Genomic DNA, 72,089 nt, shown 5'->3' with positions numbered 1-72,089 from the left:
TTTTTCTTAACCATTATTTATTTTCTGAACCACAACTCTTCTTCTCCATTAATCTGTTTCGGTTTTCATGACTTTTCCATTGTTCACTCCCCAAGTATAGGGTTGTGATGTAGTAATAAACTTGGTAAGACCGAGGTCGAATCCACAGGGACTGATACCTGTACGTTATCTGAAGCCAAGTAGAACTAGAACTAGACTAAGATGCTATCTAAATCAAATAGAATTTAGAGAATAATTTGTGGAATAATTATCTAAAACTTAAGTAATTCAGAGGAAGGAAAACTAGGGATTCAGAGGATCCACTTGTAGAGATCAGGGAGATCTTATGCCTGCATCAAGGATTATGGAATTCAAACTGAACTTACTTGATCTGGTTTTCAAGAGATGAAAGGTATATGAATTAGAATGGATTCCGTCATCTAACCATGCCCAGGAGACAAAGCAAACAACAGGATTAAACTAATTACCAACCAATCAACAATGTATGAGGATCAGGAAGGGTACTGTCATCCTACCATGCCCATGGAGCAATGATGAACAACAGGGCTTCCTGACTTCATAAACATAAAAAGGGAAAGAAATATTCAAAGCCATTGCAAACCCATTGTAATTTCAGTCACAACAGACCATTAAAGACTAATAAAAATATTCTTTATAATAATCATCAAAGAACAAATTCAGTTCATGCATTCATATTTAAAGCATAAAGTAATCTCCCATCTCGCTACAGCTTCACCTCTTAGCCCTAGCTAAGAGGTTTAGCCTACCATGATTAGGAAAAAATCCTTAGGGTTCATAAGAATAGAAGAGATCAACAACCCAAAAAAATAAGAAAAAGAAAAAAAAGAAAATCAGGCAAACACTTCCCTTTCTTCCTTCCTTCCTTCACATGCGCCAGAACGAGTTCCTTCCTTCCTTCACATGTGCCAGAACGAGCACCCCCCTGACGTGCAGCAGCGACCCCGTCCAGCCTTACACGCCCAGCAGCTCCCCACGGTTGCACTCTCTTCTCGGCTGCACCCAGCCGACCTCCGTTTGATCTCCCTCTCTTCTCGTTTTTTTTTTCTTCCTTCAATCCTCCAAAATGAGCACACACCCGCTACCAGCCAAGCTCTTCCCCTTATATCCTGGTCCGTCCGAACTGAAGACTTCATGCCGAAGTTTAAGTTGTTGCGGAGGGAGAGAAGGACAGCCGTTTACGCAGCCGCGTCCGCATGCGCAGTGAAAAATGCACAACATCTTGCGTTTGGATTGAGTTTTGGGGCCAAAGATCGTCCCAAACTCTGATGTTGCTTCCATGGTTGGGGTCAATACTGGCCTGGGCTCCACATGAATGGCTCAGATCATTCATCCGATCAAGGACGGTGGCCCACAACCATCCAAAAATTCCGGATTTCCCGGACACGCGTAAGGCTCACGCAGACCTGCTGACGTGATCGGTAGGCCCCATAGTGATGTTTTATGAGAAATCTAAACCGACCATTGAAATCCTCTGGAAAATCCGGTCAGGAAAGAGTGGTTTTGGCAAGTTCTTGTGTGGCCCACTGGATATTGTATTCCGCCGTCCATCCTGAGTTTCAACGGTCGAAATCTGCTACACGCTGCTTCCTAGAAAAATTCAACCTAGGTCAGGGCTATCGGACTTGTAGACTTCTGATAGACGGTCCGGATTGGTCCTTCGACGCATGGTGGTGGCCCACAAGAGTCCAACCAGGACTCTGTTTCACGCCAGGAGACGCTGTCTCCTATCTTGAGCAGGGGACTCGGTCAAACCGAGTTTTGACCGGCTCCCTGATACAGCGTACCTCTCGTGCTCATGTACCTGTGTACATGCAATACACACGTGGGGTCCATAGTGATGTTTGAGAGGAATCTGCTCCATCCATCTGTTTTGCTACCTCATTTAAGGAGTTGAAGCCAAAATTGACGCATTTCCATATACCAGGCGGGCCCCAAATCACTGATTTATGGGCTGATCTGTCCGTTGGGCCACTTCTAGAAGGATTAAATGGCTGAAATTTGACATGTACGGTTAGTTTTTGGTCCTCAGGCCACGTATGGAGTTTCGAACTGAACGGATGGTGGGAACCCTGTGATCTTGCATTCTGGATGCTTTTCAGGCCACTTGAGCTTCAATTCCTCGATTTTCTTGGGTCCCTGATGTGTAATTCTGTTGATCTTGGGTCTCCTGGAATCCGTCCCTTGCCTTGGGTGTCATCAGAGCGTTAAATCCCAGCTTTAAACACCCTTTCTTAGTCTCAGTTCGTAATTACACCTTGCATCACATACACAGTTAAACCAAGCCGTTAAACAGAGTCATGCTCATAAATCCAGGTAATAAATGGGGTCTGATATGCAATATTTGACCCTCAACACAACCCCCAACCAGCATTTTGCTAGTCCCGAGCAAAGTATGCGAAAAATAAATTGAGAATTATATCATAATTTTAAAAACTCGAATGATTTTGGGGAACAATCCAGATACTAGAAGTTTAAGATTCATGAATGTTGGGCATTACTTTCTCCTGAACTCAAGCGCACGGAAAACTTCACAACAAGTTCAAAGTATTAATCCATCAATTAGAACAATCCTAAACATTGAGTTCCACAGATGTAAAGTGTAATCCCGACCTATCTTCATTAAGAGATCAAATTGTCAATTTCATGATATCATTGGTAATCAATCAAAAAAATTCATAACTACCATCACCTAAACCAGAGCTTTGCCTTACAGATCATTCTTTCATTTTCTAGTTTTTTTTTTTTTTTTTTTTTTTTCAAGATGGGAATCAAATTTTCACATATAGGGAGCAAACCTTTGGTGAAACTAGTCGCCCAACTCTTTCCAACTGTTAATCATGTAAAATCGAATCCACACCTATAGGGAGCAAACCCATGGTGTAATTCTCTCTCTCTCTCTTTTTTTTTTTTTTTATACCCTGATGGCCAAATCTTTTAGGCTGGTTTCTTTCATGCTCAGTGATTAACAAATTAACCCTTCAGTTTCAAACTGCAATCTTAATGTGTAAACGAGATGTGACATGGGAAATCATGACTCAATCAATGTTTAAAACTTTCAATTATAGATTAATACTTCAAACTTAACTGTGAAATCTAATATAATAGATAACTGAATCTAAGAGTCATAAATTACCAACTTCACTTATCTTGTAATTTTAAATCCAAGATGGTTGTCAAAATCACTTCAAATTCAACAAAATGTCAGAAATTTTTTAAAATTTTCACAACTTTTGTACAAGACCAAGAAAATGCTGATTAGGTGACCTAATCCCCCACCCTCAACCTAAAATCTACATTGTCCTCAATGTAAAAGAAATAGGCATGCGATGCACATGGGACAAAAAGTAAATGAGAAGTGATGGAAAGATAATACCTGGATGGAGAATAGAGAGACACTTTCCAAGAGATCACAGCATGGGCGTCGGTCAGCACGAGAGAAAAGGCAACAAAAATAACACAAAATAAAATCCTACCTATACCACTTTCGTAGGTGCTCTCGATTGCATTTAGCGTATGCAACAAGCCTTTAAACCCCTAGGTTACCCCTAGTGGACGAGTTTTAGTCTCGTGAGGGTTTGCAGTAATGTTACCCACAAACATTGAACTGACTAATGAAAAAAATGACATGAAAATGAAGAACTGGGTTGCCTCCCAGGAGCGCTAAGATTACCGTCTTCAGCCAGACAAATAAAGCAACTACCCTAGTCCTAAGAAAACAGGAAACTTACCTATACCTCCATCAGACTAGGAGATTAATCCTGGTAAACAGGATCAGTCAGAGGCATGGACATGTCCTCTGAATCAAATTTCTCGACAAATGGTTTCAATCGATGTCCATTGACTTTAAACTCCTTGCCATTGTCGGGATCTCTTATCTCAACGGCCCCATGCTGAAAAACAGTAACAACAATGTAAGGGCCGATCCAACGAGATCGAAGCTTACCCGAAAAGAGATGTAATCGAGAATTGTACAAAAGGACCTTCTGACCAGGCGTGAATGATTTTCGCAAAATGTGTTGGTCATGAAATGCTTTCATCTTGTCCTTGTAAATTCTCGCATTATCGTACGCATCGTTCCGGATTTCTTCAAGTTCATTTAATTGAAGTTTGCGTAGCGAGCCAGCGTTGTCTAGATTGAAATTAAGATTTTTGATCGCCCAGTATGCTTTATGTTCCAGCTCCACAGGCAAGTGACAAGCTTTCCCATAGACAAGTCTAAAGGGAGACATTCCAATAGGAGTTTTAAAGGCAGTACGGTATGCCCATAAGGCATCGATCAATCGGATTGACCAATCCTTACGATCAGGGTTAACCGTTTTCTCCAAAATGTGTTTAATCTCCCTATTGGAAATCTCAGCTTGTCCACTTGTCTGTGGATGGTATGGGGTGCTCACCTTATGAGAGATACCGTATTTCTTCATTAAGCTCTCGAATGGTCTATTACAAAAGTGTGAGCCCCCATCACTAATGATGGCTCGAGGCGTTCCGAATCGAGAAAGGATGTTCTCTTTTAGGAATTTAATGACCGTGCGATGGTCATTCTTTTGACACGGAATCGCTTCGACCCATTTAGTGACATAATCCACGGTGAGCAAAATATACAGATTCCCAAACGATTGGGGGAATGGTCCCATGAAATCGATGCCCCAGCAATCAAATGCTTCAATGATAAGAATGGGATTCAAAGGCATCATATTTCGACGGGACAATGCTCCCAATCTCTGACAACGCTCACAAGCTTTGCAAAACTCATGAGTGTCCCTAAACATAGTGGGCCAGTAAAAGCCACACTGCAGAATCTTGGCCGTGGTCTTTTTAGCAGAAAAGTGACCACCACAGGCCTCTGAGTGACAGAAGGAGATGACGCTCTGATGCTCATCGTCTGGTACACATCTCCTTAGAATTTGGTCCGGGCAATATTTAAATAAGTAAGGATCATCCCAGAAAAAGTTGCGCACCTCGGTGAAGAATTTCTTCTTATCTTGCGCAGTCCATGATGTTTTATTTAAACCAACATGATTTAAATGATTTTTAAACTCGCAAGTATACGAATCAGATGTAGATACGGTACGTATTACGAGATCGTTCCCACGAGGACTGGTCGTCACAATTCAAATCTATGATTCTCCTTAACTAATCCAACAAATAATGGAATGAATTACTAAACACAATTTTATGAAAAATGATTAATTAAGAACAGGGAAGAAAATTCAATCAGAGAGAGAGCACTAGGACTTTCGAATCCACCCCTAATTATCCTAACCCTTGTTTTGTCTGTTGATTCACCTTGATCTAGATTGATACCACTTAAATAGAGAAAGCACAATCTGTGTCCTTAATCGGGCATACAGACTGTCTAATTCCTTTAAGCAATGCCATGAATGATATATCCCATATCCTTGGTCGGGTACATGGAATGTACATTCATTAAAGCACCCTGTTTCTTCCTCTATAGGAAACCGGTTCTTGTTCAGACACAAGCACCTATAATAAGCATCCAAACAACATCCATATATATACTTTGGTCAAGTTCATAGATGGAGAAGTATAGAATTTAAACCCATAAAGCCCACTTAGAGAAAGAGACAAATTAATTAATATTCAAAGTAAATCAACCAATACAAGAGCTAATCAAATTAGGGGCTTCATCTCAGCCCTAGCTGAGAGATTAGTGACCCATAAAATCCATAAAAAAATATTAAATAAAATTCATAAAAAAAACGACAAACCAAACAATCTCTCTCTCTTTTCTTTCTTCTCTTTCTTCTCTTTCTTCTCTCCCTTGCTTCAGATCTGGAATCCCCTGGTTCTGAATGCCTTTCCCACGTCCAAAACTCCCCTTTTATAGGATGGCTGGGGTCGGTGGCAGAGTCGTAGAAGGACTCGAAGTGTAATTTTTCGCAGCCGTGATCGGTGGGCCCCACAGAGGTATTTTCTGGAAAATCCACCCCGTCCATTGGATTCAGGACGAAATTTCAGTCAGGAATGGGTGGTTTTGAATGTCCATTGACACGGCCCAGAGAAGAAAATACAAAAAGATCAGTTTTGAACGTCGCCGAGTAGCCCTTTTATGGCCTCTGTATCACGCACGTGTGCACGCATGAGAGAAGAATATCATCATGATTTTGAAGCTCTCGAACCACTCTACGAGATGGACGGCTCGGATCGGCCGTACGGTTAACGGGTGGGGTCCACAAACAGCCGCAAAAACAGACAGCGACCGTCCGTTACGCGGACGCGAAACCCGTTGCTGTTGTGATGGTGGGGTCCACATACTTGGTATTCTAGAAATCCACTCCGTTCATTGGATGGAGAGTGAAAAAACGGTTGGGAATGCTCAATTTTGAGTTATTTTTGTGGTGGCCCACAGAGTTTTGAACTCACCGTCCGTTTTACCATTGAACGGTTGAAAAACTAGTATTCATTATACTTTCCATTTCCGTCACCTTGGCGTGGATTGTGGCTGCCCCAGGAAGCGGATGGATGGTTTGGATTGTCCATTTGGACAATAGGTGGGACCCACAACCGACGACCGCAGGTCGTGTTTGCGGACGCTGGAACGGCGGGCGAGAGAGAGAGACGGGTCAGCGCTTTCGCTGACCGTCCCAGCGGTGCGGTGCGCAGCCGGCGCACGTGTGCTTTACGCACACACTCACGCATGTGGGGCCCAATGTAATGTTTGTGGGAAATGCACCGTCCATCCTTTCCTTCATATAATTCCAACCGCCAAAACCAAGTTTGAGGCAGTTCCAAATATCAGGTGGGCCCCAAAGTGAAGATTAATGGGCTGATCTGTCCATTGGACCACTTCCCGAGATCCTCAATGGCTGAAATTTAATATGTACGGTTAATTTACGGCCCTCATCTCATGTATGAAGTTTCGAACTGATCGGATAGCGGGAACCATGTGATCTTGCATTCTGGACCCTTTTCGGGCCCCTTTGGCTTGCTTTCCTCAGATCTCAGGCGTGTAAAATCTTCATTATTGGTTCTCTAGAGTCCATCCCGTGCTCTGGAGACTTTGGATCATGAAATCCATGCCTTTAACATCAATTTTCAATTAACGCTCCTGACTCCATCCTGTAACAAAAATACAATTAAAATACTCCATTAAGCATTATCATATACGTAAAATCTGGTAATTACTGGGGTCTGATATGCAATATTTGACCCTGATCACAACCCCCAACCAGCATTTTGCTAGTCACGAGCAAAGTATGCGAAAAATAATTTTAGAAATAAAAGATGATTCCTGTAACTCAAGTAACTTGTGAACAGACAGCTGAGATGTGAAAATTCTAAGATTCATGAATGGTAAGTAGAATTTTCTCCTGAAATCAAGCTCACAGTAAACTTCATAATCAAGTTCAATATATTAATCCATTAATTAGAACATTTCTGAACATCGAGCTCCATGAATGTAAAGTGTAATCTCGACTTACAAACATTAAGAGATCCAATTGTCAATCTCATGATATCATTGGTAATTCGTGACAACCAAGCTTGAAACCAACACTTATCTCACAGATTAATTTTTAATTTTACCAACCTTTGATTTTCTTTATGAGCAGTAACGCAAATGAGGGGAATCAAATTCTTACCTATAGGGAGCAAACCTATGGCGAAAACTCGTCGCCTCATTTTTTATAAGTCAACTATGGAGAATCAAATCTATACCTATAGGGAGCAAACCTATGGCGAAGATTATGTGACTTAGCCTTTTAATTCTTCTTTTTACCAAGTTAATCATTCAGTTATCGAACCAAAACTTAATGTGCAAGCGAGATGTGATATGTAAAATCATGACTCAATCAATGTTCACAACGTCTAATCATGGATTAACAATTCAAAATTGACTGTGAAATCAAGCAGATGGCTGAATCTAAGAGTCATTAGTTACCAACATCAGGTATCTTATAATGTTAAAATCACAACTATCCTTCAAAGTCACTTTGAATTCAATAGAAATTCAGAAAAAAATTTTAAAATTTTCACAAATTTTCCTCAGGACTAAGAAAATACTGATTAGGTACCCTAATCTCCCACCCCCAACCAAAAATCTACATTGTCCTCAATGTATTAAAAATAAACAAGTAATGCACATGAGACAACGAGAATAAAAGAGGAGTGATGAAAAGACAATACCTGGATGGAGAATCAAGAAGCTTTCTCAAAATTTGTGAAAAATTTCAACGTAAAAGCGAGTTAGCACAAGAGAGAAATCAACATAAGCAAAAATAACAAAAAGAAAAACAAAAGAAGATCCTACCTATACCACTTTCGCAGGTGCTCTCGATTGCATTTAGCGCATGCAACAAGCCTTTAAACCCCTAGGTTACCCCTAGTGGACGAGTTGTAGTCTCGTGAGGGTTTGCAGTAATGTTACCCACAAACATTGAAGTAACTAACTAAGAAAATAATGAAAATGAATGAAATAAAAAGCAATACAATAAAGCAAAAGGCTGGGTTGCCTCCCATGAGCGCTAAGTTTAACGTCTTCAGCCAGACAAGAACGGACCATGAATGAAATAATCTTTATAACCAGGGTCCGCCAAAGAAATTACCTCAACATCTTGATTAACCAATCCCAGACAAGTGATGTGAGTTCTCATGAACTGTGCCATCTGAAATGAGGTAACTGACACTGTCGTCAAATAATTTAAGGACTTCTGCTCGAACGACTTCTTCCATGTTAGGATCACGCTTCCTTTGCATTTCACGCGACATTTCCACAGCATGATCCATACATATCGTGGGGCATACTCCCTGTATTTCCATTATCTTCCGTTCAATTGCTGCCTTATATGCTCTGAGAACATTAAGCAGCCTGCTCGCCTTTGTCTTCTCAGAGTTACAAACTGTGTGCTGTCGGGAAGAGTCTCAGAGGGATGAAGAGGTTCCACTTTCGCTCTCCATTTTTCAATCTCCAATATAGGAGTAGAGTCGAGCAATGCATTGACTTCATGGATGGGACTATCAATGTCAAAATCCATGCCCGATTGTGCTAAGCAGGTCTCCAAAGGATCTTCAAAAGATGTACGGAAGGAGTCCTGCACAAGGCTCTCGATCATGTCCACTTCATATATGTCATCCAAATCTGAGGGTTGTTGTTCTGCATTAAAAACATTGAGTTTAATATTCATGTTACCAAAGGACAATTTCATAACTCCATTCCGCAATTGATAATAGCATTAGATGTGGCCAAAAATGGACGACCCAAAATGACTGGGATCCGACTATGAAGATTCTGGACAGGCTGAGTATCGATAACTATGAAATCCACTGGAAAATAAAATTTATCAACCTGGATTAACACATCTTCAAAAACACCCCGGGGCACATTGACAGATCTATCAGCTAGTTGTAATGTTACCTTAGTTGGTTTCAACTCACCAAGTCCTAGCTGCTCATAAACCGAATATGGTAACAAATTGACACTCGCCCCTAAATCAAGTAATGCCTTCCCGATCTTATGATCTCCTATGCCGCAAGAAATGGTGGGAGCTCCTGGATCCCTAAATTTAGGAGGGGTGTTATGTTGAATCATGGAGCTGCGCTCTGCAAGGAAGACTTTCTTATGAACATTATGCTTACGCTTTTGAGTGCATAAATCTTTAAGAAACTTAGCGTAAGCAGAGGGACTTGCTTGATAGCGTCAAGCAACGGGATGTTGAGTTGCACTTTTTGAAACACATCCAAAATTTCATCAAAGTTATTTCTTTTCTTTATCGGTGCCAGACGTTGAGGAAAGGGTGCTTTGGGCACATAAGGTGGCATATTAGTGGCTCTTGGAGAATCAGAGAGCTTTTGGACTTTGGATGCATTGGTATGGCTCTCTGCTTCATCTTGATCTTCTATTTTAGAATTTGATTCATCCCCAGCATCTCTATTCTGTTATCAATCTGCTTGCCTGACCTAAGGGTAGTGATCGATTTGGCCTGCTCATGATATTGCCCTTGGTTGGAATTAGAGCCAATCTCATCTTGTCCCTTTGGATTAGCCTCGGGTTGGCTAGGGAACGTGCCCTTCTCTCTCTCACTCAATGTGGCGACTAGTTGACCCATTTGTACTTCCACTTGGCAATGGATTGTGCATTTGCATGTAAGCTTTCCTGGTTGGCCAGGAAGGTTTGTTGGGTGTCTTTTTGGAATTGGAGAGAACTCGCATGAAAAGATGGAGTGTATCCTCAAGAGATGGTTTCCTTGATTGTGTAGGCCAGTTGTTGATATTGTGGAAATTGTTGAGGTTGTTGACTGCCAACTTGGAGGTGCGGTTGCATGGGAGGATTTCCAGATGGTCCTCCTTGTTGTGGTCCTTTTGCCCAAGAGAAATTTGGATGTCTAGCCCACCCGGGGTTGTATGTGTTCGAGTAAGGATCATTCCCAGATTTTTGAAAAGTGTTCATAGCATGAACTTGTTCAGAGAGAAGTTCTGGGAATGCTGCACCAGATGGACAAGACCGCATAGGATGGGACGGACTAGAACATGTGGCATATGCCTCGACTTGAGCTGTTTGTGGTGGTCCATTATTCAATACCAGAGCATCAACTTTCTTTGTCAGGTTATCAAGCTTGGCACTTAGCTCTGGTATGACTCCTATCTCATATATACCACCTCTCTTTTGTTGTTGGGGACTTCTATCACCTCTATTTGAATAATCCCATTGCTGGGAATTTTCGCACAAAGTTTCAAAGAAGTTCCACGCTTCGACATCACTTTTGGTCATGAATGACCCTCCACTGGTGGCATCAACCATGCGACGGTTCTGTGGTGTCAGACCGTCATAGAAGTATTGAACTTGTTGCCACTTCTCAAAACCATGGTGAGGACATTTAAGAAGCAAGTCCTTCCATCTTTCCCAACATTCATGAAAGTGCTCGCCCTCTTTTTGTGTGAAGTTAGTGATTTCTCTACGGAGGGCATTGGTTTTGTGAACGGGGAAGAACTTGTTTAAGAACTTCTTAGACAGTTGGTCCCATGTAGTGATAGATCCAACTTCTAGAGAATTCAACCATGCTTTCGCCTTATCCTTCAAAGAAAAAGGAAATAGGCGTAGGCGGATCGAATCGTCTGAGAAGTTTTGGAACTTAAAGGTGGAGCAAATGTTTAAGAATTCCTTCACATGATGATATGGGTCCTCTTTGTCCAATCCATAAAAGGATGGCAACAATTGTATGACTCCAGGTTTAAGTTCAAAGTGTGCTGCCGTAGTGGTTGGCAACACTATGCATGAAGGCGCATTAAATTGGACAGGAGCTGAATAATCTTTGAGAGCTTTAACTTCAGTCTCATTCGCCATTTCAACAGAATTATTTCTCAATCTTTCACGAATTGTTCTTTCAATCTCAGGATCAAACGGTGCTAGTTCTAAATCCAGAGATCTACGTCCTAGCATAAACTGTGAGATTCTAAAACAAGTTAAAATTATGTAAATGAGAATGGGAAGAAAGAACCCAGAAAAGGAGATGATTGATGTCTGAAGAAGAGCTCCTCCTTTTGAAGACAATGTTATTTAGCAGCTTCCTTCCTTAATTCCTATAAACAAAAAGAAAACAAAAATAAATTAAATTTACTAAAATAATGCTAGAAAAAATCCTAAGCAACGGTTAATTTCTAAAAAAAAAAAAAAAAAAAAAAAAAAGTTTGTAATCTTAGAAAATAAAAGCTAAGTTAGTTTCTAAAAAGGGAAAATTTCTAAAAAAAAAAAAAGAATAAAATAAAATAAAATAAAATAAAAAAATTAGGAAATTAGAAAATAAGAGAGAAACTTCCTATAAAATAAAAAATAAATAAATAAATAAATAAAACCTAAAGACCCCTTAAAAAAAATAATAAAACCTAAACTAGAAAAGAGAAAGTTACTTGAAAGAAGAATCAAAATCTAGAATTAGAAAATAGGAAATTTCTAAAAATAAATAAAATAGCCTGGAAATAGAAACTTTCTAAAAAAAACCTTAATTCTAAAAATAGAAATTAGAAAAAAAAAAAATAGAAAAATTGGAAAGAGATTACCAAAGTAGTAGTTTATGTCAGGTCCCTACAAAACAGGAAATAGGTTAGTTAAAAAAAAAATTTTAACCTAAAGTTAGTCAAAAAACCTAAGACTATGAATTATGATAAGAGAGAATCCTAAATCCAATTTGGAACGAAACAGTCCCGATCACGCAAAAACTTGATGTTTTATTTAAACCAACATGATTTAAATGATTTTTAAACTCGCAAGTATACGAATCGGATGTAGATACGGTACGTATTACGAGTCTCACGAGGACTGGTCGTCACAATTCAAATCTATGATTCTCCTTAACTAATCCAACAAATAATGGAATGAATTACTAAACACAATTTTATGAAAAATGATTAATTAAGAACAGGGAAGAAAATTCAATCAGAGAGAGAGCACTAGGACTTTCGAATCCACCCCTAATTATCCTAACCCTTGTTTTGTCTGTTGATTCACCTTGATCTAGATTGATACCACTTAAATAGAGAAAGCACAATCTGTGTCCTTAATCGGGCATACAGACTGTCTAATTCCTTTAAGCAATGCCATGAATGATATATCCCATATCCTTGGTCGGGCACATGGAATGTACATTCATTAAAGCACCATGTTTCTGCCTCTATAGGAAACCGGTTCTTGCTCAGACACTAGCACCTATAATAAGCATCCAAACAACATCCATATATATACTTTGGTCAAGTTCATAGATGGAGAAGTATAGAATTTAAACCCATAAAGCCCACTTAGAGAAAGAGACAAATTAATTAATATTCAAAGTAAATCAACCAATACAAGAGCTAATCAAATTAGGGCTTCATCTCAGCCCTAGCCGAGAGATTAGTGACCCATAAAATCCATAAAAAATATTAAATAAAATTCATAAAAAACGACAAACCAAACAATCTCTCTCTCTTTCTTTCTTTCTTCTCTTTCTTCTCTTTCTTCTCTCCTTGCTTTCTAACCCCTGGTTCCGAATGCCTTTCCCACGTCCAAAACTCCCCTTTTATAGCTTCTGGATGGTCGGTGGGCGAGTCGTAGAAGGACTCGAAGTGTAATTTTTCGCAGCCGTGATCGGTGGGCCCCACAGAGGTATTTTCTGGAAAATCCACCCCGTCCATTGGATTCGGAACGAAATTTCAGTCAAGAATGGGTGGATTCGAAGGTTGACACGGCCCAGAGAAGAAAATACAAAAAGATCAGTTTTGAACGTCGCCGAGTAGCCCTTTTATGGCCTCTGTATCACGCACGTGTGCACGCATGAGAGAAGAATATCATCATGATTTTGAAGCTCTCGAACCACTCTACGAGATGGACGGCTCGGATCGGCCGTACGGTTAACGGGTGGGGTCCACAAACAGCCGCAAAAACAGACAGCGACCGTCCGTTACGCGGACGCGAAACCCGCTACTGTTGTGATGGTGGGGTCCACATACTTGGTATTCTAGAAATCCACTCCGTTCATTGGATGGAGAGTGAAAAAACGGTTGGGAATGCTCAATTTTGAGTTATTTTTGTGGTGGCCCACAGAGTTTTGAACTCACCGTCCGTTTTACCATTGAACGGTTGAAAAACTAGTATTCATTATACTTTCCATTTCCGTCACCTTGGCGTGGATTGTGGCTGCCCCAGGAAGCGGATGGATGGTTTGGATTGTCCATTTGGACAATAGGTGGGACCCACAACCGACGACCGCAGGTCGTGTTTGCGGACGCTGGAACGGCGGGCGAGAGAGAGAGACGGGTCAGCGCTTTCGCTGACCGTCCCAGCGGTGCGGTGCGCAGCCGGCGCACGTGTGCTTTACGCACACACTCACGCATGTGGGGCCCAATGTAATGTTTGTGGGAAATCTGCACCGTCCATCCTTTCCTTCATATAATTCCAACCGCCAAAACCAAGTTTGAGGCAGTTCCAAATATCAGGTGGGCCCCAAAGTGAAGATTAATGGGCTGATCTGTCCATTGGACCACTTCCCGAGATCCTCAATGGCTGAAATTTAATATGTACGGTTAATTTACGGCCCTCATCTCATGTATGAAGTTTCGAACTGATCGGATAGCGGGAACCATGTGATCTTGCATTCTGGACCCTTTTCGGGCCCCTTTGGCTTGCTTTCCTCAGATCCCAGGCGTGTAAAATCTTCATTATTGGTTCTCTAGAGTCCATCCCGTGCTCTGGAGACTTTGGATCATGAAATCCATGCCTTTAACATCAATTTTCAATTAACGCTCCTGACTCCATCCTGTAACAAAAATACAATTAAAATACTCCATTAAGCATTATCATATACGTAAAATCTGGTAATTACTGGGGTCTGATATGCAATATTTGACCCTGATCAGTCCACTGTGTCGATATGGCACCTGTAGCAAGATAGTTAGCAATATCAGCGAACCAAGGTGAATGGGAGACTCTGAACAGCTGTTCATCAGGGAACATGTCATTGATATGAGTCGTCTCAAGGGACTCAAAGGTATTACGGCGAGAAAGGTGATCGGCCACTACGTTCTCTACTCCCTTTTTATCTTTAATTTCCAAATCAAATTCTTGGAGTAGAAGGATCCATCGTATCAGGCGGGGCTTAGAATCATTCTTAGAAAGAAGATACTTGAGTGCCACATGATCTGTGTAGATAATGATCTTGGATCCGATCAAGTAAGACCTAAATTTGTCCAAGGCGAACACTACAGCTAAGAGTTCCTTTTCCGTAGTCGAGTAGTTCACTTGGGCAGAATTTAAAGTTCTACTTACGTAATGAATGACGTAGGGTCGCTTATCTTTTCTCTGGCCTAAGACCGCCCCGAGAGCATAGTCAGAAGCGTCGCACATAAGCTCAAAAGGAAGGCTCCAGTCGGGTGGCTGCATGATAGGTGCAGTGGTTAACGTGCCCTTAAGCTTGGTGAAAGCTTCCTGGCACTGCTCAGTCCACTCGTACGGAGCATCTTTTTGAAGAAGATTACATAAAGGACGAGAGAGATGTAAAATCCTGCGTGTCCTAAGAAGGATCGCAGTCTTTGATGTTCTTGGGTAGGGGTAGGTTAGAGATAAGATCGATTTTTGCCTTATCTACTTCGATTCCCTTGGACGAGATAATGTGCCCAAGGACTATTCCCTTCTGAACCATGAAATGGCACTTCTCCCAATTAAGTACCAAGTTCTTTTCTTCACATCTTTTCAGCACACATTTAAGACTTTCCAAGCACTTGCTGAAAGATGGACCATAAACAGAGAAGTCGTCCATGAAGACCTCTAGATATTGCCCTACCATATCAGAAAAGATACTAAGCATACATCGCTGAAAGGTGGCAGGGGCATTACATAGTCCGAATGGCATCCTTCGATAGGCAAAGGTGTCGTAGGGACATGTAAATGTGGTCTTTTCCTGGTCTTCAGGGGCTATCTCTATCTGGTTGTAGCCCGAATACCCGTCAAGGAAACTATAATAGGAATGACCAGCTAACCTTTCCAGGATCTGATCAATGAATGGTAAAGGAAAGTGGTCTTTCCTCATGACGGTATTCAACTTCCTGTAGTCAATGCACATTCTCCAACCAGTAGTGACTCTAGTTGGCACGAGTTCATTATTAGCATTGGCTACGATGGTGATTCCGGACTTCTTAGGGACCACTTGAGTTGGACTCACCCATTGACTATCAGATATAGGGTATATAATACCCACATCCAATAGTTTAAGAACCTCGGCCTTAACCACTTCCTTCATGTTTGGATTTAGTCTACGTTGTGGTTGCCGAGCGGTTTTTGCATTATCCTCAAGATATATGTGGTGAGTACAAATCGAGGGATCGATTCCCTTGAGGTCCGCTATCGTCCATCCCAGGGCTCCTTTATGCTCAATGAGAGTAGATATGAGCATACTCTCCTGTTCTTTCTCCAGGTGGGCAGAGATCACCACCAGGTATGTCTCATCTTGACCTAAATAGGCATATTTCAAATCAGAGGGCAAAGGTTTTAGGTCAAGCTTCGGCGGCTTGAGGTTAGACGGTAGAGGCACTACATCGGTTTGTGGCAATTCTTCAAATTGTGGCCTCCACCGGTTAACTTCAAGTACCGGTGCAGTATCAAGCAAGGCACACGTCTCCCTAATCATGTCATCATCAAAATCATGGGAGTGGGCCAGGCACGTCTCTAGATGGTCGGAGGATAAGGTCAGCGGTGTCGTATCTTCCACGAAAGAGTCAATCATGTTAATGTCGTGGAAATCGTCATCATCCTCTGAGTTGCTGCCGTTATTGAAAAAAATGTTTGACTCCAATGTCAAATTTCCAAAAGACATAGTCATGATACCATTCCTGCAATTGATAATTGCATTTGACGTGGCAAGGAATGGGCGACCAAGAATGACGGGAATCTGAGTGCTCATGTTATTGATGGGTTCGGTGTCCAGGATGATAAAATCTACAGGGTAGTAAAATCTATCAACTTGGACCAACACATCCTCAATTATCCCTCTTGGTACACGAACAGAGCGATCAGCAAGTTGTAGTGTGGTTAGGGTGGGTTTTAATTCACCCAAACCTAACTGTTTGTATACCGAGTAGGGAATCAGATTGACGCTTGCTCCTAAGTCAAGAAGTGCGTGATCAATTCGATGGTTCCCGATTACACATGATATGGTTGGGCTACCGGGATCCTTGAATTTTTGTGACACGTCTTACTTTAGGATGGCACTCACTTTCTCAGTCAAGAAGATTTTCTTTTGAATAATTTTCCGTCTTTTGGTCGTGCATAAGTCTTTCAGGAATTTAGCATATGAAGGTATCTGTTTAACGACATCAAGTAGAGGAATGTTGACTTTCACCTGTTTCAACACCTCTAGGATATCCTGAGAGTTAGAGAGAGGTTTTGGTGAAACCAACCGTTGGGGGAATGGAGCAACTGGCTTCTCTAGAAGTTCCGGTTCTACTTTTTGTGGGGCATCGCTAGATTCATTATTGTTGTCCTCTTTTGGTTCTTGAGGCTTTTCGGGCCTAACCGGAAGAGTTTTATCAATGATCTTCCCACTCCTAAGAGTGGTGATGGATTTAGCATGTCCCATCTGTTTTGAAGAGCTGGGATCATTATTCTCGTACTGCGGTTTAGGATTGGGGAGAGGTTGTGCAGGAAGCATCTCCTTTTCTATAACCGTCATACGAGAATCTATCTTTTGCATAAAATCTGTGATTCCCCGCATTGCCTGAGCCAGCTCTTGTATGGGATTTTAAACCGGTTCCTCTTGAGGTTTCACTTGATTTGGATTTTGATTGAAGAAACCTGGAGGAGTTGCTGTTTGTCCATTCCTCCAACTAAAGTTTGGATGATTTTTCCAGCCAGGATTGTATGTGTTGGAGTTAGGTCCAGTAAAAGGTCTTTGATAGTTATTTACGGCATTGGCTTGTTCATTCAACACTCCTCGAAAGGCAGGTATTGTAGGACAGTTTTCAGTTGTGTGAATGTTGCAATCACAAATGCCGCAAACAATTTCATTGACCTTATCCTTCTTTCCTTCCATGGCCTCAACTTTCCTTATGAGCATAGTCACTTTACACTTGAGATCATCCTCTTCTTTCAAGAGATATAATCCACCTTTCTCCTTTAATTGAGTCGGCCTAGACGTGGTGTTCGCCATTGGGTAATAGTCCCATGATTGTATTTTTTCAGCGAGACTATCGAGGTAATCCCATACCTCGTCAACATCTTTGTTGATGAACTCTCCATTACACATTGTCTCGACCATTTGGCGCATGGAAGATGTCAGTCCATCATAGAAAAAATTTGTAATGCGCCACGTTTCAAATCCGTGTTGTGGGCATGAACTGACCAAATCTTTGAACCTTTCCCAACATTGGAAGAATGTTTCATCTTCCTTTTGGGCAAAGTTCATGATCGCTTTTTTGAGGGTAATTGTTTTATGATGTGGGAAGAATTTTTTTATGAATTCCCTCTGCATATCGTTCCATGTGCCAATGGATCTAGGACGCAGTGAATGTAACCACGTCTTAGCTTTCTCTTTTAAGGAAAAAGGAAAGAGTTTCAGCCTAATTGTATCCTCAGATACATTAGGAAAACATAATGTAGCTATTATCTCATCGAACTCTTTCAAATGTAAATATGGACTTTCAGATTCAAGTCCATGGAATTTGGGAAGGAGTTGGATAACTCCTGGCTTGATGTCCATTTGTCCTGTATTTTCAGGAAAAATCATGCATGAGGGCATACTCACTCCCGCCGGTTGTAGATAATCTCGTAAAGTACGAGGCGGGGGTGCCTGTTGCACCTCATTTTCATCTTGGGTATCCTCCACCCTGGGTGGAAGTAGAGGAGGTTGGTCTTCAGCCATAACTTCAGTTAACTCAGGGGATTTCGAGCGGTGTCTAATCCTGCGATGGATAGTCAACCCCTCGACCAATCCTCCTTCAGTCAAGAGACGTCGAGTGTTGTCACGGGCCCACTTGGGCATGAAAACACTCGTAGCCCTCAATTAAAAACCTAATCCTAAGAAAGGAAAAGAAAATCTAGAAAGAAAGAGAGAGTTGGAAAGAAATTACCAAATTGGAGTCCTGAGTTAAAACCTGCAAAATAAAACAAGAATAAGTTAGATTCTAAAATAAGAAGAACAATCCTTTAAAGTAAAGGTAGTAGTAAACTAATTTCTTAAAGAAAGTGAAAACTTCTAAAATAAATTAGGAAAGTCCTAAACTAGAAAGTAAAGTACTAAAAGAGAATTGAAAAATAGAAAGTAGGGAAGGAGCTTACCGAATTAGAAATTTCTATCTTAAAGGCCTACAAAATAGGAAGGTTAGTTTCTAAACAAGAATTCTAAAAATAAATGAGGAAACAAATTAGAGTTAAAAAGAGTTAAAAATAGAAAGTGAAAAATAAAAGAGAAAAGTTTCTAAAATTAGAGGATTTTTCTAGAAAGGGAAATAACTAACCTAGTTTCTAAAAATAAACTGCTTCCTAAAAATAGAAAAAAATACTAGGATTAAAATTTTCAAAATTTAAACCCTAATTCTAAAAGGTAGAAAAAGTAAAGAGATTAGGAAGGAATTACCAATTGTATGGACTTATGTCAAGATCCTACAAAATATGGAAACAAGTTAGTTTCTAAGAATAAAATAAAATAAAAACTTTTAGCCTAAAGTTAGTAAAATCCTAATCCTAACCTAATTCTAAAACTAATTAATTTCAGAGAATTGTAACCGTCAGTCCCCGGCAACGGCGCCAAAAACTTGTTCACTCCCCAAGTATAGGGTTGTGATGTAGTAATAAACTCGGTAAGACCGAGGTCGAATCCACAGGGACTGATACCTGTACGTTATCTGAAGCCAAGTAGAACTAGAACTAGACTAAGATGCTATCTAAATCAAATAGAATTTAGGGAATAATTTGTGGAATAATTATCTAAAACTTAAGTAATTCAGAGGAAGGAAAACTAGGGATTCAGAGGATCCACTTGTAGAGATCAGGGAGATCTTATGCCTGCATCAAGGATTATGGAATTCAAACTGAACTTACTTGATCTGGTTTTCAAGAGATGAAAGGTATATGAATTAGAATGGATTCCGTCATCTAACCATGCCCAGGAGACAAAGCAAACAACATGATTAAACTAATTACCAACCAATCAACAATGTATGAGGATCAGGAGGTACTGTCATCCTACCATGCCCATGGAGCAATGATGAACAACAGGGCTTCCTGACTTCATAAACATAAAAAGGGAAAGAAATATTCAAAGCCATTGCAAACCCATTGTAATTTCAGTCACAACAGACCATTAAAGACTAATAAAAATATTCCTTATAATAATCATCAAAGAACAAATTCAGTTCATGCATTCATATTTAAAGCATAAAGTAATCTCCCATCTCGCTACAGCTTCACCTCTTAGCCCTAGCTAAGAGGTTTAGCCTACCATGATTAGGAAAAAATCCTTACGGTTCATAAGAATAGAAGAGATCAACAACCCAAAAAAATAAGAAAAAGAAAAAAAAGAAAATCAGGCAAACACTTCCCTTTCTTCCTTCCTTCCTTCACATGCGCCAGAACGAGTTCCTTCCTTCCTTCACATGCGCCAGAACGAGCACCCCCCTGACGTGCAGCAGCGACCCCGTCCAGCCTTACACGCTCAGCAGCTCCCCACGGTTGCACTCTCTTCTCGGCTGCACCCAGCCGACCTCTGTTTGATCTCCCTCTCTTCTCGTTTTTTTCTTCTTCCTTCAATCCTCCAAAATGAGCACACACCCGCTACCAGCCAAGCTCTTCCCCTTATATCCTGGTCCGTCCGAACTGAAGACTTCATGCCGAAGTTTAAGTTGTTGCGGAGGGAGAGAAGGACAGCCGTTTACGCAGCCGCGTCCGCATGCGCAGTGAAAAACGCACAACATCTTGCATTTGGATTGAGTTTTGGGGCCAAAGATCGTCCCAAACTCTGACGTTGCTTCCATGGTTGGGGTCAATACTGGCCTGGGCTCCACATGAATGGCTCAGATCATTCATCCGATCAAGGACGGTGGCCCACAACCATCCGAAAATTTCAGATTTCCCGGACACGCGTAAGGCTCACGCAGACCTGCTGACGTGATCGGTAGGCCCCATAGTGATGTTTTATGAGAAATCTAAACCGACCATTGAAATCCTCTAGAAAATCCGGTCAGGAAAGAGTGGTTTTGGCAAGTTCTTGTGTGGCCCACTGGATATTGTATTCCGCCGTCCATCCTGAGTTTCAACGGTCGAAATCTGCTACACGCTGCTTCCTAGAAAAATTCAACCTAGGTCAGGGCTATCGGACTTGTAGACTTCTGATAGACGGTCCGGATTGGTCCTTCGACGCATGGTGGTGGCCCACAAGAGTCCAACCGGGACTCTGTTTCACGCCAGGAGACGCTGTCTCCTATCTTGAGCAGGGGACTCGGTCAAACCGAGTTTTGACCGGCTCCCTGATACAGCGTACCTCTCGTGCTCATGTACCTGTGTACATGCAATACACACGTGGGGTCCATAGTGATGTTTGAGAGGAATCTGCTCCATCCATCTGTTTTGCTACCTCATTTAAGGAGTTGAAGCCAAAATTGACGCATTTCCAGATACCAGGCGGGCCCCAAATCACTGATTTATGGGCTGATCTGTCCGTTGGGCCACTTCTAGAAGGATCAAATGGCTGAAATTTGACATGTACGGTTAGTTTTTGGTCCTCAGGCCACGTATGGAGTTTCGAACTGAACGGATGGTGGGAACCCTGTGATCTTGCATTCTGGATGCTTTTCAGGCCACTTGAGCTTCAATTCCTCGATTTTCTTGGGTCCCTAATGTGTAATTCTGTTGATCTTGGGTCTCCTGGAATCCGTCCCTTGCCTTGGGTGTCATCAGAGCGTTAAATCCCAGCTTTAAACACCCTTTCTTAGTCTCAGTTCGTAATTACACCTTGCATCACATACACAGTTAAACCAAGCCGTTAAACAGAGTCATGCTCATAAATCCAGGTAATAAATGGGGTCTGATATGCAATATTTGACCCTCAACATCCATTAAAACCCATCAATGTAATTTTTCTGTCCCAAAATACATATTGTCGTGTCCTCGTCCTAATCAAAGTCACATGCATCCTATATAGAGAGGGGTGAATCAATATGGCTAGGAGCGACTGGTCGAACGAAGACTTAGAATTCTTCGTGGTTATATTGGTTGTGGGATCTGCTGCAATTGTTGCTGGGGAGTATTGTCGCACGTACCTCTTTCGAAACCCTCCCAGGTCTGCTGATTATGACCGTGCCCATATTATCAATGGGATTATTAGGGCAAGGGAGACTGATTGTGTTTCGTAACTTCGGATGAAAAAGATCACGTTCTTCAATCTTTCCTCAATCTTGCGAGATAAGGGACTGTTGGCGGATGCAAAACACATAAGTATGGAAGAACAACTTGTCATGTTTCTTCATACATTAAGCCACAATGTCCAGAACCGAGTGATTGGACATCATTTTATAAGGTCAGGCAAAACCGTAAGTCGATATTTTAATTGAGTCTTGGATGCAGTCGTCTATTTATATGCAGACTTTGTTACACTACCTACACTCGATACCACATCTGAGATTTCATCCAACCCACATTGGGCGGATTACTTTCAGGTATGATAATACATATACTCATCACAATTAATTACGATCTGTCGGGATTGAATTACATATGCCAATATCACATAATGATTAACAAGTTTAACTTAGGATTGTATCGGAGCAATTGATGGGACACACATCCCATCTTTCGTAACATCCGTAGATAGTGCTGTCTATCGAAATAGGAAAGGATATATATCACAAAATGTCCTGGCTGCTTGCAAGTTCGACATGAAGTTCGTGTACGCATAAGCGGGATGGGAAGGCTCCGCATCAGATGTACGCATTTTGCAAAGTGCCTTGACTCACTCAAACGATCATTTCGTAATACCTAGTGGTAAAACCTATGGACATCAAATACTCTAATGGCTTTATAACATGAAACGAATAAGAATTGATATTGATCAGAAATTATTTTTAAAATGTAGGTAAATACTACGTAGTTGATGCAGGATATGCGCACTCACCCGGTTTCATGGCCCCATATCGTGGTGTACGTTACCATCTCAATGAGATTGTATCGGTCGGAAACCATCCAATGCTCGGGAGTTATTCAATTATCACCATGCACAACTGAGGAATATAATAGAAAGATGTTTTGGAGTTTTGAAAGCCAGGTTCCCAATTCTGAAGACTGCTCCACAATATCCGATACAAACTCAAGTAAAGATAATGCTAGCTTGTTGTGTGTTACACAACTTCATAAGAATATCTGGAAACGATGACATGTTTGAGGTTGAGGAGTCGTCAAGTTGTGGTGCCGATGGTGTGATCCCATCACCTACAGAAGTATCCGTCCTCGATGAAGGCCGTGTGCTGTTGAATGTCACTCCACATGAAAGAGAGGAGTGGGCCAGAAAACGCGATGAAATAGCTTCCAGAATGTGGAACCAAGCTCATCTAGTGAGTCAAACAAATTAAATGCATTGTAATGATCGTACATCAAAGATGGTTTAACTGAGTATCATTCAAGACTGTTAAATTAGATCACTATTTTCTGTGTGACATATTTTGTTTTATTTAATATGCAAGCTTTTTTGGACTTCATATTATTTACTCATGCGGTAGAATAATTTTTTCAACTTATTGTCGCATCATTTATCTTCTTATAGATTGAGGTAGACCAAAGTGGCTCCATGTCATCGAATAGAGACTCTGTACTATCTACTCCGACGAAATATCACGTGGGATCACCTACTAGTACCCCACGGAGATCGCCCAGGAAACATACACTGAACAGTGGAACTGAGGACCAGTCCTATGGAGGTGTCCTTCGTTGGACGGACGACATGGACGACATCCTAATTGACGGATTAATGGAGTTAGTCATTACTGGAAGACGAAGTGGTGCTGGATTTAAAATAGAATCATTTACAGGAATCGTTGAAAATATGATGTTGAAGTTACGCCTCAAGATCACTAATGCGAACGTAAAAAATTGCATCCGCACAGTGAAAAAAAACTTCTTCACTGTCAACGATCTACGAAGTGCGTCTGGTTTTGGATGGGACCCAGACCTACAAATTGTTGTCGCATCAGATGAAGTGTGGATGGACTACGTTAAGGTGTAGTTTCTTTAACAGTTACATCATATCTCATCATACAAAGTGCAATGTTAATGACTGGTTCTTTTTTTTGTGTTTTGTCTAGTCTCATCCAGATGCTGCCTAGTTTCGCGGCAAACCCATGCCCAGATATGATGATCTCGAGTTCATTTTCGAAAATGACAGGGCTACTGGTAAAACATCTACCACTGGTAACTTCCCTCCCTGTGCAACCACTCTTCGATGGAGAGATACAGATGTGTAGTCTAACCACACTGTTGATCTGAATGATGATATTAACATAATATCTTCTGAAGAACGTGGTGATGATGCACCGCATATCCATTGGTCTGACGACAGCCCTGGAGGCGACAACATTCCTTGTCCGAGTCCGACACAGCATGGGAATGCCTCCCGCAACATGAATTTCACGGTTAATTCTAAAAAGAGACCGAGGGTGGAGCGACCTGAACATCAGATTGGCACCGGGATGGTCGATATTGGGGGTGCCATGAAGTCAATTGCCATTTCCATTGACAGGGGTCTGAACTTTGGTCGGATGGCACAAATTATACTGGCTTTAGAAGAGTTGGAGGGACTGACGGCTGATGAGGTCTTATGGGCAACGAAGTTGCTATCAAAAGAAGAAGCGTATGGGGCCTCCTTCCTTAACTTTGCCAAAGAGAAGAGAATTTTATTCATAAGAATGTTGCTGAATGGGGTAGACCGCACGTATGAAAGAACATTTTCCCTAATTTGACTGGCTGGAAGCAATCATTTCGTAGGCTTTGCCTTTAAGACAAGTCATTAACTATATTATTTTTTGGACTTGTAAAACTTAATTTTGGATATTTCTATTTATTTCTTGTTGCACTTTTGGATAACACATCACTTGTTATTAATACTTGAACACAACGCGTGCATTGATAGAGATTATTGTTATTAAATTGAACTATATGCAGGCTTTTGTTTCGCGCAAGTTATGGTGACACTTGCATCACTGACATATTACCCAGTAGGTAATTGGTTGTAATTATGGATACTATAAAGATCATTAATGACTTGTGCCAATTAATGATATGTCAATGCAGATACGCAAGGAGAAGTATTACGTCATGTTGGTGGGACGTAGGCCTAGAATATACGTGTCTTGGGACGACGCGAGGTTAGAGGTGGAGGGATTTTCTGGAGCGAGACACTGCGCATTTAAGAACTAGAAGGAGGCAGTTGCATACTGGGACGGTCACTTCAGTAAGGCATGTGCACCATCGAGACCTTGCACGGATTCTCATACAGTTCAGTATGCTGCATTTTTTGATGACCTGGACATCCGTCATTATACATCGTCGTCCATCCGACAGACGATACAGACGACACCGGTGACCCCGGCCATGGTTTCCAAGGCCATATCGACTGATGATCTTCGCTTAACAGACAGAGAGATATTTTGTGCCCTTATAGTTGGCGTCGGTGTCCTTTTTCTTGCCTTCCTTGTTATTTTTAAATTATAGGATGATTGTATATCTTTATCCGCTACTTGTTTCTTTTCTATTCCATCTGATCCCGCACAACTTATGATAGACATTGTCTTTTGCTTCTCATGTTTTCATATACTTGGACATTTTCGACTGGCGTACATCTGTTGTGATATACCTATATCACACCACCGTGTCTGATGCGGTCCATGCAGATATACGGCTATGTTCTATGGTGACAGTGATATTGACCACAATGCATCCATCCATCTATTAAATTAGTTTACTTTCATGACCGTTCATTTTCCAAAGCATCCACGGTATAGTTACCATCCACATTCCGCACAGCAGTCGAATTGCCAACAAGAAACACGTGTACAAGATCCGAGCTTTCCAAATGGTTGGACATAATGCTTAGATCTTTTGCTTCAAAAATCAGGCCATTTCACACCTTAGGTGGGCCACACTATTCAAAATAAATGGATGCATACTGAAAATTATTAACAATCAGTTTGATATTTATGTTCAAATTGACGGCTGAAATTTTGGAAAATTTCCAAACAGTGTGCCCTACCTAATGGAAAGGTCAGATCTCACACGTGTTTCAAATTGACACGTGACATCCTTGCATAACAATTCAAATGGTCTAAATCATGGGCCACAGTGTGGATGGAGCAGATCCCTAGTCCATCAATCCCTTGCAGTCTAATCGATGACGATGAAACTATGAGATTAGTAGGACGGTACACCGCAGTGGGCTAGAGATAGATGAGCGATCTGGATTACTGAAAGGACGGTTGCTAGGACGCGAGAACCCTGCCCATCTACACATAAGCACACATTTCCTGTAATGTGGTCCACTTGAGATTGAGATATGATTGCATTTTTTTCTCATATCATATAATAATATATATAAATAGATGGACAGCATGAAGGACACACATACATCATGGTGGGCTCCACAGAGAACCGACAAGCCGCGAAATGGCTGGTGTTAGGGCGGAGTAGCCAATCCGTTCCCACTCATTTTTCTTGCCTCAGCGAACGCGGGAATTGTCATTTCTCTCATTTTTAGAAAATTTTCAAATACGTGAAATCCAAATGATGGCTTCCGCCACTTCTTCACTGCATTTACATGGGCAAGTAATAAATGCTAAGGGAAAATGCATTTACCAACGCATTGAAAAAACAAACAGGCCCTAAAATTAGCTGACAAAATGGACGTACAGCATTATAAAATACGCACCGACCAGCAGCATGTTGGCAGTGACCGGGTCTGTATGCATTCCGCGTCCCATTTACTCCCATTTACTTTCTTACTTATACGGAGGTTAGCTTTTGATTTTCGTTGCATTGCAATACCGAAGATGTATATCAGCTGCATAAATGCAAGCACTTTCCTTCTTTCTCTCTTTCTCTTCTACGACCAACCCTCACTATTTTCTCAAGCTGCATCCACCATATCACAAGGCGAATCCATCAGCGATGGACAAACGCTCATCTCAGCCAACGGTGTTGCCGAACTGGGCTTCTTCAGCCCTGGCAATTCCACAAACCGCTACGTCGGAATATGGTACCACAAGATCCCCATGCAAACCGTTGTGTGGGTCGCCAACCGAGAAAGCCCGCTTACAGATTCCTCTGGAGTTCTCACCATTGAATCCGATGGAAATCTCAAGATTTTAGATGGGACCCACAAAATTATATGGTCTTCTAATGTCTCAATGACATCGAACAACTCCATCGCCATGATCATGGACAATGCGAATCTCATTCTCCAGAAGAGGGACTCCAATGATAATTTGCATAGTATCTTGTGGCAGAGCTTCGACCATCCCACTGACACATTCCTACCTGGCATGAAAGTTGGACTGGACCTACGAACGGGTGTGAATCAGCTCACCAGATCATGGATGACACCGAACGATCCATCTCCAGGGAAATTCTCATTTGGGATGGACCCACAAGGACAGGGACAGAACGTGTTGTGGAAGGGGATAAACAGACGGTGGAGAACCGGTCGATGGGATGGACAGAAGTTCCAAGGTGTTCCCCACATGCGGCAGCAGTATCTCTATGGTTTTCGATTAAGCAACGAAAATGAAGAGGGGAAGATATATTTCACATACAATATGATGAACGCCTCAGATTTGATGAGGTTCGTGACCACATGGGATGGAAGAGAAGAAGAATTACAGTGGGATGAATATAAGATGGCTTGGAATGTGATATGGAGAGAGCCCGTAAGCGATTGTGAGATGTATGGCAAGTGTGGGAACTTTGGGTGGTGCACCGAAGCTGATACACCTATATGTAGCTGTTTGAAGGGTTTTGAGCCAAGGTCTCTGGAGGAGTGGAGTAATGGGAATTGGACACGTGGGTGTGTTAGGAGGAGAAAGCTGGAATGCGAGAAGGATGGATTTTTCAAGGTGCGTGGGGTGAAATTACCTGATTTGGCTGATTGGGTTGTCCTGGAGAATAAGAAAGCTTGTGAGGAGAGGTGTTTGAGGAACTGCTCTTGCACGGGGTATGCGCACGTTAGTGGGATTGGGTGTATGATGTGGTGGACGGATTTATTGGATATCCAACGGTTCAATAATGGTGGGAACGTGTTGTACGTGCGACTCTCCAGATCTGAGCTAGGTATGTTGAATTTGCTTATACTTTGGTAGTCCAAAACACATGTGCCAATGTTCATGAACTTTTTTTTCCATGAACTTTTTTCATTTCGATGGTTAGGATCATTTAATCAGTGTTAATTTTTGTGGTATGTTATATCTACCATACGCCTCACAAGTAGATGGTTGGATAGCCGTATATGAATCAGATCCAAATCTTAGGTGGACCACACCCTAGGAAAACAGTGGTGATTGAATGAACACCATTAAAACTTTCTAGCGTCCACTAATGTCTATTTTCCATCCAACTTGTCAATTAGGTCACACATGACCTGGATGAAGGGAAAACACAAACTAAAACTTTCGTGGCCCACTAGATGTTTTTAATGATGGGCGTTCAATCACCACTGTTTCATGTGCTGTGATCCACCTGAGATTTGGATCCGTGGCGCGGATTTCCTGCTAAAGCCTTCAGGCAAGAAGTTGCTGTGCAAGGATGCTAGGTGGGGCCACTGATATGTTTTTGAGAAAACACACCGTCTATCCATTTTGAGAGCTCATTCTAGGAAACGATACCAAAAATAAGGTGAATCCAAAACTAAAGTGGGTCACACGAGAGGGAAAAGAAATTCCTACCTTTGAAACCTTCCTGTGCTCCACCTTGATTTTTATATGACATCCAAACCGTTTCAACGATTTACACTAAATCTCCACTGTTTACTCTAGTGTGATCCACTTAAGTTTTGGATACACATAAATTTTGGTAAAATATCCTAAACAAAGCTCTCAAAATGGATGAACGGGGTAGATTTCTCATAAACATCTCGCTGGGCCTCACCCAGCATCCTTGCACGGGAACTTGCGAAAGGCTTTTGCAGGAAATCCGCGTCCGCACGGACTGGCAGCGGCTACCTACCGTCGGTAAGCAATACTCGTCCCTTAGAAACACTGAATAGTTTTCTATTTGTATACCGAATACCTAGGTACTGCGGCCCACTTTCTTTTGAAGTTTGGCACATTGTGGGATCGATTGGGACATTCATTCGTCCTTGCAACCAGGGAAAGGCAGCCACCGACTTTCTAAAGGGTCGCGGTTTGACTGGTGGCTCCAACACCAGCCACTAGCTGGTTTCAAAGCCTTATGGCTTGATCATGATGTATACATTTTATCCAAGCCGTTCATCCATTTTCTAGCTCATTTTAGGGTATGAACCCAAAAATTAAGTAGATCCAAATCGATCAAGTGGACCACACCACAGGAAACAATGGGGATTAAACTCTTACCATTTAAATTTCCTGGGGCCGACAGAAGCTTTGCATCAAGCTGATATTTAATTTTTCTTTTCATCTAGCGTTAGGTGACTTAACATATTAGATGGCAAATAAACATTAGAATGGGCAAGGACCCTTTTAAATGTAGGAGTTCAATCACCACTATTTCTTGTGGTGTGGTTCACCTGATATTTGTATCTTCCTCGTTCTTGGGCTCATGCCCTAAAATCAACTGGCCAAATGGATGGACAGCGGATAAAACACATACATCATCTCGGGGCCCACATAACTTTAACGCCAGCTAGCTGGCTGGTGTTGGGATCACCATCCAAACTGCCTCTTTCTAAAATGTCTTTGTCAGTTAGGCCGAACCCTCTAACAATAGCCTGGCAACTCATTCACACTTCAACTCAACTCATCCCCGAGTTAATCCAAACCTGGTCCGGTTGGCGTATTTGGTTTGTTACTATCAACAACTTACCAAGGCTCTATGTCCCTCATGATTCATCAAGTTATCTGTCTCACCCACTTATCCTACTCGTCTTCCCATCCGGGTTAACTCACCAGGTCGGCCACGGGTACATTGAATGTAAACATTGGGTTTTAATTTCAATAAGTTAATTGTTTTTTTACCCCTTTGACTGATCATATCAGCTTTAAAATAATAATAATAATAATAATTTATAATTCTAGGCTCTGCAACATTAGAGCCGCTTGATGAGCGGCTTAAATCTTGCACATGTAGCACAGTTTGGTGTATATATATCGTTAGCAAAACTATATTTAGGGAAGCCAATGGATTGGGTCAGGGGCGAATTCCTGGAGTACTTGTTCCCGGTTTGATCGTGTTTAGGTCTTGCTAGGTCCACTTGCGTTTGGCCTTGGGTCTTATTTTTGGAGATGCAGAAAATAAAAAGAACGTAGAAAATAAATAATAGAAGAATTATGTGGAAAGATGAAGCACATTACATTCTTTATTTTAAAGATACCCCCATAAAGAAGATTTTCAATGCATTAAGTCTCAACAACTCTATCCCAAAATGCAACATCTCTCCCCCACAATGAACATCTTGAATCAAGTATATACACAATCTTAACCACACAAATATAAGCTTATTCATTCTGATTTGCTCGGAAAAAAATATACATAAAAAAACACAGTGACTAAAGAGTTAGATACAATATTGATTTCTGTGTATTTGTAACGAGAAACGAGAAGCATTTATAAATAAATCAGAGACAGTCATTAGACATGAGGTGCATGTGAGGAAGCACATTAATGACATATAAATGCATGGTGAGAATGGCCCGTGCCTCGCCTCACCATGCTACAACCATAACGGTAGTCATGGACCTACCCACATGTGCCAAGTTGCTCTCTTGGCATAATCTTGCTTTCCAACAAACTACAAACAAAGCTATCTAATATAAAAGCCCTCTTCTCACTTGTGGGATTAAAAGCAACACCAAAACAAAGGAGAATAACTAACACTAAATGATTTATATAGGAAAAATAACTTCTTTTTTCTAATTATTTAAATTCATTTTTCTGAGCAAATCTCATAATTTAAAATTTTGAAAAAATCGCAAAAATAGACATAGAGAAAATAAATTAGGCAAATCAATGAGACAAAGTGTATCAATAATAGTATCTTAAAGATTTAAACATTACCTAGCATAAACATATTTGATTTGTTGGGTGATAGTAATATAAATTTTGAACTATCTTTACAATTCAAACACATCACACACACCTCTCTAAGCAACTTGAATTTTTTAAGCTAACACATTAAGACCATGTGCTTTATTCCAGTTTCATAAATGCTTTAAAGAATTTTCTAATTCTCATAGGAAGTGGCCTCACTTTCACACTCATATATTTAAGTCGATTGAAAATGTACATGTAATTAAACATTCTACTATACCACAATTATGGAACTCATTAAGAACATAATCCAACCTTCCCTGCTATATAGGTTATGACACTGCCACATCATATATAGGAATTGGGCTCCCAATTTACACATATGCAGTGTTGATTCAAATCATTTAAAGGAAGTTTATTATCACCTATTACACCTAGTTCTTAGGACCTCCAGTCATATATGTTGAGTTCTCATTGCTAGTGATTTATGTAAGTAGAATTCAGACTCATTTTCATTGATGTACACATCACTAACTCTCTGACTAGTACTTTAACTAGTGGATCAAATAGATTATCCATGGACCTCACAAAGTCAATTGTAATTATCGCATTTTTTTTATTAATTGCTTGACCAATTTATACTTCAGACGTAGATATTTAAAATTTTCATTGTTTATTATAATTATAACAACTTGGCTATCATAATGTAGCATAATTGTGCAACAGGTATACCCTACATGCGTGGGTATATCTAAAAGGAAATTTTTAGTAATTTTACTTCTTCGCATGTAATTATAAGAGCAATATTGTCAGACACCATCATGACCTAAAAGATACAAGTCTTCTTCTTAGACTTCTAGAAAACTATCACTCCTCTAAGAGTGAACATGTAACAACTTGTGAACTTATATTTAATTGAATCTAATATCCAATTTCTATCAATGTACCCTTCTAGTACTTTAAATATTTAGTATACTTAAGACCATAATGGCAAACTTTTTTCAATTATCTTAGTACTCCATTTATACTATTTCAGATGTCTTCTTTAAGATTACTGGTGTATCTACTTAACTTACTAATTACATATAAAATATTATGTATAATACAATTCATTAGATATATTAAATGACCAATAACATTAGAGTATTTAAGTTGTGATATGCTATCACCCTCGTTTTTACTAATTTTATATGAATATCGAAGGAAATGCTTATAGGTGTAGAATAGAAAATCACATATTTTTATAATTTACTCGGCATAGCATGATTTTTTTTTTTTAACACACGCGCACACACCCCCACACACTCACACCAGTGGGATTTCACCACCTATGGATACTTGAACCCTTGACCGGGTGTTGAAACTCCTAAGACTCTACCACCCGAGCAAGAGTAAGGATCCCGGCATAGCATGATTGAGATAAAGTGATTCTATTATAAATTTTTAGAATTTTGATTCTAAGAATTAAACCAACTATTTCTAAGTCCTTCATATCGAATTGTGAATAGAGGAAAGATTTGATCCATTTACCACATCAATGTTAGTGCAAATAATTAACATATCATCCACATATAAGCATATGTAACTTTATTAATAACACATTATCAAATATCTCATGTCATTGCACACTTTATTTCAAAAATCAATTAGTACAAATTCTTGAATTAATCCATGTAAATATCTTTTTCTAATTCTACATTTAGAAAAGACAATTTCTACATCCACTTAATGGATCAAAAGATTGTAAATGAAAATAGCTACTATTAATACATGTATAGTGTTAATTTTGGTAACATGTGAATATACAACAAAGAAGTCAATAACTTCTGTTTATTTGTACCCCTTAGTTATAAACTAGTCTTGAATTTCTCAATAGACTTATCTAGTGTAAGTTTCGTATTAAAAACTCATTTGTAACCTATGAGTTTGCTATTTATATGTAGATTTACCAATTCCTAAGTGTGATTGTGTAAACTAAAATCTATCCCATTGTTGACAACTTTTTTTCAAAAGGTTTCATAGGAGAGCTCATTGCCTCCTCATAAGTGGGATCATTATATACTAGAAAGGTGTAGAAGTTAAGTCCTAAGTTAGTCTTTACTTTGGTCCTATTGTCCCTTCTAAGTTTCATAGATTCATGTATTATATTATTCTTTACATCAATCCTTATAACTGAGTTTGTTTCTTCTACAAAAGAGGTAATAATATTTCTAGTTGGACATATATTTTCAAATAATTCAACATATAAAAATTTTATGATAGAATCAACTTTTATAGGGTTGTGAGACTTCAACATCAAAAACCTATATACCTTTCTATTTTGAGTGTACCCTATGAATGCCCAGTCAATAATTTTGTCTCCTAATTTTATTTTATTGGGTAAAGGTAATATCAACCTTAGTTAAACACTCACATACTTTGAGATATCCTAAATTTATAGCTTTCTTCTTCTATAGTTTATAAAAGGTCTTATCTAAGTGTTTGTGAGGTACACGGTTAAGAATATGACATACAGTTAGGAGGAATTCTCTTAATGGGTTAAAGGAAAAACTAGAACCAGAAAGAATAACATTATCATATTTATTAATGTTTTATTTTTTATTCACAGAATGATGTAAACTCGTGGATAAGATATTCTTCGCCTTTATTAAATCTTAGAATATTCAATTTTCTTTCTAATTGGGTCTCTACCTCAATTACAAAGCCCACAAATTTATTTTTTTCTTTATTTTTATTTATGATTTGATATATTTTTTCACATCTTGAGTAATCATAAATGAAAATTATGAAATATTTCTATCCTCCATGAGTTATAATATTTTTCAGGTCACATAAGTACTATGAATTAAATTCATTACTTGGGTGTTTCTTTCAATTTCTTTTTCTTTTTTTAAACTTACTTGAATGATTTCTTGGAATATTCGGATTGTGTAAAAATTTTATGTTTGTTTTAGTTCTCATTTTCGATTCTAGGAATAAGTCAAATGTTAATTATTCTTTCGAGAGAATGATAATTCATATTTCCTTACTCTAGTATGCCACACATCTAGAGTCTCAATCAAAAGAAGTAACACAATTTTCATTCATTCCAATAAGCTTAAACAAAAGTCATCATATACATACCATTTTCTAACAAATATGTCATTCTTAGAGATCATACATTTCTTAGATTCAAAAAACTAACTTGAACCCGTTCTAGTCAAGTGTGGAGCCTAAGATAAGAATTTTTTTTTAGAGGTTCAGTACATGTGACCTTTCCTCTGGACAAATTTCTCATGAAAATGTCCCTCTTACCTTCTACCTTTTTGTAAGAGGAAAAGGCGTTACTAACATAGCATAGATGCTTGGTGGCAACTAGTGTTTCGATAATGACTCTCACAAATTTCTTGATAACATGTATGTGAATTTTCTTCTTTTTATCACCATTGGAAAAGTGACATTCCTTGACAAAGTTACTAATCTTTCTACATACATAACATCCTTCACTATTCTTAATATTTTTATTTATTTTCTTATTCTTTTGGACATATGGGAGTCTTTCTTTGGTGGTCTAGATTTTCGATTATCTTAACATTTTTTGTTACTCTCAACAAGATGTGACTTTCTTAACATATTTTAATTCTAATATGCCTCTAACCATTTCTTGTTTCTTCCTTAATTTGTATATAGAAGATGAGGTCATCTAAATGTTGGGGGACTTGTACAAAACCTTAGGATCTAGCCTCTCGAAACAAACCAGAATTATGAAATAATAAAGCAATGAAATAAATCAAAGCATAAACCACACCACACAAGAGATTTTTACGTGGAAAACCCTCAAAGAGGTAAAAAAAACTACGGGACCTCGTCCATATCAACAATCCACTATGAAGTAGAACATTACAACCTTCTTTACTTGCGTAGGAGTGGATAAATAATAAGATAAACAAAGAAAATGGAGAGATCTCACCGATTACGAGGACATATAAGTGCTTAGATATGATATATCACCTCTACGAGCATAGCCTCCCTTCCACAAGCTTCCTCTCTCTCTCTCTCTCTCTCTCTCTCTCTCTCTCTCTCTCTCTCTCCTTTGATAGCCCTAAACCCTTTAGCAAACCCTTGCAAAGCTTTAGGAAACCCTCTTGCCTTACCTCTTGAATACTTTAGAAAACCCTAGGAACCTCCTATTTATAGTCTAGGAAACTCTCTTTCGCACCCTTGCGAAAGCCGCCTCAAAATTTCGAATCCCGCACAAAATCAGACTCAAATCTGCTTAACCAAGATTGGTCGTGCAGGCTGCAGGACTGGTCAAACACTGTTCACTCCACTAGTCGAGCACTGTTCACAGAACTCGCTGGACTTTAAGTCGAGTGACCCAGGACTAGTCGAGCACTGTTCACTCGACCAGTCGAGCAAGCTGCAGGATTGTTCAAGCAGTGTGGGGATTCCACTGTTTGTGGCATCCAAACCGCACCTCATCTCCTCTGACCTGAGGAGGAAAACCCCTTCACTAAGCTCATGTCATCAATTTCTCTTGTATTTAAGAGAATTCTTATATTCCTTTCAAAATGAAGGAAGCTTTTCAATAATTACTATTGTTTCGAAAGCCTCATTGATTATCATATCTTTAGATCATGAGATTTAATGCGCATTCTTCTGTAAATAATGCACTTGATCTACTATTGAGTTATCATCTATTATCTTATAATCAACATAGCAACTAACAACATATTCTTACTTTGATCATCATTTGTTTTGAATTTCTTTTCAAGGAGGTCTCATAATTCTTTAGCCAACAATAATAGATACCATAGTTGTCATTATCATCGCATTGAGTATACAATTTCGGAATGGATAGTCATCGTTCTTCTATTTAAATTGCTCAGAGGATGTCGTTGGATCATTTTCTTTAAACGATGGGATTGGATCTTTAATTATTTAAATCAGCTTGAGGTTGGTGAGATAGAACTCCATTTCCTACTATTTTCTTTTAAAGTTTTTTCCACTAAAAAATAATCTCAATTCTAAGATTCTCAGAGATGGTTGCCTTGGCAATTAAGAGTTTTAAAAAGAAATTTCTCTTTAAATTATTACTTCTAACAAAGATAAATAATAGAAAATAGAAAAATTACATAATAGAAATAGTAGAAGAATTATTTGGAGAGCGAAGGCACATTATAGTCGTTGTCTTAAAGATGGATTAGCCCCCCACAAGGAAGATACTCGATGCATTGGGTCTTAACAACTCTGCTCCTATGATACAACTGCTCTCCTCCATAATGAATGACTTGGATTAGGTACATGCACAATTTCAGCAATATGAACCGCCAAGCTTTCTTTCTGATTTACCCAGAAGAAAGAATGTAAAGAAAAACCCAATGAATAAAGAGGTGGAGAAGAAGATTGTTTTCTACGTATGTTTGTAATGATGAAGATAAGCCTTTATAGAAAGATAAGAGATAGCCATTAGACATAAGGAGCTGAGGTGGCCCATTAATGACATTGTAGTGCACAACGACTCATTTATTATTGTGTCAATGGATGGTAGCTCTCTGCCCATGTGTGCATACCCGTGATGCCGTCTATGCATAGAAAAGCAAAAGTGTTTAGGTTAAAGACAAATCATGCCTTGTAGTGATACGTGCGATGTTTTCTTTTAAAAAAAATATATATATATTTATCATGAACCCTTTTTATATAAGATGAGGGAACTGTACATCATCATACACGGATAACTCTTCGGGCCACCCTCCGCTTACAAAAAGGAGCTGGAAGGAGCCTATCGTGACCCTTAAAAAAAAAAAAAAAAAAAAAACTAGTGACATTCTAAAAGGAGGGGTTTTAGGGGCGGCTGACTCTCACAGCTCCTAAACTTGATCTGTCCAGGACAAGGTCCCCTCTGGAAAGTGGTGGAACAAGAGATGAGTCCAAAAAAGCCCTCTTTTGCTGGGTAGCGCTACCTACACGAGCGAGAGCATCTGCTACCCTGTTCTCCTCTCTGGGGGTGTGACCAATAAAGATGGAAGCCAAGGACTTGAAATACTCAAAATGTGTTTTTCAATAAAAGGCTTTCCATGGGACAGCCACTGATCCACCTCAACCCTAAAACATCCATGGGCCACGCAAAGGTCCAGCCCATCAACGACCGCCTTGATTTCTACTAGGAAGTTGGACCCAACTCTGTAACCTCTTGTATAAGAAAAAGAAGATCCCCTTATCATCCCTACAAACTCCACTCCCGAATTCCCCCTATATTTGAACCGGGTCCGTTAAAATCGGATTGATCAATTGGGTTTCCACGTGTCCGGGTCCTGTTGACAGCCCTGACTATGTTGCTAATTTCCTTCTTTCTGTGCAGGTGAGAAGAGTGGGATATTCAAAATCGTTGTAGTAACTGTTTCAGGAGCTATCTTTCTCATCATATGTGCTTACATTTTATGGAGGTGTATAGCAAAAATAAAAGGTAAATGGACGGTTCTGATGGTCTGATTTTTGTAGGATATCTGCTGCCAGCATATCACTTTTGACATCTGATCCACAGTTAATTGTCCCAACCATGAAGATCACCTGGCTCTAAAATCACTCATGTCAATGGCCGGCCGATGGTCTGACTCATGTACTGGTGTGTCCTAGATAATGAGTGCATCGACCTGATTTTTAAGAAAGTTGATCTCCATGGTAGGGCCTACCATTTGCATGGCTAAGATGTTACTGCCTATGCATGGATAATATGCCTTCTCATTTAATATCTATTCTCTGATATTTTTCTTTACTCAGATTGGTTAAAGAAGGGAAGAGAGGTAGAAAGATTCCTGTTTAGTTTGGCCACAAGTGGAGAAATTTCAACGGATGAGATTGCATCACATCATGTAAAAGTCTCAGAGCTACCACTAATTAATTTCAGTTGTGTAGCAGCTGCTACAAGCAACTTCTCGGATGCAAATAAGCTTGGGCAAGGTGGATTTGGTCCTGTTTACAAGGTATGCATACATTCCAACTGTCAAAAAATTAAATGGGCCAGATGATGGCCTGACCTTAGGTCCTTGCCTGGTGGGGCCTACCTGAAATGAACTGACCCACTCCAGTTACACTATGCATTATCATTCAATAGTTGAAGTAGAATAGTTGAAAGAAGAATAATAGAATATCCAGGAACAAATTCATGGTGCATATATGGGCAGTTGTTGTGGACCCCAAAAATAGATGTGCCACAGTCTGGATTGAGTACACATTCATGACTATGGCCCATGGCCCACCCAAGATTTAAACTATCGTAGCCCCTGATTTTGGGCTTCAGTTCAAACAAAGGGCACACCTGATGGATGGGTTGGATCTCATCTACATGAAGTCCCTCCATCCACTTAAGTGAAAGTAAGGCGGCCCACTTGTATGTACGAAAGCCATGCGAGCATTTTCAGGCTGAAAAAGGAAATTAGAACCCACATGTTTGCCTGACTCCAACTAGTCATGTGATGCATGTGGGCCACACCATGAGAATTTACAGTTTTAAGCAATGACTTTACACCATTACCCATGATGTGGCCTACTTTATTTTATTTTATTTTTTATTTTATGGAAATTAAGGCGGGAGCTCACAACCTGTAACTTTTTATTGATATGAAAAGTCACCTATGGTATATACTATCATCTCAAAACAGAAGAAATTTAGAAATTGAGACTCCAAAAACAGTTCTTAGCCACCATAAATTCAAGGTGGTGTGGCCCACCTGAGTCTTGGATTGGATTGATTTTTACGGTCCATGGTGAAAATGTGGCAACTCATCTGATGGAAGGAGTGATATTTAGTCGTTCTTCTTTTATTACCTGTCAAAAAAATAAAAAGACTATCTTTCAAAACATGCAGAGTTTTAAACATTTAACCAATTATATGTTTATATTTCCTTTCAAAAATGAGTTTAAAATGGAGTTTGATAACTATGATCCTACCTAAGTTATGGGTCAGCCTGATTTTTGGGCTCTAAGGTGAATATGAGTCGGGGAACCTGATGAATGGAGCAGATTTTACATAAAACATCACGGTGGGCCCTAAAAGGCTTGACACTATGTGATCAAACCCCAAATGGGATTTGACCACAATTCCTACAGAAGTGCACTGAAATTGTAGTATCTTGTAGGGAATACTACGAGGAGGGCAGGAGGTAGCTGTGAAAAGACTATCAAAGGGTTCCTTCCAAGGCCTGGAGGAGTTCGAAAATGAAGTTATTCTCATTGCCAAACTCCAACATAGGAACCTTGTTAGGCTTTTGGGTTGTTGCATTCAAGGAGAAGAGAAGATACTTCTTTATGAATACATGCCCAACAAGAGTTTGGATACATTTCTATTTGGTATGACCTTCCTTTCCAACAGCACTCTAGTAAGGATGGCAATGGACTTGTAAGGTCCATTAGGCTTCTGGGCCCAACTTGCTGCCCAAACCTTCTCAGTTCCGATCAATGAGCAGGCAGGGCCTGTGTCCATTTTCAGGAATGATTTTTGTTGACATGTATATGCCTACTTATGGTAAATGTTGGATCATGGAATAGTGGGCCCCACATGCTGAAACGTATACATGGCTCTGATTATGGATAATCCTGTAATCTATTTAAACTCCAGCAGAGAAAAACCCAGCTCATCGATTGTCACGATGCATATATTGGATGGCATAATCAGGCCTAAGGTTTTCTTAGGCCTGGATTTTGGATCGTTCAAGCCCGGGCTATTCAAACTTTGTCATGTGCTTGGCCTGGGCCGTTCGATATCTGCTCGCTTGTGAGCAACATTGGTTAGCCTGAGCCTTATTAGGGCCCGATCAGCTTTCGCGCCTTTATAAATGGCCAATCATGATCCAGCCCAACATGGTCCATTGTCATCCCTATCATGATCACCTGGCATGCATATGCTAACAACATCATCCACAGATCCGAAGAAGAAAGTTTTGCTGGATTGGGAGAAACGCTTCAACATCATCGAAGGCATCGCACGAGGCCTACTCTATCTTCACCGTGATTCGAGGCTGCGGATAATTCATCGAGATCTCAAAGCCAGCAACATTTTGTTGGATGGTGAAATGAACCCTAAAATTTCAGATTTTGGGATGGCTAAGATTTTTGGAGGAAATCAGAATCAAGCAAATACCAACCGAGTGGTTGGGACATAGTAAGTATCATAACACGTACACAAGCACATGTACATACATGCATGTACACATACATGGATCTGTATATACACTCGTACATACATGAGCACACATAATCATGTATGCATACATATATGAGTGCAAATCATGTCATACATGCTGAAATTTTGTTTGGATGAACATTCTAATTTCTTGCAGTGGCTACATGTCTCCTGAGTATGCAATGGAAGGGCTTTTCTCTGTGAAGTCTGATGTCTACAGCTTTGGGGTATTACTGCTAGAGATACTTAGTGGAAAGAAGAACACTAGCTTTCATCAATCTGGACAGTTTTTGAGCCTTTTAGGATACGTAAGTATGCTAACAAAGTAGGTTTTATGAGATGCAAGTCTGGTTTTCATATTTTGAAAAGTAGTGGAGAACTCGACTCGCCCGATTCAACTCAACTCCGTCACAGTGATGTTTTAATGATATCTGATCAGTCTATCATGTGCGCCTCCTCATGTTCTCCTTGGTATTGAAAAATCAGTAACTGGATTAGGTTGCACCATAAAATCATAACTAAAACCTCTAATATCATGTTGTGAGGTCCACCTTAGTTATGGAATGGACTAATTTTTTGGTTTGTTCATTCATCTTAGTGGGACTCACCTTCAAAGTGGAATAGCTGGCATATAAAAAAAAAATACCGTGTGCTCCACACACAACCAGAGGGTTTCTAATGGCAAGTACATCCAAACTGTTACCTGTGGTGGGGCCCACTCGAGTTTTGGATGGGACTGGTTTTTGGGTGCCAAGGAGAACATGTGAGGGGATACATGATGGAAAGATTATTAGATGTCATGCATGCATCACAGATGGTCCACACATGGCATGCATTGTAGGTTGATTATAATCTACAAAGCTCTCCAGTTGGGCGGGCCTGGGAACGAAAACCAGAAGAATCGAATAGATAAGGTAATCTGATCAGTGACACTTTCGGTATCTGTCCATCCGCAACAGGCCCCACAGTTACAATGGTATCAATTTACATCCATTTGTACCACTTGTTGCTTAAGTGCGATATTGATGTATTTTCTTTACGTTTCTTAGATTTTTAAGTTCGAGATTCTAACAGAAGCATGAATGAACTTGAAAATAAAAATAAAAATTCAGGCATGGAATTTATGGAAGGAAGACAAGGCGACGGAGCTGATCGATCCGTCCCTCAGCGATTCTTATTCGTCATCCGAGGTGTTGAGATGCATAAACATAGGGCTCCTGTGCGTGCAGGACAGCTCGGCGGATAGGCCCACCATGTCTTCGGTTGTTTTAATGCTTGGAAGCGAAATTGTAACTCATCCAACACCCAAACAACCGACTTTCTCGATAGCCAGAAGTAATAGAGAAGCAGAATCCATGCATGATCCTCAGAATTTTTCCACAAATGATGTAACCATTACTGTGATAATTGGCCGGTAGGGTTCTGGAAGCCCGGATAGAAGCTTGTGGCATGTTTGGATGCACTGTTCCATTGAATTGCAATCATTCTCTTCAATAGCAGAGAGAACAAAAAAAAAAAAAAAAATTACAGTTAGTAATTTCTAGCGTTCATGTTGAGGGTGAGTTCATACTGATAGTTGGATTTGAATGTACAGTCCTAAAATCTATAGACTCAACTCGAAACTAGACCGAGTACTCAATTCGACTCAGCAAGATTTGAGCCTAGTAACTAGGAAACTCTGGTGGTCAGTGGGACTTGGTCCTACCAGGCCTACTGAGTCAACTCAACATAACTCACTGGTGACTCGGTTTATTTGTTGATGAAAGCTGATTTGTAAATTTTGAACCCACCACCTTCTTCAAGTAGGTGAATACAACAACGAGCCAGATGTGGCTAGCCACGCTTGTCAGTTAACTATTATGGTTCATTGGTGGGTTTGATCTCAATGCAAGGATCCACCTCTACACAATCTCAGCCCTCCATCATGGCTAAATTAGACTAGGTCTACCAGTACTTTGTACTATCTAGAACCTGATGGACCTAGCCCAATGTTAACGTTTTGAGTCAATTTTCAAACCCATTTAGAAAGTAGGCCAACTGGGGTCCAAGATGATTCGGAGTATCTTTTCTGATTTGATCCCTTTGAATTCTCTATTTGAAGAAATTGCGAACAGATTTTATCATTAAAAAGAATCAATAATCCGATACATATTTGTTTGTACCCATAGATGCTATATTGGATTTGAATAAAATTTCAGAGCAATATATATTAATTGACCACCTCTATGATATTGTTGCTATATCATTAGTATTTTTTTTATATTTTGGATCATACTCAATTTTGGTCTCAAGTACTCAAATGAGCTCATTAAAAAGATGGACGGGTTGGATTTCTAACCAACATCACGGTGGGCCCCACCTAAGTTTCCTGCGCAGGAACTTCGTGCGAAATGCTTTTGCAGGAAATCCGCGTCCGGATAAAGACAACCCTCATAAATTCAGCATAAATGTGTCGGCACTGCCGTTCCATTAACGGCAACATGATGGCCTACTTTAGATGCCGTGGAGTCAAGGGACAGTTCGCATATGGAAAAAAAACAAATGGACAGGTGAACAAATGCACCAACGGACCATATCCACTCTACATGTGTACGTGACCCACTTGAGAAGTGAACAAACATGATTCTTTGACCTGAGCATCTTCATGTGTGGGCCTCTCCGTTGAACGGCTTGGATCTGTCACAAATGTGTCACATTGGAATGTGATCCTGAGAGTGAACTTGAATGAGTCCCATCCACGTCCCCTTTGTACGTGAAGGAAACAAAATCTTACGTGTGCGGAACGGCTTATTCCTAGCCGTCTTTTTTGACGCAGAGACATTCCGTGCATTGCGGCTACAATGGACCACTCTAAAGTGATCTAGGCCGTTCAACACCGACCCAAATTGGTCAATCCAGGACGGTCCTGGGCCTCAGCGTGACCTTAGATTTGTAGGTCTAGCGGTACTAAAAAGAAGAGTAAAATCATCAAATGCTTGAAATGGTACGAATGTAAGATTTTTATTATTTTTATTTTTTTTTTTTTATTTTTTTTTTAACAATATTTCTTTCATCTGTAAATGGGTTTCATAATACAAACATGACCTGAATCCAAAAATATTATTAAAATACATGTGTGATTAATGGGATCACTCACAAATATCTTCAAATCACTTATTTCTTTTGTATGATAGTCACTCACTTGATGATTGGACTAAGAGATTTGGTCATTGTCCTTGGCCTTTGCAAACCTAGAGAGCCAGCCTAGATTTCAAGCTTGGGTCCAACCCTCCAGCCAAGATTAAGGATCTAAGCCTTGAGCCTACAGGGCTAGGTTTGTAAGCAGCACCAAGGTAGCCTGGTCCATTGCATTACTCTCCATGTTTTGACATTTGGGATCATGAGTCCATGTCTATTTCGGATTCTCTTATACATGATATATTCGCCATGTGTTGTCATGCACCCATTGTAACAACTCTAAATTTTGGTACATTATTAAAAAACTAAATTAAATATTTAAAGATTTTATTTTTAAATAAAAAATAAAAACAAGTCAATAGTTGAGTTGGTAGCAAAATTCTTAGTTGAGAGAGAGGTTTAGAGATTGATTCTTGAAATGGTAATAATAAATTTTTTATTAAATATCATAAAAAAATTCAAATTCAAGATAAGGGAGGATGTGCTCGTCCTATCTTATGAGAATTTTCTTTAAAAAGGGATACGGAAGGTTTCTGCATTAAAAAAAAAAAAAAGAGAGAGATAGGAAGTCCTAAAGTAAAAGGAAGAGAAAATTCTAAGAAGGCTCGATCAGGTAAGTTTTAATTGTTAGATCTTTTTAACTTTTTATTATGTTGTTAATTTCTTCTTGATCTATACAATGGATGGCGTGGATCATCCACACCATCATTGTATAGGTGTGTAGAGTCAATTTTAATAAAGTGATGTTTTTATGATTTTGGTCTAATCAGTAATATTTTAGGAATAAATTAAATGGATGGAATCTGATTATGCTAAGATAGATCTGTACGGATCATATGATCCTTAAGGCCAAAATATACAAGGGCTATAATTTTTATATCAATCTAACAATCAGATAGACCACATTAGTCAGATCTAAAAGTGTTTAATAAAGGAATCTTAGATTTTTTGCGTAAGTGTTGGTATCACTTGGCGAAGAAGGTCGAGATGGGCCATCAGTGTATGTGTGGTTAGATCCACACCATCCATCTAATGTGTAGAGGCAAAACATGATAATACCTCAAGAATCTGAATGATCTGACTATCCAATGGACCACCCCGATCAAGTAATTATCATTCAATTTTATAATATTAAAAAGGAGAAAAAAATAGAATAGAAATTTTAATTATTTGATTATTTTGAATCTGGCCACCTAGGATGTTAATCAGAGATGGGCCCCACCATGAAATAAAAACATATGAATAATAATGTTGTTGATATAACTGATAGGATTTCTGAATTCAAACCAACATAATTACCCTGTGGATTCTAAACTACCAGACTCAGGTGAGTAACCCAACTTGTCTCATAATTCATTAAAATTAAAATAAATCATTGTGATTGTTTAATTGATTTACTAGTTTGAATATTTTGATATGATAATTGTACGATAAATTTATATGTGAATATTTTAATCGAGACAACTATGCCAAATATGAAAAATATGCATTTACATATCATCCTTCATTCATTATATTGCATAATGCATGGTTGATCCTAGGGGCCCTCCCTGGAAGAAATATCGATCCTGGTAGAGCGTTACGAGATGCGGGCTTTGCCCAAGCCTACCGAAAGGTGGAATCCTACCCAACGGGTGGATGCGGGTTGACGACCTCCAACCTAAGTAGATGGACGATCATCTCATCTGATGCATTCATATATCATTTTACATTTATATCATTGTACATGTATTTATATATTATTTTAATTGCTATGATTATGAACCATGCTGGGTTATATCACTAAGCTTGGTCAGTTTACATTTTTATTGATGGAAAAACCGTACAGAGGAGCCATTAGCAGATGATGTGACGCAAGAACCGGAAGAATCTACTGTACCTGAACATGACCTACCTGAAACATGGCCATACCTATCCAAGGATGAAGTGGCGGCATTAGAAAATTTTTAATTATATGTTTTATTTTATTAGCACAGTTTAATTAATGAATAATGCATACTGACATTTATTTTGAGACTTTAAGCAATTATTTAGATTTATTTCTTTGTAATAATGTTAGTATGAAATAAATATCATTATATTATAATGGTATAATAAATTAATAATTTTAAGGTTCATTTTATTTTAAGAGTTGTCAAGATTTATATATGTTTAGTTGATTGGTGCTAAGTATTATGCATGTGTGATTGAGATTATGATGGACCTTATATTGAATATAATTATCATCTCTGATTAAACTGATTAATGAATTAAATTAGTACACTTTGTGTACGAGTTACGAACTGAAACTCGGGTCTGAGGGTGCACACTCTGTACCCGGATTTCGGGGTGTGACACCCATTGTGCTTAGAGATGATTCCATATAATATGGGGCCCAGCAATGTGTTTATGCCAAAAGGATCTGATGACCACTCAGATATGTCCAATCCAAGCCATTGATCTATGTAATTAAGCTTACTAAACCACAAGTCCAACAATGCATTTTCACATCCTTCATATAGGAGGAGGATTGAATCTCTCCTTTTCGCCAAAGACATTTGTCCCAGCCAAGTGACTCAGCTGATCAATCAATCATCAATCTAATTAAAGACTCTATCAAGCTTGACTCACTCAAGTTGACTCGACTCGAACAATTTTTTTCATGACCAATCATATGTAATAGCCCATTACTGTAATAAATCAAGCATTCTTATAATTAACATCTCCAAAAGATGCAACTCCACTGGTGCCAAATGACTCAACTAGAACAAGATTTCATTATGACTTGAGAGAAAATAATCAATTTGATTCTTGACCTAGAAAGAAAGAAGAAAAAAAAAAAAAACTTGACCCACCCTACAAAACTCGGAGAAAGTTGATGAAACTTAACTAGCCAATAATATTTACATATTTTTATAATTAAAATATTATGGAAATAACTTGTAGAAAAACTTGAGAAAAATATCTTAATTACTCGAGTTAATTAGTCAAAATTTTCAGCTTTGAAATTATGATTATATATGAAAATATAGCTCAAATCAACCATTTGATCAATCTACTAGTTAGGGCATTGATTACTTAATGTTCCATGGCATCACCTAGTTGTATCTTGGTACTCGCACAATCCCATTGATTGATTAGGGTTGTCTATAGGGTCCACCACATTTTGTGTTCTACCATGTAGAAAATCATGTTGACCTAACAATTCTAATCATTTAATTGTTGAAAAGAAAAACACTTGCAAACCATTAATACAAATAAAAGAAAATTACAAAAGAACGTAACCAAATCAAAACCTGAATTTTAAAAAGAAGAACAAAAGAAAAGAAGCAAGGTGTACGTAGGGGCAATAAACTTACATCATGGGGCAGCAACAAAACATTCTTCTTGATTAAAATAAGAAAGTAAGGGAATGTAACGCTTATCTCTCACTATCACTCCCCTCAATATAAAAAATCTCTCAATAATAAATCATAAAAAAGATGCACACTACTCTTTATATTTATTTTCCTTTGTAGACAATATGCTTTATGAAAAGAGTCGCTTATAAAGTCTAAGAAACCACGCTTCAAAGGTGCATACAAGGTGAGACAGAATAGATATTATTTCCACATGCTGGGATGTGCAATATAACCACCACCACAATATTCAATAACCTGTCCAGACCGTTGAAGGAAAAATAGGCCCATGCTGCATTTTGAGACATTATTTGCTAGTACCATGGACACCATGGTGAAATCTAGTCGAGTCAAGTTGACTCACTCGACTCAGGCTAGTCCAGTCTATTTTTAAAACTATGGTTTAGAGCAACCATGCACCAAAAAAAGGGTCTGCTGATCCAAGGGTTATAAGTAGCTGATCACAGTAACTTTCCATAATTGGTCCATGAATGAGGTGGATGATCAATCCGACCACCACGATGGATGGACATATTTGCCAATCCCACGAGTTATGGGGTTGATACATAGGCAATTTACTAATACATATTCAATAGTGATTAGTGACAAAATCTCACCTGGTTTAGTGAACCACTAACCCATATTATAATATACTTTGACCCCACCATATGCAAGCACTAAAAGAAAATAACATAATGATATTTAATTATACATGCTCCAGGGCTCTCAGAGAACTATATATTTTTATTTTTTATTTTTATTTTTTTCATATCATTCCTCGTTGCACCATTCAATTAAACATTCGGATTGATTAATCTGAATGGTCCAACCAAGAATTACACTGATCAGATGATCCAAATTATCCTTGATTTGGCCTCATTTTCTATAGCTATCCTTTTTTTTCAGGGTATGGGTGGGATGGTTATGACTACCTAACAAAAGCGATCCTTTATCATCTTAAACAATTTATGGTGGTAACTAGCAAATAGATGGACTGCCAAATTGTTGATTGGACCTATTTTCTGTAAATGATCTGAACCGTCCTTGGTTAAAGGCCACTGATCAAATGGTTAATATTATCAGATCAGTGTGACTCTGATCGATGGATTGGATTCTAAGTGTTCAATGCAACTAGGAGCACTCTGAGAGCACTGGCGAATTCTTATATTTGATGTTGTACTAATATAATAATAATAATAATAATAATAATAATAATAATAAAATATATGATTACTTGATTATCTTGAATATTGTAGTCACCAATGGAATTATAAAATCTTACCAATCAGTCAAAGGTAAACAAGATTCCTTGCATTTGAGAGTACTATGGCTCGATAGTTCAAGCCGTTGATCAGATGGGGTCCGACGTCCATGGAGGATGACCCTTCAAATATTGGGAGATAACGTCCCTTTGATTGTTGGACAGTTGAGTGTTGAATTTCAACCACTGTAAATTGTCCTCAACTTTTTATTTGTAATCCACTAATTAATGGGTTAGAATCCTCCAATGTGGAATATTTTTGGCACATCTCTCATTCATGGGGAGACCCACCAGATTAACGGTTTGGATCACAGAGAATCTTGATCTCAAAGGTTTGTAGCCATACATATCATCAACATGTCAATAACATTTGTTTTGCTGATGAGTGGACCATACTGCTAAGTTCCTCAAATACATGGGTGGTATGGGCCGGGTTCAGCTTGGGTAGGTGGGTGGCCACACTCATACCGTCAATGGTAAATATGTCTAAACCCATAACCCCATCCATGTCAGGCCTAAAATGATTTGATTTTTAAAAATAAAAAATCGCTTCAATTACCATGTCCATGCATACCACTATAACTCAGGATCTAGCGTTGTATATTAACCATTAATTCATTACTTTTGCTACGAATCAAAGCGTTTCTCTTTGACTTTGCAAACTTTTATAGAAAATTTTCATTTAGAGCCGGCCATGGTGCATGCATGCCATGTAATTGGTACATCTGGTGTGCCTCTCTATGATGATGAGATGCCCATAAAACAAGGCCTCCAATCATTAAATGGGCCACACCATAGTAAACAATATTGGACAGCCATAAAAAAATAAAAAAAATAAAAAAAGAACCAAATTCATTTTGGTGGCTAATGTATTGGTTGGATTGGCATGAGCATTGGGCGTCATACTTTCATAGTGTGGTAACTTTTTTTGACTGAGTCTGATGGCATACATGTTGGTGGCCCTATAGGCAATGTGCTGCAGAGTGACTTTATCCTAAATGTAATAAAGGAAATGTAGGTTCTTCTTAATTGCTTTCTAAATTAAAAAGGTATATTATTATAATTAAGATCGATTGACATGAATTGTTTCCCAAATATGGGATTGGATGGCTAAAATACCATAGTATTTCCAAACATGCAATCATTGTGCAATAACGATATTAATCCCATCTAATACAATTCAATACCATTTTATTTCACGTGCTACACACACCCTTAAAGTTTTTTACAAAGGCCTTTGAATATCATACGTTGATGCAATTTTCTGATAGACCCTCCTTGGACCCTCGAACACCTGCACACAAGGGAATGAAAAGACAAATGAGACCTTGGCTATCACAGGGGACTGTCCGATGCCTAAGTCAGGAACCCAGGTCTTTATAGGAGATGATCTTTTAAGGAAAAGAGTTACCAGTCGTGTTCAAAGATTATACATTGAGTGGGTAAGTATACGTACCTATCACTGGCTTGGAGTTCTCTTATTTATATAAGAGGGAGATCACACCATAGGAAGTGTTCCCTGTTTAGGAGTCCTGATACGTCGGAGATCTTCCTGTATGGATCTTCAATCATGCCGAAGATCTCCATGAGATTATGGGTATCCGAGATCCTCGGGATCCGATCTTATCTCTTGAAGATCTTGGGAGAGATCTTCGGGCCATTCGAGAGATCTTCGAGTCATTTGTTTGGGACAAGATCGGAGGTTGATCAGAGATAGGCTCTTTTGGTCCTTTAAGCAAGGTTGAGCGGCAAAGGCGGATGACATCTTAGAAGCAGGTAATATCGAGCTGTTCAACAGATCAGCATTCACCTAAGGTCGCAATAGATCAACATTTACCTAAGGTCCAAACAGATCAACATTCACTCGAGGTTGATACTAACTACCGACTTCGTCGAAGATCGGGCCGACCTATGGCCGACCTATAGCCGACCTATGGTCGTGCCGATCTATAGTTGACCTATAGCTGCGCCGGCCTAATCAATAGATCAGTCAGTTGTCAAGTGGATCTATGACTATACCGACCTACTTCGTGGTCGACCTTTCTTTGTCAGTAGATATCTTGCAAGCAGTTTAGCCCATTGGGTCGTGCTGGTTATAAAGTTGGCTCATTTTATAAGTCGTTCTATTTTTCCCCAATATCATACAATTTAGAACATGAATGGTTTAGATCATCGTTTAACTCACACCCATGATCCGTCCTGGGTCAACTACCGGGCCTGTCCATGGCCACCCTACTAAAATATTAATTAATTAAATTTAGGGCTCCTCTGTTCTAGCATATTAAATGGTATTGAACTGAAAGTATATGGTTTAGGCTCCATTTGCCGTTTGTTCTTTTCCTCTGTTGGTACCTTATGTGCTTTGGAAAAGGGTTCTTACCATTGCCGAGGCAAATGGATACGTGGAATCTCTCTTGGGTTGTATATATATGTATATAATAAAATATGTCTTCGACGTCACGGCCTGTCCGTGTGAATACTACGAATGGGTGTGTTGATGTTGACAGTTCAATGGTCCCTTCACAGTGTATGAGCTATATCCACTTCATCCATCCATTATTTAAGATCCATTTTGGGCATGGCCCAAAAATCAAACAGATCCATAGGTCAAGTGGACCACACCACAGAAAATAGTGGGATTGAACGCCTGCATTGAAAACTTTTTGGAGACCAACAAAGTTTTGGATCAAGCTATTATTCTTGCTTTTCATTCATCCATGTTTATGTGAAATAATTAGTAGGTTGGAAGGCAAATAAACATCATACTGGGCCTAAGAAGGTTTCAACGGTTTGTGTCATTGTCCCCACCATTTTCTATGGTGTGGTCCGTTTAAGCTTTAGATCTATCACCTTTTCAGTTTTTTTTTTTTTTTTTCTTCTTCTTTTGCCCATGCCATAAAATGATATCGTAAAATGGATGAATATTTGTGCGGATATTACACATACTTCATATCGGAGTCTACAAAACTCGTTGACATCCACAAGTTAGGAGAGGTGGTGTGTGACATTTTATTCTTTTAGAAATGCTTCAATTTCGTTCCTTTCAGCTTTAATCTAAACATGGTTTGAAAGTAAAACTTAGGATCACCATTTTTACCATTTCATTTCCCAACATGAGTGTCCCCAAAAGCAAGATGTCTCCAAATCATGGGATTCCAAAACCAACCACACCAAATAATCATTGTGCCAAACTAGTTCTATCCCACCTAATCCCCTTAAGCTCATACCCAAAGAAGCCCTTAGGGCCTGTCTGAGAGCGTGGATTTGGAACCCCCCTTGATTCGGAACCTCTTAGATTTGAAATCCTCATATTGTTTGGCACCCTGGATTGGATATCAACTTTAATCCAAAAGTAGCCATGCATGTATAAGGGTTTGAATTTAATTATTAAATCAACTTTAATATCTTTAATTAGTGAAGTTTATAATGTTTGACAAATGGTTATAATAAGTCCTCTGAAATATATGCTTTGTCCAAAAATGATGAAATTCCAAGTCTTGGATGGGCCACAAGCACCAGTTCATGTCACTGAGATTAACCAATGATTTTTAATCGTTGACTTACATGGACAATATTTGGATGGTGTTGATCATTATATTCTGCAATTGATAATCTAATGGTTTTGGGATATCATTAGTGGGTCACGTGCCCAATAGAATAATAGTCATGTTACACCTGCAACTTTTAGAAGGATTTTAGATGTAATCCAAGCTCTTACCGTGCATTTGAAACTCGTATTTGAGGGGATTTGAAACCCCTATTACCTTATGGTGCCAAACAACCTCAAATCCCCCCCCAATCTATGGTGCCAAAGGTAGAACTTGGTACTAACCGACTCCACTCATCTGACTCATTCGGACCTGACTCGACCCAAACCGAATGGGTGAGTCAATCTGAACCAAGTAGGCTTCACCTGATCTGAACTCCAACTGAGTCAAGTTTGAGTTACCTAGTAACTCGACCTGACTAGACCTGAAACTCGATCCAGTTAGACACGACTGGACTCAGATTCGGGTATCGGGTATCTCTTACCCTATATGCCACACTCGGCCCAATCCCAAACTCTCCTCTTCCTTCCTCACCCTTCTCCCCTTCCAAGCCCGGCAACCACCCACCACTAGCTGCGGACATGAGCGAAAATTTAGATCTGGCTAGGAAAAAACTTTGAAATTCAGAGAAGATGAAAATGAAAATCCCTTTCTTTCTTTTTTCAATTCTTTTTCTTTCGACCGCAGCCTTTGCTTTTTATTATCCTTTTTTATTTCCTTCCCGAGTTTTTGCGGACAATTCCCGTTAGGCGCTTTTAAGTTTTCCGTACGACGAAAATGCCCTTTGGTAGGCCAGGAGGGTTTTAGTGCGGCACGCTCTCCATGGGGCCTGTGGATTTCCTGTGGGCGGAAACTATGTAGGGCCTACAGAGATTCCCGTTTTATTTTAATGAAAAAGATGGGTGACCAGGAAAATGATCAACTGTCCATATTTGTAATTAAGATGTAGCCATCTTGATTAGTGTAATGTATTTTACCTTATTATTATTATTATTATTATTAAAATATTACAAATCCTCCCTATTTCCTACTGATTAACGGAAAGGACCTTCATACATATTACTATTTATCAAGAAATATGCGATGATCAATTTCATCCGACGCCTATGATTGAATTTATATGCGTCACGGAATATTGAGTACCTGTCACGACTCACTATGGATCTTATATGCTAGCTGTTGAGGCTCACATGATCAAATATGCCAATGACGCAAACGGTTCATATTACCACCACTGCTGTAAATAAGCTACTACCCAATAGTTACCCTTCAATGATGATCCAAGCCTTTAGTTTTCATCGTTGAATATTATCCATTGAATTTTCTTTTCATTATTGTAAGTTCATCTTTAGATAATGATGTTTATAGTCAAATTTTCAGATTAAATTTCTTGGGATATCATTTATATCATATATTACAAGAAATTAACGGTTGAAGATTGTCATACCAGTAAGCATATAGACCCACTGGATGGCGACAAAAGCTGTATTCTCAGTCGCGACGGTGGTAAAATGAACTCCAGAATATCCTCCTTCAAGTGTGTTTCATGAAGTATAAAAACTTTGGTACTCTACCGCCGTGTGACGGACGATATGCGAGCACTTTGAAATTACTTAAATATTGCATAAGTGGAAAACGATCAGTTCATATTAAAATGCTCAAATTGTAGCTTCACGGTTTAGATGTATTATGAACCAAAAATCTAAGCCTATGTGATTGACTGATTCGTGGATCGGTGGATATTAGGTACTCTACCGCCGTGTGACGGACGATATGCGAGCACTTTGAAATTACTTAAATATTGCATAAGTGGAAAACGATCAGTTCATATTAAAATGTTCAAATTGTAGCTTCACAGTTTAGATGTATTATGAACCAAAAATCTAAGCCTATGTGATTGACTGATTCATGGATCGGTGGATATTAGGTACTCTACCGCCGTGTGACGGACGATATGCGAGCACTTTGAAATTACTTAAATATTGCATAAGTGGAAAACGATCAGTTCATATTAAAATGTTCAAATTGTAGCTTCACGGTTTAGATGTATTATAAACCAAAAATCTAAGCCTATGTGATTGACTGATTCGTGGATCGGTGGATATTAGGTACTCTACCGCCGTGTGACGGACGATATGCGAGCACTTTGAAATTACTTAAATATTGCATAAGTGGAAAACGATCAGTTCATATTAAAATGCTCAAATTGTAGCTTCACGGTTTAGATGTATTATGAACCAAAAATCTAAGCCTATGTGATTGACTGATTCGTGGATCGGTGGATATTATTGGAAGGTTAAAATGAAAAATATCCATAATTCAATTTCAACAAACAAGTGTCCACGAATTAGAGGTCAGGAGTGCTCGAAAATTTTGATTTTAGGATTAGGATTTAGAAAAAGCGGGATTCACGATTTAGTTTGTTTAATTCCAGTTAATGTGTGCCACATGTAACGTTTCTGAGTGCCTGTGTATCAAGCGTTGTACTCTTTCAGAGTATCAATAACTCCCTGCTTGAAAATGGATGTGGACCTCGCTCTCTCTCTCTGTCTCTCTTCCACCATCCTCTTTCAAGCCCGGCGACAGCCCAGCAACCACCCACCACCATCACCAGATTCACCGCCGTCCCCCTCTCTCTCCCTTCCTCATCTTTAGATCCGAATCGGTGGCAACTCGAATCGACTCGGTACTTTTTTACTGGGTCCAACTCGGTCCGGATTAGTCCAGGCTAAACTCAGATTCGGATCGGTTTAGACATGCTAGACTCGGTACGGAGTCTAGTCAAGTTCGGGTCAGGGCTATTTCAAAACCGGATCGAGCCGGGTCAGCCCTAACTCGGTCCGACTCGACTGGATGCCCACCTCTAGCCAAAGGACCCCTTGAGATGGTTACCAACGAGTAAATTAGGCATCGATGGGTGTAGTTTGGATGGATGCCAAACTGTGGAGCCCATTTAATGTATGTGACTAACATCCAAACGGTCCATCTATTTTTGCATTTCATTTAAGACATGGTCCAAAAAATGTAATTGATCAAAAGCTTAGGTGGACCATACTAAATGAAATAGTTGTGATTAAATCTCTGCTAATAAAAATTTTATGGGTTCACTGGAATGTTTATTTGCCATCCAACCTATTAATAAGGTCACAAATACCTGGATGAAGAGACTTTATCCAAAACTTTTATGGCCATCAGGAGTTTTTAATGGTTGATTACCACTATTTCTGTATTATGGTATATGTGAGATTTGGATCCGCTTGATTTTTTTAGAATTATAAAACCGATGAACGGCGTGAATATACGGAACATACAATCACGGTGGGTCCCACGGTCAGGGATCCCACCCACCTTGGTCGATCGGGGGATCCACCGAAGCTGGGCCCAAGTGGCCTCGAGTAGCCACGTGACTTCCAAATTAAAAAAAAAAAAAAAAAAAGGAAACAACTGAGCTTTGTTAAGTCCCACACACGTGTGCATCTACATACCACCTCATGTGCTAGTATGTCACGCATGCAAGATATCGATATGCTAAGTATCTATTCGATGAATCCTACTGCGAAGAAGCTCGGGAGAGAAAACAAAGCCAGAATAAGAAAACTTCACCAAGTCCTTTCTTGATCGTTGATCTACCTTCAAAAGTTATAAGACACGTTAAAGTTTATTGATCTAATTTTTGGGGGATACCATATACATTATCTGATTCACCTGATGAACGGTTTGGATTTCCACCTACTTCACATGTTGGCACGTGTGGTGGCGTGCATATGGGCTGCATGTGCGCGCGTTTGGTCTAAATAGAAAACGCAACTATGAGCCTCATTCAAAACTTTTGCATTACCCGTTAAGTTTTCAACGGTAGGTAGGCATTCAATCACCACTGTTTCCTGTGCTGTGATCTAGGAGCTTTGGACATGCTTCAACTTTTGGAATCACACTTAAAATGAGCTGGTGAAGTGGATGAACGGCGTGGATAAAACACATACATCATAGTGGGCCTTAAAGAGAGTATTTAGCGACGGCGCTGCGTGGTGTCGGGTCCCCAGGCAATCCGCGTCCGTGGAAAGAAAAGGGCGGGTTACAACCAACCGTACCGTGATGGGCACGTGTTCTGTCGGCTACTCGACTGTGCTGACGTCAACAATCATTTCTAGATTGAGGAGAGTGCTGATGTGGGCCCTCTTTAAATGTACACCGGCCTAACTATTTGGGACGCGGCTTCTTTGGTTTCCTGACTGTGGAGCTCACCTTGATGTATGTACATTGCATCCATACCGTCCATCGATTTTGGAAGCTCATTTTAGATCATGTTACCAAAATGAAGTAGATCCAAATCTTAAATGTACCACACTACGTGAAAGTGTGGTGATTGATCATTAAAAACTTATTGTGAGTCACAAAAGTTTTGGATCAAGCTGATATTTTTGTTGTCCCTTCATCCAGGTCTTTGTGACCTTATCAACTGTTTGGATGGCAAATAAACATTCCGGTTGATCAAGCTGATATATGTGAGGTCCTTTCATCCCATCCTCGTGGTCTTATCAACACGTTGGATGGAAAACAAACATTATCTACGGTTCAAAAGAAGTTTTTAACGGTGATATTCAATCACCACTGTTGGACGTGGATTGCGTCTCTGCAGGGCTCACCTTGATGTAAGTGTTTTATCCATGCCGTTCATCGACTTTTTCAGATCATTTGAAGGTTCGATCCTAAAAATGAGGCAGGCCCTTAGATCCAGTGGACCACACCTAAGGAAGCTGCAGTGATAATGACACTCACCATTGAAACCTTTCTAAGGGCCACCATGATGTTTCTTTTACCATCCAACCTATTCATAAGGTAATGTAGACGTAGATGAAGTGAACCTATTCATAAGGTCATGTAGACGTGGATGAAGAGAAATATATATATATATATATATATCAACTTGATCCGTATCTTCTCCACTCTCGATAAGCTTTTAATGACGTTAGTTCAATCCCCACTTTACGGTTCACTTGAGCCTTGTACCTACCTCATTTTTTGGATAATATATTAAAATAAACGGAGAAAAATGATGAACGGAGTGGATAAAACACTTACATCATGTTGGGTCCCGTCCGGGTGGGGGTAGGACGCAGTCCGCGTTCCATCACTGTTAACGATGGTGTTGTCCACCCTTGGGATTTAGGGCCTGTTTGTTTTCGCGGTGTTGGGTGAAACACCTGTGAAATGGGTCATAATGACCACTTCCCTTGTTTGAGTGACGGAAAGACGGCGTGCATTGGGAAGAAGGGAAATCCCATTTCAACAGAGAGGGATTCGCTAGGAAATCTCAGATATTTGGCGCATATCTCGGAGACAGGACGCACCGTCTCTGTGGTCCGCGAGAGCAGCGATACAAACGCACCACCTCATCTATATATCGGTGAAAAATCTCAAATGGAGGTGTATCTCCCGCAAACCTCCCTCGCAGGTATGTATTCCAGCAATTCTTCTTCCTCTGATATGATAAATTTCTCTTATCTTCGAACTCGCAGACCCCGCATTTGCAATCTCGCCGGACTTATCTTCTTCCTATTGACAGGTTTACTTTCGGTGCATTTCGCCTTTTGTGCTTCCTCGGAACCCGGCCGGTTGCAAGGTAGAGACGTCCGGCACCGACCACCTCAGTCCAAACCTCTCCACCGCTGACTCAGGTACGTGGTTTGAGAATCTATCACCAACTATCCACCTCTGTCCGAACCTCTCCACTAATGGTTCATTTTAACCCAACATCAGTGGAAGATCTTGGTCTCAAATGGACCACACCGCATGAAACAGCGTTGAGAAACCCATCACCGTTGAAACCTTTTTACGTCCCACAGTGATGTTTTGCTTCCATCCAACCTATTAATAAAGTTACATTTACCTGGATGAATAGAAAACAAAAAAATCAGCTGCGTCTTCCACCTCTGTGGCCGGCAAGAGGTTTTCAACGGTAAGAGTTTAATCCCCATTGTGTAGTACACGTGAGCTCTGGATCTGCATTTGTTTGGGCTTAATATCAGAAAATGATAAGAAAAAATGGATGCACGGTGTAGAAGACGGGCCACTCAAAACTGTTGAAAGCTTCCCAAAAGAAGACGGGCAATTACAGGGGAATGGATTGCCTACTCCCCATGGCACCGGGCAATGGCAGGGGGTCGGTGCTCTGTGGGCCCCACTCTGATGTATGTGTTTCATCCATGCCGTCCATCTATTTTTCCAGATCATTTTATGGTATAATACGAAAATTGAGGTATATCCCAATCTAAAATGGACCACGTTATCGGAAACAGTGTTGAATGAGCATTGACCATTAAAAACCTTTTGGGGCCATAAAAGTTTTGAATCAAGCTGATCTTTTGAATCTTCCCCTTCATCTGGGCCTGTATCACCTAATCACTCTGTTTGGGGCACATAGGATGAATGGATTAGATGGCTTATAAACACCACAATGTGCCTGCACAAAACTAATGGTGACATTCCATCCCAAGTTTTTCATAAGGTGTGGCCTGTATGAGTTTTGGATGGTCATGATATTTAGTTTCCAACGTTAAAATTAGGCAATGTACCTGATGGATGGGGTGGATTTCATAAATATTCTATCCACATGGCTATCAGCATGTGAGTACTCAAAAAACAATTAATTAAGAACAGGGAAGAAAATTCAATCAGAGAGAGAGCACTAGGACTTTCGAATCCACCCCTAATTATCCTAACCCTTGTTTTGTCTGTTGATTCACCTTGATCTAGATTGATATCACTTATACAGAGAAAGCACAATCTGTGTCCTTAATCGGGCATACAAACTGTCTAATTCCTTTAAGCAATGCCATGAATGACATATCCCATATCCTTGGTCGGGTACATGGAATGTACATTCATTAAAGCACCCTGTTTCTTCCTCTATAGGAAACTTGTTCTTGATCAGACACAAGCACCTATAATAAGCATCCAAACAACATCCATATATATACTTTAATCAAGTTCATAGATGGAGAAGTATAGAATTTAAACCCATAAAGCCCACTTAAAGAAAGAAACAAATTAATTGAAATTCAAAGTAAATCAACCAATACAAGAGCTAATCAAATTAGGGGCTTCATCTCAGCCCTAGCTGAGAGATTAGTGACCCATAAAATCCATAAAAAATATTAAATAAAATTCATAAAAGAAACGTCAAACCAAACAATCTCTCTCTCTCTTCTTTCTTCTCTTTCTTCTCTTTCTTCTCTCCCTTGTTTCAGATCTGGAATCCCCTGGTTCTGAATGCCTTTCCCACGTCCAAAACTCCCCTTTTATAGCTGTTGGATGGTTGGGGTCGGTGGCAGAGTCGTAGAAGGACTCGGAGTACAAATTTTCACAGCTGTGATCGGTGGGCCCCACAGAGGTATTTTATGGAAAATCCACCCCGTCCATTGGATTCAGAACGAAATTTCAGTCAAGCATGGGTGGTTTTGAAGGTCCATTAGTGCGGCCCAGAGAAGAAAATACAAAAAGATCAGTTTTGAACGTCCCGGGGCAGTCTACTTTTGGCCTCTGTACCGCACACGTGTGTACGCATGGGCGAGGAATATCAACATGGTTTTGAAGCTCTCGAAGCCCTCTACATGATGGACGGCTCGGATAGGCCGTACGGGTGACGTACGGGGCCCACAATCCTTCGCAAAAACGGACAGCGACCGTCCGTTACACGGACGCGAAACCCGCTGCTGCGGCAATGGTGGGACCCATTTTGATAATTATTTCAATAATCTACTCCGTCCATTGCATGGAGGATGAAAAAACGGCTAGGAATGCCCAATTTCAAGTTAGAGTTGCGGTGGCCCACAGAGTTTTGAACTCACCGTCCATTTTGCGTTTTTCAGCAGTCAACGTCCGTACACATGCATGGAACCAAACGGACATCTAGGCGATGATTGTAAGACCCGTGTCCAAATCCGTACTGTTTCGTTAGCTTCCGCGGTCCTTCCGGTCAAATTCCGGCAACCTTCGCACCGTATTCGGTGTTTGGCAACGATCCTAAGCCAGGTCCCGCGCACCGACGTCGGCTTGGTCCAAAAGTTATATCATAGCGACCGCGTCGTCGCCGCGGTTCCAACACCGTGACTTGCGCACCGAACCGATACCCAGGCAAGAAGATGCCGATCAGCGTTTATTCCGAAGAAACACCGCGCGTTGCGGATTTCGAGGGAATCTCTACAATTAGTCCCATCAATCAACCATTAAAGCATCCCATACCTCAAGTACAACAACCCATCTCCACCTTTTTCAAAAGTCCACCATTCTTTCCACCTCACCACTCCTCTTTTCCAAATTTCAACAACAACCATACACCTTTTTACAATTTTCAACCCAAACCATCCCCCATCACTCCATCACCCATCATTCTCTCTTTCTCTCTCTCTCCCTTACAAGTCTCTCTCTCATTTCAACTCTCCCATAGCAAGTCCCATACGTATGAGTCCCCCATGGTGAAAAAATTTCATTTGTGAGGCCCACCTTTCCCACCCCTTAGATCTCTCATCTCAACCATCCATTTCTCATCTTCCTCCATCAAAGAGGAGCTCAAGGAACTAAGGAAGCCAAGGGAGCAAGAAGATCAAGCGGTGGGTGTTTGGATAGGATAGTTTTTGACGTTTTTAAGATGGGCCAAGTGAGGCCAACCGATCAATGGTTCGGATCTCACTTTGGACCCTATAATGTGGCCAAAGGCCCACTTGGATCATCATGATCATTCCATGACGAGGCCATTCTCCATGGACCCCATCATGATGTTTACCTTCTTGCATATTTAGGGTCATCTAGACCGTCTGATTTAGTGGAGAAGGGATCTCTACCGTTGAATTTTAATTTAATGAGCCCACGTGTAATGGGACCCACTTGATGTATGATTTAGTGCAAGGGAGGGCCCATAGTGCCGGGGTCCCTCCATCACACGGTCTCACTCTCCATCTCTCTCCCTTTTATCTTATTTATTTTATTTATTTCATTTTTGTAATAATGAGATTATGTGGCCCACTTGAATGGACCCCACCATGAGGTAGACATTTTATCCAAATCATTTAAAAGTGGGGCCCACTTTCTATGTGTAAGTACCCTGCCATCCATCCCCTAGTGGCCCACCTAAGCAGGGCCCACCTCCTAAGTACATGAAAAGTCCAGCGTCCCTGGACGCTGGACGTTGCTGGAAGGAAATATAAATATCATTTTTTTTCTTTTCTTTCCAAACCTTGGAGTGGTCCACTCATGTAGGCCCCACCTTGATGTATGTATTGAATCCATGCCGTTCATTCCTTTCCCAAGATGATTTTAGGCGTTGAGCCAGAAGGTGGGATCCATCAAACCTTCAGGCGGGCCATACCGTAGCAAATGGTAGTTTACGCCATTGAAACATTCCCTAAACTTTTTATACGTTGAAATATGCCCAATATTGGGCTTGGTTTGCTTGTCTTGAGCCATAGAGGGCTACTGTACGGAGTGGATTCGCTGGATATGGACCCCACCTGCAAGATCCATGAAAATATCAAAAATCAAAAAAAAAAAAAAAGACTACGCCGTGTCGTGATGGTAGCGCGCGCGCTGCCACCCACGGCTCCAGCCGTGGGTCCCACCTTGATGTTTTTCTGTCATCCAATCCATTCATCGGGTGGGCCACTCTCTGAAGTGGGCCCACCCCAAAAATCAGCATGATCTAAAGCTCAGGTGGCCCACACCGTAGGAAACAGTGGGATTGAACATTTACCTTTGAAACCCTTTTTGGGCCCACAGAAGTCTTGGATCAAGGTGAAAATTTTTATCACCCTTCATCTAGGTCTGCTTGACCTTATTAATGGTTTGGATGGAATATAAACATTACGGTGGGCCCCACATGGAGCCCACACAGATGTATGTGTTTTATCTCCACCGTCCGCCTGGACGGTGGAGCCCACTCTGTGTGTGTGTGCGCGTGTGTGTGTGGGTGCGTGTGTGTGCTGGGTGTGTATATATATTTATATATAATATTATATTATATATTATATATAATATTATATGTTATATGTATATATATAATATTATATTATATGTTACATATATATATATATATGTGTGTGTGTGTGTGTATATATATTATATATAATTTATTGATGGTGGGAGGCCCACCTCAGTACTTGTGACCCATGGTTGAGGCCCACTTTGATGTATATATAAGGCCCATGGGTAGAGGCCCATTTAATGTATTAGGGGCCCATGGGTCGAGGCCCATTAAGATGTAATGGGGCCAATGAGTTGAGGCCCATTTGATGTGCATATGGGGCCCAATTGGCGAGGCCCATTTGATACATATAAGGCCCAGGTGAGTAGGCCCATTTGATGTACATATGGAGCCCAACTGTCGAGGCCCATTTGACACGTATAAGGCCCATAAACTTAGGCCTATTTGATACGTTCTAAAGCCCACGGGTTATAGCCCATTGCAATGTACATAAGGCCCATTGGTGCGGCCCGCTTAATGAATATAGGCCCATATGATACGGCTCATTTGATGTATTGAAGGCCCAATGGGATATACCAAAGGTCCGTTGCAATGTGCAATCCCAACATGATTTATGACAGTCGTGCCTTGGGAGCAATGTTGGTTTGACGTCCACATTGCAAGTATAATGTTGGTTAAATGTCCGCATTATGCCTTTCCCTAGGGCCCATTGTCGGGCCCATGTGTGTTATGAGCAGGTCGTCTAGGCCCACCTTCGTTATGCACGTCATCCATCCTATATAGCATGTTTAGTTCCATGATTCATGACCATATGCATCATACGTATGCTTGATATGAGAAATGACTGATCATCGCATATGCCCTCGGGCAGATTGTTTAGGGGCTCCCGTACAGGGGGTGTTGCCCTACATGAGCGCACGATACGCGCAGGATTGCTGCATGACTGAATAGTGTGATTCATGCATTCGCATTGTGTGATATGGTTACTCTAGGGCCGTAGCCTCCACAGACGTATCATGGTTGGCAGGATTGGATACCAGAAATACTGTTCTACATGGGGTGCGATAGATATCCCTGGGTGAAAGTCCCTAAACCCTTATGGTACCAGGAGGTTGCTCCAACGTCTAGACCGAGTGGATGCATGAGCGCTGAGTGCCGATTACCAGACGGTTGCGCTTTCCACTGTGTCGTGGTCGGTTGGAAGGGGGTGCGGCCTTACCCGCCCGAGAGTAGGGGGCAATGCTAGGCTGAGTCTGACCAGCTCGAGGAATGGGTCCGCTATTGACGAGCCGAGCCCGATATTGGCAGGCGGATAGTGAGGTCTTTTCCACTCACCTTATTGCGCGCGATGGGGCGGCAATCTGGCTTGGAGTGTACTAGACCCTGGTGATATTCCAGATTTGAGCTGTATTGACATGTGGACTTAGATGAGGATTTGTATGCTTGACTTGCATTTCGCATTGCATGGCCTTGGTATGGCCGACATCATTCTTTGCACCGCATGGCCTTGGTACGGCTAATGGGATTCTTAGCATTCATCAGCATGTTCCGCATTATTCTGATACTACATAACTACATTATCACCTTGAGCATACACTTTCACCACCCTCTAAGCTTTCTATAAGCTTATGCACGACCGTTGCGTGCAGGTGACGTGGCTGATCTTTTGGAGCTCTTTTTTTTGTCTATCATCATTGTATTTCCCTTATGCTCATTGTACTTGTAAAGTTTTTGATTATAGTGGAAATGTGATGGAGTTTTTGGTTGTTGTTTGTGGGTTATGCCTTTGGTTATGCTTATTACGAATCAAACTGATGTACAAAATCCTCCTTGTGGCATCCCAGGATCGGAACCTGGCGAATGGGCGCTGGGAGCCGAGAATGGGGTTCTACGGAGGCTGTCGGCGCCAGATTCGGCGATCGGGAATTTTGTGAGCCCGGTTTCCGAGTTTGGGGCGTGACAATGATAATATCGGCCCCAGGAAGCGGATGGACGGTTTGGATTGTCCATTTGGACGCTAGATGGGCCCCACAACCGACGACCGCGGTCGGCTTGCGGAGACGCTGGACGGCTCTGCCGTTTTCGACGAAGAAGCGCGGGTCAGCGCTGGCGCTGACCGTCCTGGCGGTCCGGTGCGCAGCTGGTGCAAGTGTGCACGATGCACACTCTGCATACACAGGGCCCACTGTAATGTTTTTGAGAAATCTGCACCGTCCATCCTTTTTCTCATATTATTTCCACCGTCAGGACCAAAATTGATGTATATCCAGATATCCAGCGGGCCCCACTTAATGAATTAAGGGGCTGATCTGGCCCTTGGACCACTTTCCGAGATCTTCTATGGCTGAAATTTAATATTTACGGTTGATTTACGGCCCTCATCCCGTGTATGAAGTTTCGAGTTGATCGGATGGCGGGAAACATGTGATCTTGCATTCTGGACCCTTTTCGGGCCCCTTTGGCTTGCTTTCCTCAGATCTCAGGCGTGTAAAATCTTCATTATTGGTTCTCTGGAGTCCATCCCGTGCTCTGGAAACTTTGGATCATGAAATCCATGCCTTTAACATCAATTTTCAATTAACGCTCCTGACTTCATCCTGTAACAAAAATATAATTAAAATACTCCATTAAGCATTATCATATACGTAAAATCTGGTAATTACTGGGGTCTGATATGCAATATTTGACCCTGATCAGTACTCAACCGCCATAAGGAACCCCACGGTGGACTGCTGTTCTCGTACTAACAGCCGTCCACCCATAGCAGAATGATTTAGGTGCCTAGATTCTCCTAAAGAGGAGATTTGTAAAAAACGGTCCATCTACTATGGAAATACCATAGACCCATGGTCTGGATCATCAGATACATGTGCCATGTACACAAGACAAGAAGGGCTGGCATGACATACGTTCGCTGTAGATTTGAACAGAGACTGTAATCCCTATAAACATGTTCCACGAGTGTGTAAAAGACCCCGCTCTGCAGGGCCCACTATGTTATGTATGATGAATCCGGTCCAACTCGTTACATAGGTTTGATGAAACATTCACCCCATGGTCCGGTCGAAGTTGTCATCTATGAAAGCTTTTTCAGGATATTTCTACCATTGTAAGCTATGTTTGGCCCACCCGCGATGTTTATGGAAAATCCACTCCATCCATTCATTTTAGAAGGAAATTTCAAGACATTAGAAACAAAAAATGGACAGATTTAGGTGGACCACATGATTATAAATAGTGGAAATGAATTGCCTACCATTCAAACTTTTTAAGGATGCGTGTTTTTATACAATCCAAATTATCTATAAAGTGGCCCAAATGCTCGTAAACTCCTTATCATGGGGATGGACTAAAATAATAAAAATATTAGCCTGATCCAAAGCTTCTATAGCCCCATAAATGTTTCAAGCGTAGGCATATGATCTCCATTGTTTTCTGTTGTGTGGCCCACTTTAGCTAGAAAATCAAATTGATGTGGGATGGTTATCACACATTGCTATTCCCCAATTAAACCCTATAGTATCAAACAATGGAGTATCAAATATCTGTCCATAAACTAATATATTAAGATGGACAGACAGACTACAGTTAGCATGGTCAACAATACAATTAGTCATCCCCAAAAATTTTAGTCATCCTCAAAAATTATCATGTCATTGTTCTAATCAAATTCACATGCATCCTATATAGACAGAGGTGAATCACTATGGCTGGGAGCGACTGGACGGACGAAGAGTTGGAATTTTTTGCAGTAATATTGGCTGCGGGATCTGCTGCAATAGCAGCTGGGGAGTATTGTCGCACTTACCTCTTTCGAAACCCTCCAAGGTCTGCTGATTATGACCATGCCCGTATTATCGATGGGATTATTAGGGCAAGGGAGACCGATTGTGTTTCGCAACTAAGGATGAAAAAGACCACGTTCTTTAATCTTTGTTCAATTTTACGAGATAAGGGTCTGTTGGCGGATGCGAAGCATGTAAGTATGGAAGAACAGCTTGTCATGTTCCTCCATACATTAAGTCACAATGTCTGGAACCGAGTGATTGGACATCATTTTATAAGGTCAGGCGAAACAGTAAGCCGATACTTTAATCGAGTCTTGGACGCAGTCGTTTCTTTATATGGAGATTACATTACACTCCCTACAATAGAGACCGCAGTGGAGATATCATCAAACCCACATTGGGCTCAATACTTTCAGGTATGACATAACATATCTTACTTCCAGTTGATGGCGATCCTTTGTCTTCAAATTACAAATGTCAATATCACCTAACGTATGACAAGTTTAACGTAGGATTGTATCGGTGGACACACATTCCTGCTTTTGTACCATCTACAGATAGTGCTGTCTATCGAAATAGGAAAGGATACATATCCCAAAATGTCATGGCAGCCTGCAAGTTCGACATGAAGTTTGTTTACGTCTTAGCGGGGTGGGAAGGTTCCGCATCAGATGCACGTGTTTTGCAAAGTGCTTTAACTTACTCAGGCGATCCTTTCGTAATACCCCATGGTAAACCCATGGACATCAAGTACTCTGATAGCTTTATAACATCAAATGAACAAGAATTGATATTGATTAGAAATTATTTTCAAAATGTAGGTAAATACTACGTAGTGGATGCAGGATATGCACACTCACCTGGATTCATGGCCCCATATCGCGGTGTGCGTTACCATCTCAATGAGTATCGTACCGGTCGGAAACCATCCAATGCTCGGGAGTTATTCAATTATCGTCATGCACAACTGAGGAATGTAATTGAAAGATGTTTTGTAGTTTTGAAAGCTAGGTTCCCAATTCTGAAGACTGCTCCACAATATCCTGTACAAACTCAAGTGAAGATAATGCTAGCTTGTTGTGTGTTACACAACTTCATAATTCAATTTGGAGACGATGACATGTTTGATGTTGAGGAGTCATCAAGTTGTGATGCCGATGGTGTGACCCCATCACCTACAGAAGTATCCGTCCTCGATGAAGGTCGTGTGCTTTTGAATGTCACTCAACAAGAAAGAGATGAGTGGGCCAGAAAACGCGATGAAATAGCGTCCATAATGTGGAACGAAGCTCATCCAGTGAGTCGAACAAACTAAATACATTGTATTAAAACGAACATCACCGATGGTTTTTGGATTAGCGTTCAATAATGACCCAACTAGATCACCAATGCCGACTGTTCCATATATATATATATATATATATATATCTATATAATATGCAAGCTCCTTTTTTGAATCTTTTTGTTGAATAGTCTACGATTCAGTTTATAATATTTAATCATGGGGTAGATTAATGTTTTAAACTTGTATTCATAATTTATCTTCTCACAGATTGAGGTAGACCGAAGTGGGTCCATGTCATCGAATAGACGATCCGGTCTATCTACTCCGACCAAAAATCACTTGGGATCACCTAGTAGTATCCCATGGGGATCACCCAGGAAGCATACACTGAACAGTGGAATTGAGGAACAATCCAATGGAGGTGTTCTTCGATGGATGGATGACATGGACGACATCCTCATCGACGGACTAATGGAGCTAGTCGTTTCCGGAAGAAGAAGTGGTGCTGGCTTCAAAATAGAATCATTTATAGGAATCACAGAAAATATGTTGTTGAAGTTAGGCCTCAAGGTCACTAACGCGAACGTAAAGAATCGCATCCGCACAGTAAAAAAAAATTTCTTCACTGTCAAAGATCTGCGGAGTGCGTCTGGTTTTGGGTGGGACCCAGACCTACTAATCGTCGTGGCATCAGATGAAGAGTGGATGGACTATATTAAGGTAATACTCGTTTACTAGTTATATCATATGTCATCATACAAAGTGCGATGTTAATGACTTGAACTTATTTTGTATTGTGTGTAGTCTCATCCAGATGTTGCTCAGTTCCGTGGCAAACCCATGCCCAGATATGATGATCTCGACTTCATTTTCGGAAACAACAGGGCTACCGGTAAATCATGTGCCACTGGCAACTTCCCTCCCTGTGCAACCACTCCTCGACGGAGAGATACAGATGCGTCATCCAACCACACTGTTGATCTGAATGATGATATTAACATAATATCTTCTGAAGATCTTGGCGATGATGCACCGCATATCCATTGGTCTGACAATAGCCCTGGAGGCAACAACATTCCTCATTCGAGTCTGACACAGCATGCGAATGCATCCGGCAACACGAATTCCACAGTTAATTCTAAAAAGAGACCGAGGGGGGAGCGACCTGTTGACATGATTGGCACCGGTATGGTTGATATTGGGGGTGGCATGAAGTCAATTGCTATTTCAATCGATAAGGGTAAGAACTTTGGTCGGATGACACAAATTATACCGGCTTTGGAAGAGTTAGAGGGACTTACGAATGATGAGGTCTTATGGGCGACAAAGTTGCTATCAAAAGAAGAAGCGTATGGGGCCTCCTTCCTTAACTTTGCCAAAGAGAAGAAAATATCATTCATAAGGATGCTGCTGGATGGGGGTGGACCCCAAGTATGAATGAATATTTTGCCTAGTTTGACTGGCTGGAAGCAGTTAAACGTAGGCTTTGCCTTTAAGATAATTTTTAACTATAATACTTTTTGGAATTGTATAAGTTAATTTTGGAGATTTCTACATGTTTCTTGTCACACTTTTGGGTAACATATCACACGTTGCTAGTAAGCACGTGCATACTTTTGGATTATTGTAACTAAGTTGAACAACATGCATGTTTGATGTGCACGATGTATATGATAACTTGATAGGTGCTTCAATATGTGATTCTGTTCTCCAGGTATGATGGGCTTTATTTCATTGCATGTGCAGATGGGTAAAAAGATTTATGTTGTTTTCAATGGACGGCGACCTGGGGTGTATTATTCATGGGAAGAGTGCCGGGAGCATGTTGATGGCTACTCAAATGCTCATTTCCAGGGTTACAAATCTGCGTCGGAGGCGTTCTTTCACTGGTCAGCTTATTGTGAGTCTTTGGAGCGTACAAGTGTACCTGTACGGTCAAACGAGAAGGAAGAGGATAATCTTACGTTGAACAGTGGACTGTATCCCACCACCAATTACATGATCCCTCCAGCTACTGCGCCGAGACCATCCTGTTTCAGTCCGTACACCGATTACACACTAAAACATCAAGAAGTTGTGGAAGATACACCAGATGCAATTGCAGCACTGTTTCGGATAATCGTTGGTTGTCTGGCTTTCATTATCACCGTTCAAGTCATGTATTGGCGCTAGACTGCAGTGGACGGATTGATATGGACTTTGTAGTTTTAGATTATCCTATTTCGGTTGGGTCCTTCTTATCGTTTATAACTAGTACTGTTTTTGGACATGAAGTAGATGTTTAAAAATGTGTATGCTGGTAGGGAGGACAGTGTCTTCTCCAATTTTGGACATTGAATTTGTGGCTAGCGTGACTTTTTGCACTTAGCTGCAATTGTCAGACTCAGTAGGTTTATGATAGTAGATGTTTTATCAGGTAGGTGTTTTCTCCACTTTTAATTTAATCATGTTTTTTAATTTCCTATCATATTGCGGTCTTGAAAAACTGATGGACAGAATGGATTTTACAATAGGCATCTTTGTTGGCCCCACACAATTGGACCCCACTACTATTGTGACGTCAATACTTGAATGGAATGACCGCGCCATACTGATCGATAGTGTTTTTATGATTTTGAACATGCAATACTTGAATGGAATGAATGCGCCATACTGATGATCTTCCCAAGTGGACTGGACGACTTGTATGGGGCACGAGGAGTAGATACTGTCGGCTTGAGTAGAAAAAGTCTCTACTGAAGAGACGTCACATCATTGTGGATCCCACTATAATGCATGTGTGGTATCTGCAATGTCCATCCAATTGGACATTTTGTTTCACCTCATATCGGTGGAGAATTAAGTAGACCCAATGCTTTGGTGGACCTCACCACTTAAATCAGCGGATGCCACTGTTGACCACCGTTGAAATGTTCTAGCAAACCTTTTTAGCCTTCAAATTTTTTTAACGGTGGTGTCACTCTTCCCGCCTCGATCTATGGTGGGATCCACTGAAGCTTTGGATGTGATTCATTGCTTGGATATTACCCTAAAAATGATCTATCTAGACGGATGGACGGCATGGATACATACCGTACATCACGGTGGGCCTACATATCATGCCTGTGACGTCACTTCAATTATTAGGGGACTGCCGCACCTCCATAGACAATATCTCCGTACCATGGTGATCGCCAAAAAAACAAACGCGCTTATCTACATTTGCATTTTCGCCGGTTGTTTTCAAACAAGGGATTCTGTGATAAATACCGGCTACAAAACCGATGCATTTCCCTGAGCATGTCATAAATGCCCAGGGAAACTGTAAATGCCTGTGAAATAGAAAAACAAACAGGCCCTTAGGAATCATGCGCAGAGATCCGCTTCTGCTTGAACTCCTTTCCGTTTGTCACGGAATGCGTCATGGAGATGGTAACTTTTGTTTTAATGACTAATCACCACTGTGTTTCCTTTGGTGTGGTCCACCTGATATTTGGATCTGCTTCATTTTTGAGATTATTTCCTGATATGAGCCATCAAAACGGGTGGACAACATTGATGTAGGTACATACATCACGATCGTCTCCACAGTTAGGGATTCACCAACCTCGGTGGATTGAGGGCTCCACTAAAGCCGGGTGCAACTGTTAGATACGTCCATTCATCGTGTGGGCCAGTCCCAAGCGTCAAAAAAAAAAAATAAATAAAAAATGGAGCTTTGCTTAGCGAAGCACGTGTACAAATCAACTAATAGGCACGTCGCCACATATGCCAGCGGCATGGCATTCTGGTGAAATTTCCAGACCTTCCATCGTCTAGATCTGATCGTCCAGATTTTACTGCCTAAAAATAAAGGTGGTCCACTCATTAGGTTTACCAGCGAATTAGAAATAAGTGAATGAGGGAGAAAACCTCTTGATTTCTCCCCAACATAAAAATATAAAATTAATAGCATTCAAATTAAAAATCGGTGCTTTTAAATGGTGGAAACAATTATAACTCTCATGTGCCTGACAGAGCTAGTCGTCTCTCCGATAATGGCCACGGATGAGATGCAATCTTTGATCACAATTCTCTAATAGTGAATACGAGCAGGTATTATTTTAGCAAATTCCAAAATTGTCAACAGGGGGATCGAACAATCAAATATTACACTGAAGAATTCTAACAATTGTCAACGTGGAATGACTTTTTGAAGACAGAATCGCAGAATATAGCACAGTTCATAGATGATCGACAATTTAGGACGGAGTTCAGATGCACTCGGTCGAGACCATGGATGAAGTAGTTCAATTGGCAAATGAGACAGAAACGCAGTTTGCAAGAGTTCCTATTCAACCTTATCGTTCAACTCGGCCCCCATGACGGGTTCATATAGGATTCAACGCTGACCAATGGAAATGAACAAGTAGGATGACATCATTAACCTTCTACAACCACAAATCGTGACATGGGGATTAGTCCATTTATGTTTCAACATGTGGTCCCCACAACAGAGGATCCGAGTATAATTCCAAATTCTTATGGTCGGCCAAGGCTGAATAATTGTTACTAGTGTCGTGTCCAGCTGGGCTACTTATCAAACACCTACCATCAATGCCCTGCAGTCCACTTGGCCATTAACGATGAAAAAGGGCTCTAGATTTGATGAAGATGAACAAACCGCTGAAGAATGAACTGGTGACAAAGAATGGTTGGCCAAGGATCATGGTGAATGTTTGATCGTGAGGCGATTATCGTACACTCCAAGGAAGGAAGTGCACCCGCAGCAACACATTATATATATATATATATATATATAGAGAGAGAGAGAGAGAGAGAGAGAGAGAGTGAGAGTGAGAGAGAGAGAAAGAGAGAGAGTAATGCTCACACAAAACTAGTTGGACGGTCTAACTAGTTGCCGATTTGAGTACTACTTAATGCTAATAAATAACGACGACGAGAAAGTTATTTTGAAGAGTAAACGAGTTAATGTTAGCCTAGGTGAGCCCACCATAGCATTAATGAGAACTCCACTCCAACCATTAGGTGAGTCACACCATGTCATACCTAGAGACCGAAAATAATCCCCATATGTAGGTTAGGTGAACCACATAATTGGAAGTAGTGTACAATGAAAGCTGACCCTCCAAACAATTTCCCTTACTATAGCCTAGTTGAATCATATATGGGCCTGACTTTTGGGAGCCAAGAATAAAGTTTTATGTGGTATCTAATGGTTGGAGTGGATTTCACATAATCATCATGGTGGGCCCTATAAAAATTAAGGGTGGACGTAACTCTCCAAATTATTTCCCTTGGTATAGCTCATTTGAGTCACAGATCGGCTTTCTTTTTTAGCTCATGGACCATCATGGGATTATACATGTAATGATCAGAGGAAATCACACGTACATATCAATATATATCCCATAACAAATCAAGGTTAAGTGTACATCCGCAATCCGTAAGTTCATCCCTAGGTTACCGTAAAAGTGATACGTTTCCATAGAGGTGTACACTAGTCGAGTTGAGCTGAGCTTTGCCCAGCTCGTGCTCAGCTCGAACTACTCGAGTCCCAGCTCGTGCTCGGCTCGGCCTTCGAGCTCGGAACAACAACTCGTGCTCGACTCGTCTGAGTTCGAGCCAAGTTTGAGCAGAGTTTTCGAGTCAAGTTCCAATAACATCAGAATGTTTCATAAATCAACCTAATTTTAGGGCCCTAGAGGTAACATATTTCACAGATCAACAATGAGAAATTAGATTTCAGTTTGAAATTGAAAGAACACTTACTGGAGAGAGTAGAGAGAGAGAGAGAGGGTAGGTGTAGGGAGAAGCCGACAGGGGCGAGTGGTTGTGCGGTGT

The 72,089-nt window shown here is 40.4% G+C and overlaps 1 protein-coding gene and 2 non-coding genes across 3 annotated transcripts; all 3 read left to right on the top strand.

Annotated features, from left to right (window-relative positions):
* Positions 1 to 10,835: 10,835 nt before the first annotated feature.
* LOC131222008 (small nucleolar RNA R71) lies at positions 10,836 to 10,942 on the top strand. Its single transcript, XR_009159718.1, has one exon. It is a non-coding gene; the product is annotated as a small nucleolar RNA R71 (small nucleolar RNA).
* A 6,872-nt stretch (positions 10,943 to 17,814) lies between these two features.
* Positions 17,815 to 17,921, top strand: LOC131222013 (small nucleolar RNA R71). Its single transcript, XR_009159722.1, has one exon. It is a non-coding gene; the product is annotated as a small nucleolar RNA R71 (small nucleolar RNA).
* Positions 17,922 to 26,523: 8,602 nt separating this feature from the next.
* LOC131221795 (G-type lectin S-receptor-like serine/threonine-protein kinase B120) lies at positions 26,524 to 41,333 on the top strand. Its single transcript, XM_058217098.1, has 7 exons — positions 26,524 to 27,799; positions 37,032 to 37,136; positions 37,451 to 37,653; positions 38,809 to 39,019; positions 39,593 to 39,830; positions 40,009 to 40,159; positions 40,964 to 41,333. The coding sequence occupies exons 1-7, from the start codon at positions 26,524 to 26,526 to the stop codon at positions 41,267 to 41,269; spliced, it is 2,490 nt and encodes an 829-aa protein (XP_058073081.1). The 3' UTR covers positions 41,270 to 41,333.
* The last annotated feature ends 30,756 nt before the right edge of the window (positions 41,334 to 72,089 follow it).

The sequence above is a fragment of the Magnolia sinica genome, chromosome 12 (assembly GCF_029962835.1).
Source record: "Magnolia sinica isolate HGM2019 chromosome 12, MsV1, whole genome shotgun sequence".
NCBI classification, from domain to species: domain Eukaryota; kingdom Viridiplantae; phylum Streptophyta; class Magnoliopsida; order Magnoliales; family Magnoliaceae; genus Magnolia; species Magnolia sinica.
The sequence above is the reverse complement of the archived record's forward strand: the minus strand, read 5'-3'. Positions and strand labels throughout refer to the sequence as shown.

Excerpts from the sequence above, each read along its gene's own strand:
- LOC131221795 (XM_058217098.1), top strand. The coding sequence starts at position 26,524 with ATGTATATCAGCTGCATAAATGCAAGCACTTTCCTTCTTTCTCTCTTT. Across the intron at positions 37,137-37,450 it reads GTGTATAGCAAAAATAAAAG|ATTGGTTAAAGAAGGGAAGA; the intron begins GTAAATGGACGG and ends TTCTTTACTCAG. Across the intron at positions 40,160-40,963 it reads TTTTGAGCCTTTTAGGATAC|GCATGGAATTTATGGAAGGA; the intron begins GTAAGTATGCTA and ends ATAAAAATTCAG.